This window comes from Schistocerca cancellata, chromosome 6 (assembly GCF_023864275.1).
Source record: "Schistocerca cancellata isolate TAMUIC-IGC-003103 chromosome 6, iqSchCanc2.1, whole genome shotgun sequence".
NCBI lineage: Eukaryota > Metazoa > Arthropoda > Insecta > Orthoptera > Acrididae > Schistocerca > Schistocerca cancellata.
In genome coordinates, this window is record NC_064631.1 from 176,489,528 (window position 1) to 176,561,616 (window position 72,089).

Here is a 72,089-nt window from a genome sequence, read left to right on the forward strand (position 1 = left end):
CATCATGTCGGCGAGTCGCATATCGGTCATTGTTACGTCGTTTCGATGGTTCCATTTCAAAATTCGGTACACCTTGCCAATTTCTTTCATAATTTCCGAAATGTCCTGTGTTATTATTTTGTGGTTGTTCCGTATTTCTATGTCCCTCTTCCCGTACTGGAGCGCGAGTGTCCTCTGAAATATGTAATTCTTGTATTACTTGTGCCAACTGATCTTGTACTTCCCGGATTTCTCTTCTGTACTGTGTATTGATTTGATTTTGATTTTGTTTGAATTTTCTAATTTGTTCATACTCTTCAGTGTCCGTGAAGGCTACAGGTCTTGTGTCATTCAGATCATCATCTACCTTTGTAGGTAAGTTAGTGAACTGGTCTCAAAGTTCGGCTACTTTATCCGATAGTGAAATTATTTCCTCTGTGTGTTTTTCTGAACCAAGTTTCAGAGTGTCCATTTGTGTTGAAATCGTATCTACTGCGTCCTTTAAGTTTTCCTGAGTTTTTGCAAGTTGCGTAACCGAATCGGTAGATGCAACTGAGTCAATTTTAGCTTGCAAGGTTTCGTAATTTTCATGAACAATAGTTTGCAGTTTTTTTGGCTGCTTCGTGATTCTGTAATGCATTTTCATGACGCGAAAAAATAGGTAGGAAATGCTCACAAACTTGTGTTTTTACGTCATTACAGACTTTTTGACATTTCGATTCGATTTAATGTAACTCAGTAGTTAAATATTCACGTGTTTGTTCAAGCGTGATGTGAATATTTTGTTCCACTGCGTCTAACTGTTGCTGTGTTTGTCTCTGGTGTTGTTCCATTCTGTCTAACATTTGAAGATTTTGTTCCATTGTGTCTAACTTTAGTAGCTTTTACTGTGTTTGTCCCATTTGTTGTATTAATTGTAATACCAACGCACTGGTGTCTGAAACATGTTCCTCAGTGCTTTTCGGCAGTTAATTTGCACCGGCAACATTCACATTTTGACAAGCAGAAAACGTGTCTTGACTTATTTGAGAAAACGGTGAGGACCCAAAACCTGAATCTACAGTATTTGCAAGATTGTGTCCTGCCATTTCGGAATCCTGAGGCGAGCTGTTGCCGACCGATCGATCGATAATACTTCCCTGTTCAGTAATTGTTTCACTGTCTACGCCATTATTTGCTGCCCGCTCCATTTCCCTATGCACAATTACCAAATCACTAGTTTGAACATTAGTTAATTCATTACACGGTGGCGGTAACACACTGCTTTCGTCTTCACTGTCATTTCTCAGTTTACTTTGGAGCCTAGTATTACGTTTTTCACACGCCATAATTGTCACAATATTTCACACGATAACACAGAAAAGCACAATTTGAAGAGCAAAAATAAGAAAACACATTAACATAGCACTGAAAATAATATCTCGTTAATTGCAAGCACTGCTGCAAAATACTTGGTGCAAATCTACATGTGTGCACAACAACAATGAAAGACTGCAACTACAAAGGAGATTCACTCTACAGTTATGCGCTAACAATAAACAATAGCTACACTAATTACACAAACTACAAGAAAAAATCAGAAGATTCCAGTGAGGTATCCTCGGCTAAGGGTCGACATATGAAATGTCCCCTTAGAATAATTATACATGACTGTGCTTAGACTGACACACAATATTTTTAGCGCAACGGAATCTGACTTTCAATAATCCCTACAAAAGAATGGCCCTGACTAACATTAAACTATACCTTTCACAAATCACTTACCTCACAAAAATCTTCGTTACTCGAACTACTGCAATACAGCGAGCGCCACTACTGCCAGCTAAATAAAAGATTCAAACTACTGAAGGCACTAACTACTGATAGGCATAGTTAGCAAATGAAAGATTTTAATAGAGAACAAACAATGTATTTATCTTAATAGTGTTGAAAAATCATAATATACATAGCAGTTCATGAAATGCAGTCTTACAAATTTCAAAACTCCGCCACATCCCCACATCCACCACTGCTGGCGGTTCACCTCCAACTGCACAGCGCTACGCACTGTTAACATCCAACTGCCCAACACTACAATAGGAGACAACAATGCAAACTAGCCACAGACTGCACACAGAACAGCCAGTGATTTACATACAGAGCGCTACGTGGCGTTACCTATATAAAAACCTAAACAGCCTACTTACAAGAGCAAAGACAGCAAGTTCGTCTGTACCAACAAAAGCTGATATTGCGCGACCGTCACACACGGGCGCTCACAATGGAAGGTCTCTCCTCTCCACCGCTGGCTTCCCAGCAAGACTCGGCTCCCCACCATCGTAATTCCGAAAACGAATCATATTCCCGAAACGACGGAATATTCTCCCTCTCTACAGATTCCTCCGAACGCCGACCAACCATATTTTAGTCTTCTGTCGGCCAGCGCGGAAAGTTTGCCAGGAAAAACCTATACTCGTACAAAGGACGCTTCTGAGTAAAAATCCTTGGAAATAACCAGCCTGCGTGGTTTCCGAGGTGCCGCTTCTTCGTTCCTCTCACCTGCGTCCAAGATTTTCGTAGTTTCCGAAGTATAATCCTTGACGTTCGGCTACAAAACTTGCCGGTCACGACTCTATTGTGCCCCAACGCTTAGGTGCTACGACGTCCGTCTTGCTATTTCCTGTGTTTAAGCAGGACCAACACACCTGTGTGGGCCTTACACCCAGGGCTTGAGTTCCGTCTGCTGTTTCATTTCCACTGTCGTTCCAATCTCTACTAGTATGATAATAAAGACACTTCGTCACCTTTGATGCAATAAGCGTTAACAATTATTTACAAGGCGTATGTGACAATGTCAGTTTCCTTTAAATATTCAATTTACGATGTACTACCTATCAGATAATACCTAATGTGGTTGTAGATCACGGCAAAGTATGTGGATGAGTGCTTGTAAGGTACAAACTATAGCCACCTTCCAAAACTACTACGTTTTCTTGTACTTTCGTCCCATATCAGCATCTATCTTTACAGAACTGGCACAGTTACTTTAAGGGGTGCTCGAAATGCACATCTCGTCGCCACCCCATCACCCCCGAAATGGTACGTGTGATCCCCAAACTGTGTACACTGTTATTTGTGTTACAGTGAGTGAAAGATTTTCGAAATTTTGCGAACTGAGTAACTGAGGGGGACTTGGGTACCACCCAGTATTCACCTAGGGAGATGTGGGAAACCGCCTAAATACCATATACAGGCTAGACTGGCCGGCAGACTGAGCCTCGTCGTTAAATTCGCAGGATGGTTTCGACCCCTGTGCGACGCGCCTCCCCTTCCCGGAAGCGGCACTTGCTAGGGGTAGGGAGAGGAGGAGGGAGGGGGAGAGAAGGAGTGAGGGAGGGAGGGAGGGAGGGAGGGAGAGAGAGAGAGAGAGAGAGAGAGAGAGAGAAACTGGAAGAGAGGGAACTGAATCCTCGAGTTATCAATCGAGGTGACAAAGGGAATGGTTCCGGCGACTTTTTACCGCATTGCTCAAGAAGTCCTCTCACGACAGCAGCATAACGTAATCGCACAAGGCCTGTGAAAACGGTGATATCCGAGAGAGAGAGACATGGCTATCTTTTGCTCGAGCACAACTGTCATGTGACACAAAGTGCCAACAGCAGAGCACGTTCACACCGGAGTCGTCTGGACGCATCCGAAGAGGAGCTGGAAAAAGGTGAGACAGGAGTGTCGTATGACCTCACAAGGAACGGCTTCAGTGCGAGGTCGCAAGTTCAGTCTTTAGTAATTACTGTGTTGTGTTGGTTGTGTCCACAGCTTTGAAGCCAAAATATTTGCTGCTAATGACTCACCATGTGCATCTCGAAGGCGATAGAAAATGAGTGTCCAGTAGGTATGTACTTCTGTGGTATGTACGTATTACACTTCACAAAATTGACATAGTCGGCATTCGAGAAATGTTCAAAACAAAACATTAACATGCACCATGAGCAACGAATGAAAAATGGCGCGCCACAGTGATCACAAAGGTTCACCGCAGCAAGATCGAAGGCGAACTCCTTGGGAGTTGCAAACTTTGCAGGATGTTCAGGTACGTATCCACTCTTAAAGAATGCATATACCGGGTGATTCACGAAGATTGCAAATATTTTAATATGCTATTCTACAAGTAAAACTAAAGAAAAAAGTCCAAATAAACTTAGGTCCGCAAATGTTTATTTACGGAGTTACGGTTAATAAAAGATTTTGCCTGAAATTTACCAACTTCGTTAATATGAAGCCATCGCAAATCTGTACTAGGTTAAAGAAAAGCACGATTTCCATTTATTTTCTTGTTATTGATCTAGTGAATCTAATAAAAAATGTCCCATACGTGTATCTGCAGTAGTTTTCCAAACCATCCCGAAAACCAAAGATTATTATACAAGTAAATTTGTTTACTTTCCATTAAGACTGTAGAAACATTTATGTCGTTTTTGGCAACCGTTACTGAGTTGTTTCAGTCGTTTGCTATCCTTGAAACGAGTTAGTTTTCTGTATTGTGAAACTGTATGCACACTGCACAACTTCCTTAACGCTGAGCTTTGTTTTTTTCCGGTTTAATATGAATTCACGTGTGCTACCTGACACATTCATACAGTTTCAGTTAACGTTATTACCAAAATTAAATTCTCTACAACTACAAGATCAGTTTGGATTCCGTAGAAATGTTGGAACACGTGAGGCAATAGTGACCTTTCGACTTATCTTAGAAGAAAGATTAAGGAAAGGCAAACCTACGTTTCTAGCATTTGTAGACTTAGAGAAAGCTTTTGACAATGTTGACTGGAATATTCTCTTTCAAATTCTAAAGGTGGCAGGGGTAAAATACAGGGAGCGAAAGGCTATTTACAATTTGTACAGAAACCAGATGGCAGTTATAAGAGTCGAGGGGCATGAAAGGGAAGGAGTGGTTGGGAAAGGAGTAAGACAGGGTTGTAGCCTCTCCCCGATGTTATTCAATCTGTATATTGAGCAAGCAGTAAAGGAAACAAAAGAAAAATTCGGAGTAGGTATTAAAATTCATGGAGAAGAAGTAAAAACTTTGAGGTTCGCCGATGACATTGTAATTCTGTCAGAGACAGCAAAGGACTTGGAAGAGCAGTTGAACGGTATGGACAGTGTCTTGAAAGGAGGATATAAGATGAACATCAACAAAAGTAAAACAAGGATAATGGAATGTAGTCGAATTAAATCGGGTGATGCTGAGGGAATTAGATTAGGAAATGAGACACTTAAAGTAGTAAAGGAGTTTTGCTATTTAGGGAGTAAAATAACCGATGATGGTCGAAGTAGAGAGGATATAAAATGTAGACTGGCAATGGCAAGGAAAGCGTTTCTCAAGAAGAGGAATTTGTTAACATCGAGTATAGATTTAAGTGTCAGGAAGTCATTTCTGAAAGTATTTGTATGGAGTGTAACCATGTATGGAAGTGAAACATGGACGGTAAATAGTTTGGACAAGAAGAGAATAGAAGCTTTCGAAATGTGGTGCTACAGAAGAATGCTGAAGATTAGATGGGTAGATCACGTAACTAATGAGGAGGTTTTGAATAGGATTGGGGAGAAGAGAAGTTTGTGGCACAACTTGACTAGAAGAAGGGATCGGTTGGTAGGACATGTTTTGAGGCATCGAGGGATCACAAATTTAGCATTGGAGGGCAGTGTGGAGGGTAAAAATCGTAGAGGGAGAGCAAGAGATGAATACACTAAGCAGATTCAGAAGGATGTAGGTTGCAGTAGGTACTGGGAGATGAAGAAGCTTGCACAGGATGGAGTAGCATGGAGAGCTGCATCAAACCAGTCTCAGGACTGAAGACCACAACAACAACACCTGACACATTCATACAGTTTCAGTTAACGTTATTACCAAAATTAAATTCTCTACAACTTCTGTTGAAAACTTTGTGCAGTTGCCTAGAATTTAAACAACAAATTGGGCCAAGCAGTTAATAAATTAAACATTTTACGAAATTACATCTTTGCTTCTAGATTAGATTAGATTAATTTTTCGTTCCATAGATCCGTGCTGAGGAGATCCTCGTGGAAGTGGAACATATCAAGTACTTTTTTATGTTTTTTATTTATATGTTAAAGCTGAAATAACATGGATGTTCTCGAAAACTACTGCAGATACACGTCTGGGACATGTTTTATTAGATTCACCAGATCAATAACAACAACAAAAAAATGGAAATCGTCCTTTACTTTAACCTCGTACAGTTTTGCGATGGCTTCATGTCAGCGAAGTTGGTAAATTTCAGGCAAAATCTTTTATTAGCCGTATCTCCGTAAACTAAACATTTGCCGACCTATGTTTATATGAACTTTTTTCTTTAGTTTTACTTATAGAATAATCTGTTAAAATATTTGCGTATCTTCGTAAATCATCTTGTAGAATCATATTGTGACAACGGGGTGATGAGAACTGATGGAATGTGATGGCATGCAACCGAATGCGAAACAGTGTCGTGGTGCTTATCGTGAAACTAATGTGGTTCAACGTGGTATGAATTGCAATGTCATACATTTTTCAGGAGGAATAGTTTGCTCTAAGTACAATTTTTATATGCGGACCAGTAATGAAGCAAAGCAACTTATTTTGATCAGCTGTTGGCAAAAAGCAGTCCTCATACCAGGATTGTGTTCTCTTACGTCCATTTTCCCACTCCTGCTTGCTGTGACGTAAATATTCCCTACCGCCCTTGCAAGATCGCGCACACGAGAAAGAACCGTAGGGGCCAGAGCGCCTCCAACTTCTTGCAACACAGTAAATAATTTTCCAGCCAATTTACCACCCAGATTAAAAGTCAGCATAGTTGTATCCGAATGCATTTAGCTATTGATGTTAGTTGATCTTGATACAACTCTCTTCGTACCTCTAATTTCTGGTTCTACTTTTGGGTGAATTGCCTCTTCAAATTCCGATTGCTGGGAGTTGGAAAAAAATTCCTTACTGAACAATAGGATGAATTCATTTATCTCATCTACAATTTTGCTGCCTATTCCGTAGTTTGCTGTGCATCGTCAACTAACGTTTTGTTTGAAATTTCGTTATCTTATGTCTTCCAATCCTGTAGCACTGTTTGAAGTTAAGCAACCATCCACTGCTTTCCTTGAATTCACTGTAATCTATGTCGCGCGCAATTTGATGTGCATAGCGTAGTAGGTCAATATCATGCACTTCCTGCAAACTGTATCGACCATCCTAGAAACCCACAAACACCAGTTTTTGTAACACGTGCACCTTGTCCTTTTTTTTTTTTTTTTTTTTACTTTGGTGGGGATGATCTTCCAAGTACGTAATTATGTTTAGTACCCGTTCCTTGGAAAACGAGACAGGATTTATGTCTCCCTGTCCGACGAGGACGATGAACTACGTTTCTCGGTTCCTATTTCAATCTGACTTTCACTTTTTAAGCACGTATCGTCATTATTGAACTCCTCATGTACATTGTACGCACAGTCGAGCGTACAAGACACCACACATTCCACTGACTCCTCTTGCAGAAACGCAATATTTCATCAGTCACCCCTTTCTTACTCTACGAAATCCCAACTGTGGCAACTGTTGTTGTAGACAGAATGCAATGTTTGCTTTGTTTATCGTTGCCGTTGCTCTGCTTTGTATAACACCACTAGTATTGTAGCACTGTTGTGAGTTACTCGTCGACTAAGCAGTTAAACTACGCTCCGTAGCTTCAAGCTGTGCTCACCATTGCATACCTCGAGTCCTGCCCCCGGGTGCCACTAGCAACCGATATTGTGGTTGCATAGTAGACAATATGTGAAGTGTCGAATGCCGCAAACATCACTGGCCCTTTGCGACCTCCCACTAAAGGGGTTCCTTCTTTGTGTGTCCACTCTGTGGTGACCCTCCTAACTCAGGCCCAGCACCACCTGCTGTGAAGTCCACCTACTGGGGCTTAGGGAAGAGATAAAGTTACAAGTCCACATAAGTTTTCATATCCTGCCTAGGCTCCAAGTGTTGACCGTTGTTCCCTTTGTATCACTGCGCCTCCTAGAGCGGAAAGAACCGTCTGAATTTTTAACTGAATTTATCGGTTGCCGCCATCTTGAGCACATGATTAAATCCTCTCAGAATGACAGCATCTGAAATCAGATTCAGAAATATCGTTCCTCAATAGGTCAGAAACTTGTGTATTATGGCTTCCACCCTTTCCAAATTTTTAATACTGGCTTAATTTCCATTTAAAGTTTAAGAAACCTCGAACAGTTAATGCAACGGTAAGTGCACCAGTTAGTTACTTAGAAACGGACCCAGAACGTGCAATGACATATGCAGAACATTAATCGTTTTGAGTGTGACTGCATGTCTATGCGTCCTGACATTTAGCAAGCCTGGCCAGGGTCATTTTGTTACAATTACCTGAGATTTCCAGTAAATTCAGTTTCTCTGAGTTCTTTCAATTTCCATATTTTCGAGAGAAGCCGCCATACTATGCCCAGTGTATCGCAAAGGTTGTTGGTAAGAAAGATAAAGTAATAATTTGACGAGCGTCTAGATTCGCAGAAAACTCTTGACAGGCTGAGGCATCAATGTACACCCCACCAGACATTCGAACCAACAGTTTTGGTAGGCGAGTCAGGAGCTGTTTGCTCATACCAAAAATAAATTGAAACACAAGCGTAGTTGCTGAATAGTTATGCCTAATTACCCCAGGGCATTAAACGAATTTGTAGAAAGGGAATGTAGCAAATATGGATATTTAGATCACCTGATAGTTGTTTCCTGTATAATCAATGAAATGAAAATATGAAAATGTTTTGTATTACACAGATCAGATGGATGGACAGAAAAAAGCAGCTCAGAAAAGAATCTCCAAGAAGAGCCTTGGAGTTACCGAGGAAACTGTGAAGGAAATAAATGATAATTAATCGAAACGCTCAGCTGTCAACAGCTGTTGTTGATATACCTCAATGGGGACAGCTGCAAATGTGTGTCCCGACCGGGACTCGAATCCGGGATCTCCTGCTTACATGGCAGACATTCTATCCATCTGAGCCACCAAAGGCATAGAAGTTAGCGGGACTGCAGAGGCTTATCTCTTGCACGCTTCCCGTGAGACTCACATTCCCTACTGTCCACAAGCTACATTCGTAATGTTCCTAAACGATGTTTGCCCGTTCACTCATTATTCGCGCCAACTAAGGTGACGATTTCCGTAAGAGTTCGGGCAAAGTGTGCGCATTCGCACAGAAGGAGGTCAATGGCTGTTTAGCTTTTAAATGTATAAAGATAGTAACTGTTCGGAAATAACAGATACCAAAGATGACCCTGCAGCTTCTCTAGAAAGAAATGGTAATTAATCGAAACCCTCAGCTGCCAACATCCCGGGTTCGAGTACCGGTCGGGGCACACATTTTCGGCTGTCCCCATTGAGGTATATCAACAACACCTGTAAGTAGGCTGTTCATGTTTTCTTATTGGCAACGTTACGTAGCGCTCTGTATGAAAATCACTGGCTGTGCTGTGTGCAGTCTGTGGCTTGTTTGCATTGTTGTCTGCCATTGTAGTGTTGGGCAGCTGGTTGTGAACAGCGCGTAGCGTTGCGCAGTTGGAGGTGAGCCGCCAGCAGTGGTGGATGTGGGGAGAGAGATGGCGGAATTTTGAAATTTGTAAGACTGGATATCATGAACTGCTATATATATTATGACTATTAAGGTAAATACATTGTTTGTTCTCTATTAAAATCTCTCATTTGCTAACTATCCCTATCAGTAGTTAGTGCCTTCCATAGTTTGAATCTTTTATTTAGCTGGCAGTAGTGGCGCTCGCTGTATCGCAGTAGTTGGAGTAATGAAGATTTTTGTGAGGTAAGTGATTTGTGAAAGGTATAGGTTAATGTTAGTCAGGGCCATTCTTTTGTAGGGATTTTTGAAAGTCAGATTGCGTTGCGCTAAAAATATTGTGTGTCAGTTTAAGCCCAGTCACGTATATAATTTTTCAAAAGGGGACGTTTCACACCTGTTGGCAGCCGAGGGTTTCGATTAATTATCATTTCTTTCTTGAGAAGCTTCATGGTCATCATTGGTATCTGTTCTTTCCGAATAGTTACTATCTTCATATGAAGAAAATCTTCAGTACGATCAAAGACGCTATGGCGACGTAAGAGGACTTCCCAGATTTCGAGATGGGCGTGGTCAAACGCTTACTTATCGTGGAGGGGGCTCCAATTCCAGAGCTAGTGGATGGCACGGATTAGGTGTGTGAGTGGCTTTCAGTAAGTAATGCAACACATTTTTTTCCTCGGCCAATTTCGATTAAAAGTGCAGAGTTTGTTGTGAGATATCGTGGAGAATTCCCACTTCAGCACCTATGGTTTCAAGAAGCTGCCGTAGGTGCCAGAACTATATATGGCCTTCAAAGTGGCGTCTGTAACGGACGTACGTTCCAAGTAGAGAGATGTCACTGCTTCTTTTAGCGGAAAACAATAGCATCGCAGATATTCATAGGCGCTTGTAGTATGTCTACAGAGGCTTGGCAGTGAACAGAACTACAATGAGTCGTAACAAGGTTACACAAACCTGTTCGGTTGGGAACATGCGGACACTCTCATTCGAGATCATCGACAGATCATAATCTCTCGCTGCTTTGCTTGGCGTCTCTATTGGTAGTGCTGAACCACTCGTCCACAAAAATTCATTGGAATATTCTTTCTGAGCTTCCTTACAGCCAGGATCGTACCTACCGACTTCCATCTGTTTAGCTCAATGAAGGATACCCTCCGCAAGAAACAATACGTGGATGATGGGGAGGTTAGTAATGCAGCAAGATGTTGGCTCAGACATTGACTGGTAGAATGGTACCATGTGAACATACAGGCCCTCCCAGGTAAGTGACGTAAGACCGTCGCATTGAACGGAAATTACATCGAAAAATAGGGTTTTGTAGCCAGAAGAGTGGGGAATAGTATGGTGCATTGGAATCCTGAATAAATACAACATGCTTTCACAAAATAAATATGTTGCATTGCTTATTCATCACCCCGCGATTGTACTGCAGTTGAGAATAGATAGCAGTTTCTTGACACACTAAAGGTAACAATCAACCAGCCATGTGATGGGACTTAAAAACTGGTGAATCATATACATACCCCTCTTAATCAATGGTCCTCATTGGTCATAATTTCAACACAAAGATGAAAGCTGTTCCCTCGCTACGTTCATTAAGCTCCTCATTACTTACCAATGCTCATACTCAGAGCGTGACCTCCCAGAAGAAGTACAGCTTGAAATACGCTCTAAGAAAAAAAAAAAATGACCCACCACGAAGGAATTATCCGAATGGGATGGAAATCGGTAGCTGTGACAAAAAAAAACATTGCAATTTCAGAAAAAATGGGTGTTTTTTTCAATAGAAGGAGTTACACAAATACAGCAAGTCAGTAACACTTTGGTCCACCTCTGGCTCTAATGCAAGCAGTTATTCAGTTTGGCAGTGACTGACAGAGTTGTTGGATGTCTTCCTGAGGGATATCATGCCAAATTCTGTCTAATTGACGAGATAGGTCGTCAAAATCCCGAGTTGATTGGATGACCCTGCCCACAATGCTCCAAATGTTCTTAGTTGCAGAGAGATCCGGTGACCTCGCTGGCCAACGTAGTGTTTGGCAAGCAGCAGAAGCTCTTGCCATGTGCAAGCACGCGCTATGTAGCTGAAATTTAAGCCCAGGATGGCTTGCTATGAAAGAGGAGAAAACAGGTCATAGAGTACTGTCGACATACTGCTGCTCTGTAAGGGTGCCATTGATGACAACCAAATGGGTCTTGCTATGAACAGGAAAGGCAACCCAGACCATCACTCTTCGTTGTCGGCCCTTATGGTGACTAATAGACAGGTTGGTATCGTTAGTGTCCCACTACTGTCCACGCCGTCTCCAGTCACGCCTTCAGCCTGGAATCTCATTTACTGAATTAGAATTATCTTCAGTGACGCGTCCCACTTCGAACTGTGTCCTGATGACCAGCCAAGATGCCTCTGGAGACGCCCTGAACAGTGGTGTTGTACGAACCTGACTATCCCCCTCCATATGGACTGACAGACAAGAGTGATGATCTGGGGTGGCATTTTTCCTATAGCAGAACTACTTCGGGTTTCATTCACAGTACCCTTACAGCACAGCGGTACATCGACAAAATTCTGAGCACAGTTTTGTTGCCATTCATGGCAAGCTACCATGAGCTCACATTTCAGGATGATGATGCTGCTCGTTTGCCCACGGCAAGAGTTTCTACTGCTTCTCTTCGTGCTTGTCAAACCGTACCTTGGCCGGCAAGGTCGCAGGATCTCTCCCCAATTGACAGTGCTCGGATCATTATGGGCAGGGCCCTCGAACCAGCTCAGGATTTTGCCAATCTAGTGCACCAGTTTGACAGAATTTGGCATGATGTCCCTCAGGATAACATCCAACAACTTTATCAATCAATGCCAAACTGGATAAGTGCTTGCACCACTTGCATACGGGTGAGAGGTGTCCCAACGAATTATTGAGTTGCTCAGTCTGTGAATCTCTTCCTCTTAAATAAATCATCCAATTTTTCTGTAACTGTAATCATTTGTCTGTCTATACATGTACATCACATTTACAAATTTCAGTCCCATTCGGATATTTCCTTTGTTGTTTCTTCTTATTCTTCTTCTTATTATTATTATTATAATCATAATAGTGTGATTACTTCATCTTGTTGATATTCAACTGTGCCTCCTGTTACATTTGCTTATCTGGAAGGAATTATGACACTTATGGACTGCATCAAGATTAATTCTATGAATTTGTCTCCACACAGCTAATGTTCTATCCAATCGAATTTTGCTTTTTCCATAAGGACAGTAGGCTAAGTAAGATTAATAAAATTGTTTACAGGAATGTGAAGAGCAGCTGATGTCCTCGGCCCCAGTTTACTCATAAATCATCCAGATCAATGCATTTTGGATTCCACTAGCCTCCAACTGATGTGTCACATATAACAATATCACAATTTACTGTAGTTCAGTTACTGATACGAATATTGTCAACTCTCGTACTGATTCTTCTTTGTAATTACTAATATGTTGACAAACTTCTCCGTTCGGAATTTCAAGACTGCTCTTCAACACTCTTCAGCCCATGGAATCAGTTTATGAGTTTTGTCAGCCTTTTCTTACATTTCCACATCACAAATCAGAAGCAGTTGTCTTCCCTCTCACTTTTTAGATCTGTTGCACTGAATAATCTGATTACTTTGGAAGCCCTAAGACCGCAAGGTAAATGAGGCTACTTCTGTGGCAAATGAGGACATTTCCATGGTAGAACAGAGGACCTTGCCCAAACCCAAGGTACTTTCTTGATGAAACAACTTCAAGTGCCACTCAGTCTCTTGATAACTGGAAAGTTATTTCACAGAGGAGGAGGAGAACCAGCTGCAAGAGACCACATTCAGAACGGGAGAGTTGGGCATTTGTTTGCTGACCACACAATCCACCACTGTCTTTGGCAGAGAATAAAACAGTGATCAGTTGGCAGATATTCTATAGGATATGTATGGTAAGTGATGTCACTAAAAGACTTCTCAGTTGGATTCAAACAGTTTTTCATAATGTACTGCACATGAGTTCACTTAAGGAATTCATTTACTAATTGTGTAAAAGGTGACACAAAGGCTATTACCTCAGTTAGTGCACCATCCAGAACTTTACACAAGTTAATGTCACTAGCTGGCAATGTGTCTCAGATGATCATCTCAGGATAGTATTTGTAATGTTGTTGTTGTTGCTGCTGCTGCAGTCTTCAGTCCAAAGACTTGTTTGCTACAGTTCTCCATGTTACTCTATCCTCTGCAAGCCTCTTCATTTCCAAGTGACTACTGCAACTTACACCCTTCTGAATCTGCTTACTGCCATTGTCTCTTCGACACTCTGCAATTTTTACCCCCCACACTTCCCTCCAGTACTAAATTGGTGATCCCTTAATGTCTCAGAATGTGTCCTATCAATTGATCCCTTCTTGTCAGGTTGCGCCACAAATTTCTTTCTCCGCAATTCATTTTAGTACGTCGTCGTTAGTTACATCGTCTACCCACCTAATTTTCAGCATTCTTCTGTAGCATCACATTTCAAAAGTTTCTGTTCTCTCGTAATGTGATAGTTGTAAGTTGTAGATGATCTTGTGACCTTTTTATTGTTATGTTTGTGTGCATCTTGCAGTCAATGTTGTTTTTTTAATAGGTGTGCTTTCCATTCCAGAGACACGTCACTTCATCACTGCGTGTGTTTATTGGTTCACCTGCATAGTAAACATGCTTTCAGTGGTAAGTTTTGTATTTCAGTGATAGCCCTAACCTCACTTTTTCGTATGACTAGTAACTATGACAAAGCTGTCGACAATCAGGAACCTAGCACCACATTTGTATGACTTTGCTGAACTCTAACAGTTTGACACAGGACAGGAGTGAAATCTGGTCTGGTAATTGAGAGGATATGAAATCTTCATAACTGAAAGAAAAACAGCCCTCTGTCACTATTTTTAACGAATGAACTGGGTTAATTCATTAAGAATAGTGACCGAGGGGTGTTTTTCTTTCAATTGCAACTATTCGCGGTCTCTGAACGTGCAGCCATGTACAAAATTTTGAAATCTTCATCTTAAGAAGAAAAGGAATAAATTTGTCAGCAGAGAACATGATTTATGAGAATAGGTAAATTAAGTGGTATAAAATTTTAAGAAAATAGAAGATTTTAGGATTTTCTAATGCCCTGCAAACTTCAGTATTTCTGGTACAGAATGTTTTACATTTACTAAAACGATTCAACAAGTGACATATACGGACATGAAGGTAATATGATAAAAGGTGATTATTAGTTTCACACTTTTACAGACAGTTCAGTCACTGGTGACTAATACAAAGGAAGAAAAACAAGGTGCAGAGAAATTGAAGTAGCCAGCAGAGATTGAAAATACTGCTTATGACAAGCAGTAAATATAAGCCAGCAGCCAGGTGCGTTCATACCTTGAGGTGCTGAGAAAGGATGTATCAGGCCTGGAGGCAAGAAGATGCTGAGAGACAAAGTGATCTTAGGCGGATATTGCACAATATGCAGCATTGTTTTCAATGAAAGTGACAAGGATGGCAAGGTGGTCATGTATGGTGGTAATGTGGGGCAATAACTACACCGCGACATGCATTCACAACACACTACAAGTTTAATATAATGTTGTTTTACTAAGGCAGATCTACCAGTTATGAGAGACATCTCAACAATAATATTAATAACACAACAATGTGTATGTATTGGGCACAAAATATAAGTAAGTTTAGTTAAAACATTGTTATACTTATCCAAGGTAATATATATTAGTGTGTGAACATAGTTTTAGATGTTTTTCTGTGAATTTGTACAGTGGACACTATGCTGTGAGATGATGTGGGTTTGTGGTTGCCACAGAATGTGTGCATATGAAATCTGCGATAGAGTGCTGCCTGGATATTTCTTTGTGTGTTTCATTCTCTGTCAGAGGTTTTCTCAACATTTCAGATATGTTCTATTGGTAGGTCAGGTTCCTGAAGAAGAACTCATGTGTTTCTCATAATGCACATTAAAATTGGTGTATGATTCAATATTCACCTATTTTGGAGATATTAACAATTTATGTAGTTTTCACTATTTTCTTGGCTATGTGGAAGATTCAGATCATCACTGTATGTTTAATGCTATGACTTATGCAAAGTGGAGCATATTCTTCCATGAAATATCTCTTAAGTCTAATCTATTATTCGAGTAAAGAATGTTGAAGGATTTGACAATTAATACAAATTTTGATACTTTAAGATATGCACTGGACTGAAATCATTATAGCAAAAAATATTGGTTTTTCAAAAGCACTTCTGGCTGATTATGTAACTGTTTGGTCTCAAAAACTCCTGGGTTCAGCTCTGCATGTGAGTGTCTCCTAGTACCACTGCATCCACTAAGTGTGAGCATTATGTAGTCTTTCAGCAATCAAGGCAAGAGTCTACTTAAACAGAACATGATGAGGCCGAGTAATTTCATTGTTTAAAACAATGAACAGATTATCTCAAAAATGCGTTACTTGGTTGAATTTTAATGTACGTTTCACCCATGTAGAACACATTGGACTCGGACCTGGAAGTCTACTTCATTTGCTGCAGTTCTTTCAAGTGGCCCACAGTTTCATCTGAAATTCAGTTCACACATTTATACAAGTCTATAACAGCACCACAAGCTACGACCAGTGACAGCATGTATTTACTGTGGGAGATTTTAAGCAGACTGTCACCTGCATGTGTTGTATGGGTATTTGATACACAAACCTTTGTTACTTTGAGCATTAACCATAAGCTACAACTAGAGAAGTTGAATCTAGTGATATTTGGAGTAGTGTAGGTCACACATAAGCAATGGAGGAAGGAAAGTATTTCCTATGAAACTTTTTGATGTTTTGATGAAAGTAACACTGATTCTAGAAGCTTATGATTCATTACCTTCAGCTCTGTTTTTAGGTGTAGTTTAGCAATTTGCATTCATGTTACATTGCATATTTACACTTTAAACAGTTATGCTAAGAGCTGAAGTGTGCCTTCAAGAATAGCATGTCTAATACAATCTACATAAAAATCAACTCAACATCCTGGCCTTGATGTGCCATTCAGTCGCAGCCTGCCATAGTGTCATCCATTGCTGATCGTATCCTTTGTATGCAGTACAGTGGGCCATGCTTGCAGCCTTTTTAACAACTACCACTTCACTGTATCATGCAACTATACATTGTACAAGTTGCACAAGGTGTGTTCAAAAAGTAATGGGAATTTTATTTTACTTTTAGCTTTTCTCTGATTCAGTGTTTTTTTTTATTGTGTTGGTAAACATATCTGGAAAGTATTTGTACACTGTTGGCCATATGGGATATCTAATCTGTTAACTGTCAGAAAGGTTACATGTGTTTTCGTAATATCACTGGTTATTTATTTGGTATGAAAACAGATGAAAGGACTTTTACTAAATTGTAGTATAAGAATGGAATAAACTGCACTGAAGTTAACCATTTATTAAAGTACCTAGTGTGTTTGCTTTTCAGAAATTCAACAGAATGTTATCTATAAAGCTGCAGCAGGTGTGTGGAGTTCCTTTTTTCCTAAATAGTGAAATAAGCTGTGGGGAGAATCTGAGTAAAATATGATAAACAGTAAGACTATGGAGTTGATTATTAAAATTTTATACACATATATTTTCCACCTTTGTACAACAGGTAATATACATTGATCAAACTTAATACCTAATACTTTTACTAATAAAATAACAATATATCATACATATGAAAACAAACTGCATCTACAAGTATACACAATATACAACTACGCAAAACTGTAGTCTCATCTTACACATTTTAGTAACAGAGTGCAAAGAACATGAAGATTCAGGGAAGTAACAGTTCAGCCATTACAAATAATAATAATAATAATAATAATAATAATAATAATAATAATAATAATAATAATAATAATAATAATAATAATAATAATAATAATTAGGAACTAACAAGCATATAAGTACAAACAGAAGTATCAGAAGAATGCTAGTCCTCACAATATGGCTACAACTGGCCAAATGCACAAAACAATATTTACGACTGGATATTTCAAGAAGTAACCTTCAAAACTGATTTTAAAGAAAATATCATTACATACTAATGTTTCAGATCTTTAAATGATCTCTCAGCTGTACATGGGTAAAATAATTTTTCCAATCTCACAAACTGAGTAGTTCACACAGTATTTATGAAAATACTTTTTACAAATTATAGTCTTTTCAGTTTTTATATACCTTAAAAAGGTAATATGAGACATTTTACAGAAGCATGAGGTACACTGCATTTGTAAAAAAAAAAAAAAAAACATTGACAATATATGTTTAATACATGTACTTCTCTCACACGGTCAGAAACAGCTCAATAGTGAAGAGACATCTCACAAGAGAAAACTATGTTAAATTCGGCTTAAGAGTTATTTATTAGCAGAGTTTCTTCTTGAGGGTTTAGTCTTATCATGTGAAACAAAATTTCCAGAGTTTAATGCTAAACCAGATGCCGTGCTTGTTGCTGGAACATTTTTTGAGGCACTGTTACTAGCTTCCAATAGCCTCTGGTGCAAGAATGGCATTTTACTGCTCAAAGAATTGTTTGCTGAGGTGGATGGCACATTCTGTGGTGCATTTGACGGAGAGCAGTTTCTGCGTTGCTGTCTGAATTGAAGAGTTGACGGGTTTGGGATGTGACGAACTGTTTGACTGGGTCCAGGGTTCCTGTGTTCTGGCATGAGATTCCTTTTTGCTCTATCGTACGCTATTTCAGAACTGGCAGGGGTAAATGTCTTGTACAGTGGATGTGGATTGTAAGTAGGACTTAAGCACCCAAAATTTGCCATCACCTGATGTGTAGGAGAAAGTGGTGAACTAACAGGTGTCGTTGGAGACAAGGGAATAGGAGATCGTGGGTCAGGATATTCTTTTGGTCCAGTGGGACTGGTTTCTGGATAACAAACTGAAGGTGTGTGGACGTGGCCCATGTGGACGCCAGGCTGCATCCTCACATTTCTTCCATACATCATTTGTGATGCTGGACTGTTAATATTTTGATTTGAGGCAGCAGCAGCAGCAGCAGCTGCAGCTGTATGGGCAGCTTTGGTTTTCTGTTGGATGTTTTGATATAGCTGTTGCTTCACTGATTTTTCAGTTTCATCTTTAGCATTACAATACTGCATTGATGCACCAGATAGTGTGTTTCTATTCACCATAAAGGCTGGATTTGTCACAGCAGGGTGAATTCCATCATTTGAAATACCACGTGCTGCTTGTGAGGAGGTCAGCGTACCACGCAAAGCAGAGGAGAGTGCTGTGCCCAGTGCACTGGCAATACCAGCCTGTGGAAGATTCTGAGGTGGTGTATTAGCACTAAAATGATGCTGGAAGTGTTGGAAGTTTGAGGCCAGAGTCGAACAGAGAGAGGCTCTATTTTGTGCAATCTGAGCTGCAGTAACATATGATTTTGGTGGCTGTAATTCATTCGGAGTCTGGTTCAACGATTCTGGTGATGATACCTTATACCTTGTTGATTTTTCTGACAAATCCAATACTGCTTCTCCAGCACGAGTATTTTTATTTGATGTATTTTCAGAAGATTTACTGTTAACATTGTTTGAAACATTGGTTGTTGTAGCAACGGGTTTCCGAGAACTACTAGAAACTACTTCACTTTTAGTACTAGTTGGTATTATTTGTAAACCATTTTTTGTCACTGTTTCTGTGGGAAAATTCTGTGCCTGAGAGACTACATTTTGTAGAAGCTGTGGTGGTTTCAAAAGTGGCAAATTAGCTGGTTTCCTTTTTGGGGTGAAATATGGGCTGCCTACACTAATTCTTTTACTCCTGTCAGTAGCTGCAGAGTGTTGAGCGCCTGAAGGTTTGACCGGCAGTATCTCGAGGGAGGGCCTTTTATTCTTAGTGGAATTGCTTGTGTCAGTCCTCTGTTTTGGTTTTAAATTAGAATTGAGCCTACTAATTGTAATGGAAGGAGGTGGAACAATTGTATTTTCTTTGGGTTTTATTGTAAGCTCATATAAATTTCCCGTTTTAGGTTTTTTATCGGTCTTATTTGCAACAGTCTGTGGTATCACAGGGTTTGAATTGTTGCCTTTTGATGCACACTGTTGATGAGAACTGTTACTACTGTTAACAGGATTGACAACATTTCCAGTTCTGTTGTTGACAGAATGGGAGGCAGATAAAGTCTTATGAGAAATCACTTTATCAGGTCTATTTGTCTCCGACCAACTTTTCTGCCCACTCTTGGGCTCTGTACCTTTCTCCTTTGAGATTCGTTCAGCATCTTTCAATTCGCAGCCAGCAGGTAAAGGAACTCCTGGGAATTTTTGTCCTCCCTCTTTAGATTTGGCTTCTGAGCTGTCACTGGTTTCTGATACTTTGTTTGAATTATTTTTTGGCTCATCTGTGACTATTTTTTCTTCATTAGCACTCTTCTGAAGCTCTTGCGATTGTACACCATTTTCATTCATAATCTCATCATCTTCACGATCAGACACTCTCGATGTTACTTCATCATCCTCATGCTCTGAAACTCTTAAAATTAATTCATCTTCCTCAGAGAAATCATCGAATTCTGAGTAATTACTTGACTTATCAGAGTAATTACTGTCTTTGTCACCTGCTTTGGAAGATTTATTGGAGCTTGTGCTTTCCTTGGAAGACATGTTGGGTTCTTTTTTCGAGTTTTCTTTGCATTGTACAAGCTCATTTTTTACAGCGCTGTCGGTAGCCATTTTTGAAGGATTTGTAATGAGAGGAGTATGGTCTGTTTGGCTGTTCTGAATATTAATAGCTTTAACTTCATTTTGCAGCGTTTTTCCACTTCTGCTATGAGTATTTGGTACCTTTGTACCATCTACATTGTCAATACTCAAAGAGCTACGAGAACTAGCTTCTTTTGTATTGTTAGTTGTCAAGGATGTTGTGCCACAGTTATTCTGCGAACTACTAAGTGCATCAGTCTGATGACTGCCATCTGTACAATTGTTGGTGTCATGTGTTTTATCGGTAATTTCATTTTCATTTACATTATTGACAGTTTTCAGAGATCCTGCATCTGTCTCTCTTGAAAGGCCAGCATTAACACCTACTGCTGTTAGCCCATTAACCTTCCCACCAATAACATGCTCTTTGTCAGTTTTCTCACAAGTCTCTGAGAATCTTCTCTTCCTACTTGGTGTGACAACTTTTTTCCAGATCACACTAGAACTCTGATTATTTTGACATGTTTTACAATTATCCCTATGAAGTGGAGATGAGTCATGAAGTTCTGTCTTGCCTTCATCTAATGACGGCACAGCCACTACGTTTGAAATGTCACCACTGGAATGAGTGGCAGCACCATAATCAATGTCAAATTTTTTAATAAGTACTGAATGCATGATTCGTCTTTTCCTATCTTTACGAGAAGTACCTTTTGATTTGCATCTCCCTTTGTTGCAGTTCATATTTCTGAAGCCTACCAAACCATATACTTTACTGACCATGCATTTTCGACGGAGGCTTGATGATAGTGGCTCTAGTGTTTTGAAAAGTGCAGTTCCTTTTAACTGCATTCTCCTCTGCTTCATTACCTTGTTTCGATATCTCATCTTTGCTTTTTGTTTACTACTTCCTGAAAATTTTTGTTCCCTATGTTTGCTTATCAATTCCATATTATTGTTGACTTTGTGTTTCATATCTCTGAAACCATTATTCACCTCAGGTCGCTCAGTCTCATATATGTTAACAGAGGCATTCACTGCATCTGCAGTCTTAAGAAATTTTGTGCTTTGTCTTTCAGTTGTACATATTCTCTTTTTAGATTCCACTTTATTACCATTTGTACCTTCCAGTCCTTCCAACACATCTTCGCCTTCCCCTATGTTCTCATTTAGCACTAAGCTCTGTTCTTGCTCTACACACAGTCTCTTTGATGGAGGAACATATTCTGCTGCAACTGGACATTTTGATTCCTTTACTATTTTGTCTCGCTTTTCACTACTTAGCACATTAACATTTTGCTGGCAGTTGTTGAGAATTTGGCCATTCCCATCTACTTTTAAGTCAACTGTTGCACTTTTTCCACCTTTCTGTTCTGTGACTCCAATCATACTTGAAGATCGATTACCACAAACTGATGATAACTGACTGCCTTCTTGGGTTAGAACACTATTATCCACAATAGAGACATCATGGAATTGCTCTCTAACACTGCACTGTGTATTGTGCCTACTATCAAAAACATCAGAATTATTGCATTTGGAGGAGGTAATTCTTGGAGGAGACATCATCGTTCTGCTATGACGTCTTGTGGATACCAACTTCCCATGTGTAGCAGTTTGCTGTGATGCAGCACCTTCATTATGAGGAGTACAAGAGTTGTAGGAAGAATCATGTTTGTGAGACGCTACAGCACTTTTACAGATAGGAATCCTCTCCCTTCCACTGTCTGAAATTACTTCACCTAAACTGTCTTGTGTTTCACCGAGTTTGATCTTGAAAGATTCACAAGGTGTTCTTAGGTTTTCTTCCACGCAAAAGGCATCGCCTTTAGTGGCAACTGCAACTCCAACTTCTGCTGTAGGAGTTGCATCCTCTGAAAAAGTAACAGGAACAAAAGGCATACTGACACCATTATTGTCTTTGGTTGAAGCTCCTGTTTGATGAGTAACTCTTTCAGGAGAAGCACTTTTCTCAGTCATTTGTTGATTAATGTCTTCACATTCAGTCACACTATTACTTTGGTAATTACTAGTAGAAGCAATGGAATCAAGTTCCATTTCTAAGAGATGACCTGCTCTCAGCATATCATCATCAAGGGATGCAAAAGAAATTTTGTCTTTACGTGTCCCACTTCGTGCCCTTCGGCCCCGTCCTCTACCCTTCCCTCTTTTACTCTTTGTTGTAACATCAAACTCTTCACTTACTGCAGGCACGATAGATGACGGTTCAGGTGAGTCAATGCAAACAGATACATTGGGTGTAGACTGCGATCTGGAAAGCTTGCTCCGGGTCGGTGCAACAGGTTGTTTTTTCTTCATTGGCGATTTCCTTTTGTATTGTCTCCGACTCTTTTTTTGCACAGAAGATGCATTCTGAGCACTAACATTCTGTTCTGCGGGATCCTGAAGATATATTCTGAAGCCAAACTCCACTGTTTTGTACTGAAATATAAAAATATGTAAATTACACAAGTGAAAAAAATTTCCTTATTTTGTATTCACTTTATGCAAGTCACACTTCAAAAATAGACTCACCTTGTCCAGAGAGAAAATATACATGACATCTTTAAGAGTAAAGGTTTGTGGCAGACACTCGTCATTATAAATTATATCCACCCTATGGGCTTCACTGAGTCCATATTTCATTCTTATAAAGTGCTGCAAATATTTTATGCGAACTGCAGCTGGACAATTGAGGTACCGTTTCTGGAAAAGAAAACCATTTTATTAACATTTACTTCATGGCATCAGTAAATAATTCAGTCACCCCCCTCCCCACCATTCTGCTGTCTGCTTCTCTTACCAGCAGGTGTAGGAATTACAGAGATATTATTGTCAAAAGGAACATAAAGCAAAATACTATGAAATACTTACTGCTTCTTTATCTTCCTTGTTTATATCACCACCACCACCACCACCCTCATTTTCCACACTGAAAAGGAAAGACCGGATTACTTATTAATATTAGATAACAAAAAGGTTTCTGTTCTTTAATCAACCATAACGTATCTAATAGAAAACGGAAAACACACACACACACACACACACACACACAGTTTCCAGCCATTTTGGTTAATAAACAAAAATGATTCCAAATTCACTGTCACTCACCATTCATCATATTGCAGTGAAATATTTATTTTGAACTCGTCTGTAAGTATGTTCTTTGCCGGCTTAGGTAGTCGACGCTGCTGTGGGTCCTGCTGTCCAAACGTTTTACGACGTTCTCTCTCTTTGCGGTAAAGTCCAGGCACCATCTTATACACCAGAGTTTGCAGAGTATGGTCTCTCCTATTAAAACAGATGTTTATATTATTGCTGTTTGCCATTTGAATAGTAAGTGTGACACTAAAAATTGTTTTTCATTACATAATGTGAAAACTCTTGATACTTTCCCGAAATTTTACTGTTTGAAAGAAGTCATTATTTACAAAATGTCTTTCTTTGAGAGTCTTGAGTAAATGGGAGAATGGTAATGTAAAATTCGTGTTTGTCTCATACTGTCAATACATTTACGATTCATTGATGGAAGTATGGTTATATGGGGTATCAAACAAACAGGATTGAGAATTCATGGTAGGGATGATGCTGCATGTTATCTTGACTGTAGAATCATTGACATACGTTGAATTAAGTTCAGGCATGCCCCAGGGAAGTGTGTTGGGATGCTTTTGTTTGTGTGGTGTATTTAGAACTGGAAGACAATGGAAACCTCAGACTTTTGATGAATGACTCCTTTATTTATAAAGAAGTACTGAATGAAAAAAATTGCAAAAATATCCAGTCAGACCATAAGATATGTAAGCAATACCAAGACTGATGTCTTCTTTTAGATGTTCAGGAATACAAAACTGTGCTCTTAACTTAATACAGAGAAATAGTATCTTATGATTATCACATCAGGTAGTCACAAGTGGTGTCATACAAATAACTGGGTGTAAAAATTTGAAGGATATAAAATGGACTGATCTCATAAGCTTCGTCATAGCTGACTTCAGTTCAATGACAAGATACTGGGAAAATACAGTTACTCTACAAAGGACACTGCTTACAAATAACTAGGGCAGCCCATTTTAGAATACTGTTTAAGTTTGAGGGACCTATACCAAATAGGACTAAAGGTATAGAAAGAAGGGAGGCAGCAATGACCACAACAGTTTCGATTCTCTGAAGAAAGTCAAGGAGATGCTGAAAATCTCATTTGTCAGATGCTTAAAGACAGACCTCATTTATCCTGCAAGAATCACTATTAAGTGAAGAATCTGAAGATATATTTCACTTCCCCCCCCTGCCCCTATACATATCACTCCCATATAGACTGAGAAGAGAAGACATGACTAATTACAGAAACCACAGAGGCATTTAAGCTATGATTGTTCCCACATTACATATACAATTTTAACGAGAAGAAGCCTTAACAAGGAGTGCCATGTGAAGCACACACACCCATCAACAACAGGGTGTGTAGGTATAGATGTGTACTATGAATGACCCCTACTTCTAATTACAGAAATACAATGGTCACAGTTATAGAAAGTTTTGACATTAATTCCATGTCAGTTAAGTTTTGCCCTCTAACACATTAAGACCAACCCTCATGCAACACATGTAACTGTCACACTGAAACCTGTATAACTTTTATGCCAGCCAGGCAAATTCTGAACTACTTGTGGGTTATCTCTATGACCTCAATTGCCTTTTTTTTACATTCAGAGAAGAATAATGGTACTGAAGTGTGCACTGCAAAACTGCCCGTCCTATACAGCAATGAAATTACTTGCAAGACAAAGTTGAAATTTTTCTACTAAAATGCCTTTCTCTCTAACCACAAAATGAATTCTATTCTTCACTATGAACACTTATTAGCCTTGTGATAACAGTCTAAGAACTGACAGATGCAATACTGTATCCTCTGTATCACACATGTTAGTATCCATCATCATTTGAATGTGGTACATTCATGAGTTTCTCACTATAATGCTTCACTAAATAGGCACCTAATGTGTAATGAAATACTGACTATAATCTAAGCAGGAAATAGGGTATATTTTTCTGTTGGTAAAGTACTCACATGTAAGTTTGTTTCACGCACAACGGTTACCATAACACAAACACAGCAATAATCCAGCCCTGGAGCTGAGACACCAACCTTTACCCAAGAGATGGAGAAGTGCAGTTACTTATAGAACACAGTGTTCATGCCGACACTTTAACCAATAAGAAAAGAAGACAAGTAGAGATGTAGTAGAAATAGTTATTTGCAGAACACTAGTGGGGAATCAGGAATTGTAACACAAGTTGAACAAAGTAATTAGCTTGTTGTGATCACGTAACGTGAGATGGCTGGAGAGACAGTGAAGAAATAGCATCAAAAAAGACATTGCTAAGCTGAGGCTAAATAAAGAAGAGTACGCTCATGGGAAAATGATGGGTGGGGCTAACTGATGGAGCAAAGAGATAAACTTTGGTCTGACTGGCCGCCGCAAGCAAGCAAATAATTATTTGGTACAGATTGTTAATACACAAGTAATTCTTTCGTTCTTATTATTCCTCTCCTTATATCTCTACCTGCCACACTTCCCCTCATACCGGTGAGCTCTGTAGTGTCTCAAATGAACTACAAATAACCTCCACCCATGTTAAGGCATCCACATTACATACACTTTACGAAAAGTCCAAATGACAGCAAAATGACAAACTTTGAATTAATCAATATAAACAACAAATTTTAAATAGTTTTGCAACAAAATGGTCATCAGTCGTTAATTTAGAAGGTGTTTCACGAAACCAAAAATTACCTGAGGCCGTGGAGTGGAGGATCAAATCTGCGGAGGATTTGTTCACACGTTGGGCAGAACGAATTGCTTCGCAGATGCAGTATTATACAACTTCGGCAAACTGGAAAAAGAGAAACACAAATGTAACAAACTTACCAAACAAACAAAATTTTTTTTATTTAACTATATTTTTACGTAAGACTTTATTTTGCTACGTATTTCTTTCAAACAATTAATGTCCTGAGAGTACACATCTGAGGCGACCGGAAGCAGTCACAATATCGTAAATAACGAGGGCATTGCAGTGAGATTTTTGGCATCACAGAGACAAATTTATTACATTGTGGGTCGAAGGAGCATTTCAGGACTACAAAGACATGTGGCACCCATCGTTTGTACAGTCAAGAGCGACGTTCATCATTAATGGATTAAAGTTGAGTATCAAACTAATTACGTCCGCTTTCTGAATTCTAATTCCTTGTCATGTTCCAGACCTCACGTCAGTATAGTTCTTCCCTCCTCACTCCAGCCTGCGTGAGCTAAAACGCGTGCATTTCGGCCTCCTCTAGTAACACGGTGTTGGCTCTTCTGCCAACACAACACTGCAACTGTTGACGGGCAGTGTGGGGCCTTGCATTGTCATGTTGCAAAAGGACACCACCTGCTGAGACCAATCCACGTCGCTTTGATTTGATTGCAGGCCGCAGATGATTTTTTAGGAGATCTGTTTATGATGCACTGGTGACAGTGGTCCCTCTAGGCATGTAATGGTCCAAAATGACGCCTTTTTCATCCCAAAAGAGAGTCAGCATAACCTTCCCTGCTGGTGGTTCTAAACGGGTTCGTTTCCGGTTGGTGGAAGTGAACCAAGGTTTCGTCCCCAGTAACTATTCTTACAAGGAAACCTCCACCTTCTCGTTCAAATCGCCGATGAAGTTCTTCACAAGCATCAATACGTTCTCTCATTTCAGGAGTCAGCTGCCGTGGCACCCATCTTGCAGACACTTTGCGAAACTGGAGCACATCATGCACAATGCGGTGTGCTGAGCCATGACTAATCTGTAAACATGCTGCAATGTCATTCAGTGCCACTCGGCGGTTTTCCTTGACTATGGCTTCAACTGCTGCAATGTTCTGTGGAGTCACAACTGACCTGGATGCGCAGCATCTTCCACTGAAGTCACATCATTTGCGAACTTCCTACTCCATTGCTACTGTGACAAACATGCATCACCGAACTGAACCTTCATTCATCGACGAATTTCAATAGGTTTCACTCCTTCACTACGCAGAAACCGAATAACAGAATGCTGTTCTTCCCTGGTGCAACTCGCAAGTGGGGCGGCCATCTTTATGCTGATACTGCGACGGTATGTGTGCATCTGCACTATGCTGCCACCTACAGGCCATTCTGAACGCTGTTTGTAGCACGCTTACCATCTTACAGGATAACGGCGCGAAATTTCGGTTTGTTATTACAAATTTAAGGTTTTCATTTTACTCACCCTCTTACTTCTCACCCGAAAAAAAATTAAATACCATTGTGTTCTCCACTTTGCAGTCTGTCTTATTCGATTTTGAAGAAATATTCGGAACAAAAATTTGGCATCTTATAATCTATCACAGCTTGGTAGTGAACTGGTATTATTTTCGCCATTTCCCGTAGTTATTGTGATACTTGAAAAAGAAGTAAACCATCAGGCATATTCAGGAAAGTTTGCAGTGAAGAACGTAGTCGCCGGCCAGTTTAAATTTGTGAGTTTTAGGATGTACGCTTCTGCGTACCAAATATATCTAACATATCGAAATTGGTTTTAACGGTGGAAGGAGAGCGATACCTCTTTCCGGTCCAGAGCAAAAATGTGACTAGTTTTTGATGTTTAGCTGCCACGAGCTACGACACACAGCACTCAACGCTATGGCCGCGAGCTAAGCCATTTCTGGCTCGAGTTTCTCTCTCGTATATGGTTTATGAAGTCAGTTACAATCACAGTTTACGTTAATACTGCATTAAGAGTTATTTTCATTTTAAAACTAGAGGTACAGAATAGCAGATCTAGCCGCAGAGTTAGCATACATAAATTTTCCTTGTCTACACTGACAGCTACATCATCAAACATTCAGTAACTATTTTCGTTCACATATTGTCGAACAAAGGACGTGTGTTCCAGCGACCAATTGATGAGAAATGAGATCTTACCATAGATATACGGTAGCTGAAGTATTCTCTGTTCTGGATATTTTATGCTTTCTGGGTAATTGGGCTTTCATGGTGCAGGCGGTGTTTACGACGTAAAACGCAATTTTGTAACAATCATTAGATACTCACTTGCATTATCTTTGAAAAAACAGTATTTTTATGCACGAAGAATGTTTAATCTGTGTAATTATAACGTCGTGCTCCTGGAACATTCTGGTTTTTCTGTGTTACTTATTGCAGAAACAGTAATCTTAGGTTGAGAAAGTACAACAAAGGCCGAAACACACGGTGTTTACTGGACTACAAATCTCCACAAGCATTAGCTTACGATACGGGAATATTTAACGCCATTCCTGTTGGAATTACACTAAACTTGGACACTCAGCGTAACATGTTCTGCGTCAATCAACGCGTTTTGCCAGGCAGTTGTGCAAATCCACTATTCACTGGTTACTTGTTTGTAGAAATTCCGTTTTTCAGCTGGTATATAACGTCACACGTCAAGTAAGGCTTTCTACCTGGCACTTTTTACTGGCAAAATTTTATCATACAAAGGGCAAACTCTAACGTTATCTAGGTCTCTTTTTCCAGTACCTCTCGGCTTATTTGCAAGGCTTTAACAAATGCACTGTCGCAGGTGTTACGACTTTTCTTTCCCCTTAGTGCAGTAGGGTAGTCAGAAGGAGCGTGCCGCCAGAAATACTCTTATTTGGGAAGAGCCTCCGTGCAACGCTTTGTCTAGCGCATTAGACGTCTGAAGACCTCTGGTTCCATCTTGCACAAAAGCATCCGTAGTCCTCGGCGTTGGTCACACTGGAATCCAGATAGTGGAAGGGTGCTTTGTTCATTCCTCTAAGGACAAACTATATTACATGATACGAAAATACGCCCCGTAACGAGGAATTTGTGGTCTACAGCAGTGAAATATCTACGGATTATCAGATTTTGGGAACGTGTCGTAATATTTTTAACATCTCTCACAAAATCAGCAATATTTAGGCGTACGTTCAAATGAAAGTCACACGAAAAATGGAATTATGACCAAAACAATCCGGTTTCGTTTCTTCTCTCTGAATGCTGTCGTTAACTTCGTCTAAAGCAAAATAGAAACACTCACTTTTGACACATGCTGTAAATATGTCGGAAACATTAGACACACACGTTCACTTCTTTCATCACGTCGAATGCGCTACATTTCTTCCCTTTTTCTGCTGGAACGGATGCGCCGGTATAAACGAGTTGCAAAAGATCGTGAGCATCAACTTCTTCGCCTGATGAAGACGACATATTGTGATGCACTCGCAGCGCGACCACCCCGCATCCCTCTGACAGAGCCACTTCGGTGCGAACTGCCCACGCCCCGTCCGCGCCACGTCATTTCTGTGTCAATTAGGCAACTCTGGCCTAGGAAAACAACTCGAAGAGTTGAAAACAAGTAAATCATCAGGTCTTGATGGAATCGCAATTCGGTTTTAAAAAATAGTACTCTACGGCCACTGGTCCGTCACTTAGCTTGCATTCATCGCGATTCTCTCTCCCAGAGCAAAATCCCAAGCGACTGGGAAAAAATCGCATGTCACTGCGGAATAGAAGTAGGGCAAAAGGACGGACCCGCAAAATTACCGACCAATATCCTTAACATTGGTCTGCTGCTGAATTCTTGAACACTGAAAATGAAACAAATGAGCCCTCGATCTCACTTTTTTTTAGTCTTGTTGACCAGGTTTCAACACTTCTAAGAGTGCCTTGGTCAGGATTTAGACATTCAAAATGGTTTATAACATAATTACAAATTTATGACTGTACAGGTACGAGCAGCCCTAAGAGGCTCGCCTTCACACATTCTTTTTGAATTTTTGTGACCAAAGCCCTTCTAGCTTGTTACTTATGTTATACTTGACATGTGAGTACTGTGTCTGTCTAATGTTGTTAGTCAGTACTTACACTTTTTTTACATATTAAAAAAATTTCTTCCATAAATTTGTAATTATGTTATAAACCACTCTGTATGTCTAAATTCTTATGAAGGCACTCTTAGAAGTGTTGAAGCTTTGTGAATAAGACTAAAAAAGTATGACCGAGGACTCATTTGTTTCATTTTCAATTTATAAACGGTCACTGGACCGAGTAGCCATGTTTAAAACTTTGCGATCCTTGAATCCATTCTGATTTCGAATGTAATAAATTTCCTTGAGATTGAGAAGTTTCTGTCCGCAGATCAGCACGGTTTTAGGAAGCATTGCTCGTGCGAAACTACATCTTGCCCTTTTTCTCATGGTATACTGCGAACTATGGGTGAAGGGCAACAGGCCGCTCGCATATTCCTACATTTCTGGAAAGCATCCGACATGGTGCCCCCTTGCAGACCTTACGGAACATAGGTCCCGAGTTAGAGTCTCGGTCCGGCACACAGCTTTAATCCGCCAGGAAGTTTCATACGGCACATGTTCCCGGACATGTTGATGGTTCGAAGACTTTTTAAGTAATAAGAACCCAGCACGCTGGTCTCGACGGCGACGTACATCAGATACAACGGTTTAGTTAGCAGTGCCCCAGGGAAGTGCGATTTGTTTGTTGTGGTCTTCAGTCCTGAGACTGGTTTGATGCAGCTCTCCATGCTACTCTATCCTGTGCAAGCTTCTTCATCTCCCAGTACCTACTGCAACCTACATCCTTCTGAATCTGCTTAGTGTATTCATCTCTTGGTCTCCCCCTACGATTTTTACCCTCCACGCTGCCCTCCAATACTAAATTGGTAATCCCTTGATGCCTCAGAACATGTCCTACCAACCGATCCCTTCTTCTGGTCAAGTTGTGCCACAAACTTCTCTTCTCCCCAATCCTATTCAATACTTCCTCATTAGTTATGTGATCTACCCATCTAATCTTCAGAAGTGTGATAGGAGCGCTATTATTTCTCTATATATAAATGATTTGGTGGGCAGGGTGAGTAGCAATCTGCAGCTATTTGCTGATGATGCTGTTGGTGTACGAGAAGGATAAAAGATGACAGACGAAATTTCTGGCTGGCATGGTGAATTGCAGCTAGCTCTAAATGTAGAAAAATGTAAGTTAATGCGGATGACTAGGAAAACCAAACCCGTAAGTTTCGAATACAATATCAGCAGTATGCTGCGTGACACAGCCACGTCGGTTAAATATCTAGGTGTAACGTCGCAAAGAGAGATTAAATGGAACGAGCATGTGAGCATTGTGGTAATGAAGGCGAATGGTCGACGGTTTATTGGGAGAATTTTGGTTAAGTTTGGTTGTTCTGTAAAGCAAATCGTGTATAGGAGACTAATACGACGCATTCTTGAGTAATGTTCGATTATTTGGATTCCCACCTGGTCGGACGACGTGTTGCTAGAGTTGTTAAGAGAAGGTTCTGTGAGCATGCAAGTATTACGGAGATACTTTGTGAACTCACAGGGCAATCCCTGGAGATAACACAGCGCTCTTTTCGCGAGAGTGATGATGACGATGATGTTTGGTTTGTGGGGCGCTCAACTGCGTGGTTATCAGCGCCCGTACAATTTCCCAATCTTTGCACAGTCCAATTTCGCCACTTTCCTGGATGATGATGAAATGATGAGGACAACACAAACACCCAGTCATCTCGAGGCAGGTGAAAATCTCTGACCCCGCCGGGAATCGAACCCGGGACCCTGTGCTCGGGAAGCGAGAACGCTACCGCGAGACCACGAGAGGCGAAATTTTGCGAGAGTGAACCAGCATTTTCGTGTGACTGCGTATCGATTTTACTGCTGCCAGTGTGTATTTCGAGCAACGGCCACGAAAACGAGAAGAGAGAAACTGGAGCTCCATAGGAGGCTTTGCAGACAGTAGATTTTCCTTCGCTCTATTTGTGAGTGGAATAGTAGTGCGACGAAGTACTGTCTGCCACGCAATATATGGTCGTTTGCGGAGTCAGTATGTACTTATAGATGAATTTTATGAAAATGTGACGTATTTTTAAGATTTCATTCGCTCGATGTGTTCGCCTAACGTCAATAACAAAAAAGGTTCGCGCACATCGAAAATACGGTAATGTCGTCCGAAAATGAATCTTCGAGAACTATAGGTATATCGTCTTAAGCATTTATTGCTGCGAATAAAACTAACATGAAAACCTAGTGCAGTTCTTCCAGAACACAATGATGCCGGTTCCATATTTATGCAGTGAATAGTTTGCGCATATGTCCGCGCAGGATGTGCCAATTACGACCCGGGCCTCCACGTGCTCCTTTTAGAAGCTCCAGTCCTAGAATAATTCTGAACAGATTTTTTCCAGTCGTTTCTTCACAACCGTTGTTCGAGCTGCGGGACCAGAGTCTGCAAGTCGCTGAAAAAAAGAGTGGACGACCTCCATTTTAACTGTTCGTGAAGACCGCAGACTGACACCAGATGAAATTTCTCTGCAGAACTCTTTTATACGGGACTCTCGCAGGAACGCTGAGATACCGCAAACTGTGTTCAAGATGGGTACCCAAACAGCTGACAGCGCAGCGAAAGAAAAACAGGGTGAACAGAGCCAGCGAGTTTCTTGAGCGACTTCAATTGGAAGAATAGGGTTTTCTAAGCTCTATTGTGACTGGAGATGATACGTGGATCACTCATTGGTGTCACACCTATTCCACATCTTCCAAAAAATTCAAAACCACAATTTCGGGCAAAATGATGACGGTCTCACTGTTTTAGGACAAATAAGGCACCGTTTCGGTCGAATTTTTGCCTCGGGGAGAAACCATCAACGAGCAGCTATATGGCGAGACCCCAAAAAAACTCAAGAGAACCGTTCAAGACGAAAGTAGGGTAATGCTGTCGGCAGGGGTGTGCCCGTTGTACGACAACGGCCGTACTCACGCAGCCTCAGCCACCGAGGCGCTCTTTGACTCATTTGGTTGGGATGTTTCCAACAACCCCTCCGTTTCCCCCCGACTTGGCGCCTTCAGACGATCATCTCTTCACTTCCTGAAGAGACATGTGAGTGCAGTTGGATTCTGAACCGACGAACAGGTGCAGAACGAGGTTCTGAACCGGGGGAGGGAGCCGGCGCCGGAGTAGTTCTAGGAGGGAATAAAGAAGCTAGTGTCCCGGTTCACCACAGGCATTAAACGGGATGGCAATCATGTGGAAAAGTAGCCAACAAGTGCATCAAGAATATCCTGCAGTTTTTTAAAATAATTGTTTTTGATTAAAAACCTAGTACGAGGCGTGTTTTTTTTAAGTAAGTACCGTTTTGAAATTAAAAGAAGACGTGCTAAGGTATCTCAATAATATTATTTTTACATGAAAGCCTGTACCTTAATCTACTTTTCTACATAATTTCCGTCAATACTGAGGCACTTGTCATAACGTTGTACCAGTTTTTGAATACCCTCCTCATAGAAGTCTGCCGCCTGACTTGTTAACCACTCCATCACCACTGTTTTGACTTCGTCATCATCTTGAAGACGCTGACTGCCCAGGTGTTTCTTCAAGTGTAGGAACAAATGGTAGTCACTGGGCGCAAGTTCGGGCTGTACGGAGGATGATCTAGAGTTTCCCATCGAAAAGATGTGATGAGATGAGATCTTTGGTCTGATTCGGCACATGCGGATGGGCATTGTCTTGCAGCAAAACGATGCCCTTGCTCAACTTCCATGGACTGTTGCTTTGATTCTTGTGTGACTTAGGCCACCTATGTTTCATCGCCCGTAACAATTTGGCTTAAGAAATCACCACCGTCGTTGTGGTACCGCTCAAGGAAAGTCAATGCACTGTCTAAACTTCTGGTTTTGCGCACATCCGTCAACATTTTCGGTACCCAACGTGCGCACAATTTTCGGTAATTCACGGGCTCGGTCACAATGCCATACAAAACACTACGAGAAACATTAGGAAAGTCATCCCGCAGGGAGGAAATCGTAAAGCGCCTGTTTTCTCTCACTTTATTGTCCACCTCCTGCACCAAACTTTCATTAACGAACGAAGGACGCCCGCTCCGTTGTTCATCATGCACATTTGTGCGGCCATCTTTAAACGCTCTCACCCACTTTCTTACCATTTCGTCACTCAACGTTTTCTCCGTAAACTGCACAGATATCACGATGAACATCGGTCGCTTTTAGGCCTTTAGCACTAAGAAATCTTACAGCAGCCCGTACTTGACAGTCGGCGGGACTCACAATTATCGGAGGCATCTTAAACACTCAGTGCACAACGTAAACAAGGAAGAATCAGATTGTAATGGCGTCAGTGCGTAGATTAAGGTACAGGCTTTCATGTAAAAAATAGAATTATTGAGATATCTTAGTATGTCTTTTTTTTAATTTCAAAACGGTACTTACTTAAAAAACACGCCTCGTATATTTTCTTTCTGGACATGCCTTCTATTACACTCTGTTAAGTTGTTGATTAGGCGACAGCGTGTACTTACAGGAGTGCATGCAGTCGACGATGGTGGTGGCGTCGATGAGGTATCCGCTGCACAGGCCGCACGTCAGGTACGGGTTGACTGGGTGAAGTAGCGGCCAACCGCTCGGACCTGCCGCAACAACAACACTACCATTAGCGTGCTAGCTACGGGTTGAAAAAAAAAAATGGTTCAAATGACTCTGAGCACTATGCGACTGAACTTCTGAGGTCATCAGTCGCCTAGAACTTAGAACTAATTAAACCTAGCTGACATCACACACATCCACGCCCGAGGCAGGATTCGAACCTGCGACCGGAGCGGTCGCTCGGCTCCAGACTGTAGCGCCTAGAACCGCACGGCCACTCCGGCCGACCAGGTTGAATAGCCGGACACTTTTTATACTACTTTAGTTACATAAAGTAACATTTCGGGTTGTCACCCTATTTTTAGTTAGCGAATACATGTAAATCGAGTCATTACTAAGCTTATGTGGACTATTTCGAAAGACGCAGCTGCCTTTTACTGCGCGTCTGGTAAGTCTCTATATCGCATTTATATGCATGGCGTGCACACCTGCAGATTCTTCTCGATACTTACAATCGCACCAAAACTTATTGGCACACGTGCGTATTTATCGTTGCTGGTTACAAACGCCCCCCTTCCGGTACACAACACATGTACGTGCTACCTCACATACCAGACATTACAATTCTTCCCACAGTGCCTACCATTAACAAAGAAATGTAGTGTTAAGGGCAAACATGTATCTCCTCTGCACACAAAAAGAATTGGCACAGAGCGTGGCTTCTCGGTATATTGCTGGGTTTTCAGGTACCGGAACGCCATCTGCTGACGCAGTGGACACTGCCTGTTGTTGACGGCCCAGTCGCTAGTATGTTGCTGTATTGCGCGATGGTGGTCAGCAGGAGGCCGAAGAAGGAACATTCAGTGGCGTTGCGTGAAAGAATGGTATTGCTCCATTCACAAGGGAGAAACTATCGACAAATCGGAGCAGAGGTGTCTGTTAGCTACACCACGGTACATTCGTAAATATAAAGAGACTGGAGCAACAGTGAGTAAGTGTCGTCCTGGACGTCCAAAAGTGCTTACAACCTGAGAGCGTCGCCGTATCATCGCATTTGCTCGGAAGGAACCTGCTACAAGTGCCCCAACTATTGCTGAGATTGTTCAGGCAACGCCCAACAAGACAGTTAGTGTTCAAACTATAAGAAATGAATGAGGCTGACATGCATGGACGTTCTCCCAGGAAAAAGCCATACATATCGGAAATTAACCGGCAGAAACGCCTGCAGTTTACCAAGGACTACATCAGCAAGCCGATGGAGTTTTGGAACACTGTGATATTTAGTGACGAATCGAAGTTCGATGTGTTCGGATTTGATGCAAGAAAGTAAGTTTGGCGCAAGGCTAATACGCACTTCATCACACATGCATCCCACAGTCAAACACCGTGGGAGCGGTATCACGGTCTGGGGCTGTGTGGCGGCGTCTGGCGTTGGAAATCTAGCTGTAATCCACGGTACAATGGATCATATGAGATACATCGACGTGTTGCGAGGTAATTTACACGCTAGTGCACAGACATTGGGCCTTACTGGGGCGTTTCATTTCGAGCAAGACAACGACCCAAAACATACCGCCATGAAAACCCGGGAGTGGTTACTGTACAATGCCCCCAGAAGGGTTCTGACACCACCTCAAAGCCCTGACTTGTACCCCATTGAGAACCTGTGGGCTCATCTTGACACACAAGTCAGAAAAAGGCGTCCGTCCGGTAAGAACGACTTGGAGAAAGTGCTCCTGGAGGAATGGTCGAAAATTACCCCTGATGTCACCCGGAATTTAACACAAAGCATTCCTAGGCGTTTACGTGCTGTTATAGATGCTAAAGGGATGCACACCAGCTATTAATCAATGAATAAAACGAGCACACTGTCCGATTCATACGCGTCTGCTAATACTTTTTTGGGTACAGAAGAGCGATGTTTATTTTCATAACACTGTATGTTACTTTACGGTCAAGTGATTTGGACATATTTGTAACCTATGTAATGTAAGGTGGCACGTGTCTGGGTTCTGTTCTGAAATATATTTCGTTTAACATACAACCACTAAAATTTAACTATGCCAATATTTTTTGGTGCGATTGTATACAGCGCAGCGTTCGCCAAGTGTCTGACTTATGCATTTGTTAACACCGGAAAACACATCAGAAGTTACAATTTTTGTGAATGTCTGGAAACTATCACTAAATATTTGAAGAATAAATATTGCCGACCTTAAAACTTGGTGTATACCTCTGTGCGAACAAAAAAATGTCACATTCATTGTATGTCAAGCAACGAGTATGACACCACGTCCGGGCTGTGAATTAGATCTTGTCTATATACTCTGTTAATTCAACGCGGTAAGAGTCCCAGATTGATGATCAAAACTCGAGGATCGATCGTACAAGTGTTTTCTAAGCCACTTCTTTCCTGCAAGGATTAAATTTTCTTAATATTCCTTCTATGAATCTCCATCTAGCACCTTTTCCTACTCACTTCAGCTCGCTTCGGAAGATTACTCCTACGTATTTTACGATAACTAATACTTTGTGTAATTTTACAGTAGTCAATTTTTTTTCTTTTATGTATGCGCTTATTTGCGTTCAGGGGCAACTGCCGGTCACAGCACCATTCGTCAGTTACGCAGGTCTTCCTCAATTTCGCTAGTCTTCTGTCGACGCTGCCTTCTCAGAGACAACCGTGTCATGTACAAACACCCTCAGGGAGCTTCCGGTATCGTTCACTAGATCATTTACACATATTGCACACATGAACGCTCCTATCGCACTTCCTCGTGGCAGCTAAATTTCGATTACGCGATAAGTCACACAAATCTGAAGGCTGTAAATTCCAACTAAATACTTAGGGATTACAATTACAAATAACCTAAACTGGAACGATCACATGGATAATATTGTGGGTAGAGCAAACCAAAGACTGCGATTCATTGGCGGAACACTTAGAAGGTGCAACAGGTCTACTAAAGAGACTGTTTACACCACGCTTGTCCGCCCTATTCTGGAACATTGCTGCGCGGTGCGGGATCCGCATCAGGTGGGACTGACGGATTATATCGAAAAAGTACAAAGAAGGGCAGCTCGTTTTGTGTTATCGCGAAATAGGGGAGATAGTGTCACAGACATGATACGTGAATTGGAGTGGCAATCATTAAAACAAAGGCGTTTTTCGTTGTGACGGGATCTTCTCATGAAATTTCAATCACCAGTTTTGTCCTGCGATTGCGAAAACATTCTGTTGGCACCCACCTACTTAGGGAGAAATGATCATCACGATAAAATAACGTAAATCAGGGCTCGCACAGAAAAATTCAAGTGCTCGATTTTCCCGCGTGCCGTTCGAGAGTGGAACGGCAGAGAGACAGCTTGAAGGTGGTTCATTGAACCCTCTGCCAGGCACTTTATTGTAAATCACGTAGATGTAGAAGCAGATGCAGACTGCGAGTATTTTTTCACTCTACAACAATGCGTAACTTTATTAAAAGCTTTCCTGAAATTATGTAACAAGACATCCGCCTGAGCGAAGATGTGTACGGCAGGCTCGATTTCACGAGCGAAAAGAACGAGCTGAGTTTCATAAAATCTCTGTTTCAGGAATCAATGTTTATTTTACCAGGAGACATTTTCGTTCTCTAAAAACATTGTAATACGTGAGCGTTAAGATATATTCTACGCTTGTACACCAGACTAATGTCAGCAACATACAGCTATAATTATGTACATCTGTCCTAAGACCTTTCTTAAAAACAGGAATGACCTGCCATTCTTTCAAGTCGCGCAAGGTAACTTTCGTTGCACCAGTAACGTACGATAAACCGCTATTTAGAATGAGCACAAGTTCTTCCGCATAAGCTTTTTACAATCATGCAGGTGTCTGACCTGGTTCCGTTGCCTCCTTACTGCCAAGCGATTTTAATTAGTTCTCTATCCCGCGAACATTTGTCTCAATATCCGTCATTTAGGTGCGATGATTGAAAAGGGGGACCGTATTACGATCTTCCGCGGTGAACAGTTTCGGAAGATCGAATGCAGTATTTCGGCCTTGTCTCTGTCATCTTCCGTTTCAATGCCGCTACGGTCAGCGAGTGTCCGAAAGATAATTTCGATCCGCCCACTGATTTTACGAAAGACCCTAACTACTTAGGGTTTTTAGTCAGACGGGGGGGGGGGGGGGGGTGGGGTGGGGATTTTAGTTTAAACATCATTGAATGCTCCTCTCATTGCTGTCCTTAACCTCATTTTCGCTTCGTTCGTCTCTTGTTTAACAACTAGGTTTTCACTTCTCTTGGTCTGGAGTTGAAGCTTTCGTTGCTTGCGTTGTATCTTTCTCACATGGCTATAAAGTCATCGCGATTTTTTTTTATCCCTTAAAATTTTGTTAGCAACATGCTTCTCTCAGGTGTACTGAATGATGCTTTTGAATTTTATTTATTTTATCAAGCATTTGTTGTTTCAACAAAACGAACGAAATTAGGTAACAACTATGGAAAATACGTCAACGAGAGACAGATTTCACGGTTTTCTCCGTCAAAGAATCTACGGATTCACGTGCTGTGTGACAAGCGGCTTTGTAATCATTAACAGTGAAGCGACGTTTTCGTTCATTTTTCCTTATTTCATCGCTGAAGGTTGGTGAACAACTTTTTTTATACCGTTTCGTATAAAGTGTTCAGCTGTGTAAACCAAGGGTTTTGACGTGCCCAGTGCAAGCAAAGGAACAGTTCATTATACCCTGTGTTATTGTTTTTAGGCAAACACGGAGCTACGGAAAAGTTTCAACATAAAATGATAGTTGGTTACCGCTTAGTTCCCAAATCACAAACTTATATTCAACTATTATGTCCCGCTACCGTCTTGCGTTCCGATTTTATATTTCAAATGTTCAAATGTTTGTGAATAGCTAAGGGTCCAAATTGCTGAGGTCATCGGTCCCTAGACTTACACACTACTTAAACTAACAACAGACACACCCATGCCCGAGGGAGAACTAACTTCCGGCGGATTTTATATTTCCTCGATTGAAAGTTTTGAGCATTTCGTTACGACAAATAGTGCGGGCCTGCTTTTAAGCCCCAGTTAAAAATTTGCAGAATCCGTCGGGAACAGATCGTTTTCATTCTTAAATGTTGTTGTAAAAGCGAGTGAACTCCCTTTTTTCAACGCGTGTAATGGTGCCCTGTATGACGCTGAGTCTCATGCTGGCCCCTTTCAAAAATATTGCGCACAGCATTCATCTTTCGGAACAACAAACGATTTCGGTCGACCTTCACGAGATACACCGCCAACGGAAGAGGGAACACAAGATTCTGCAGACCTATTTAAAAATCCTCTTCTAAACGTTATTTATTACCAAAAACTGAAGAGGCGATGCCATGTAACATCGTCGAGAAAGAAAAACATTCAACTAAAACTTTCGTGTGAAATCTGCATTTTCTTTGAACGCTGTAAAAATCATTTGGCCTGTATCTCATCTGCCACTATTTTAACAACAAGTGACAAATTTTAGAACAATAATAATGCCACATCTCAGTCGCGCGATGTACGAGGGCAGTTCAATAAGTAATGCAACACATTTTTTTTCTCGGCCAATTTTGGTTGAAAAAACCAGAAATTCCTTGTGGAATATTTTCAAACATTCCCGCTTCGTCTCATATAGTTTCATTGACTTCCGACAGGTGGCAGCGCTGTACGGAGCTGTTAAAATGGCGTCTGTAACGGATGTGCGTTGCAAACAACGGGCAGTGATCGCGAGTTTCTTTTGGCGGAAAACCAGGGCATCTCAGATATTCATAGGCGCTTGCAGAATGTCTACGGTGATCTGACAGTGGACAAAAGCACGGTGAGTCGTTGGGCAAAGCGTGTGTCATCATCGCCGCAAGGTCAAGCAAGACTGTTTGATCTCCCGCGTGCGGGCCGGCCGTGCACAGCTGTGACTCCTGCAATGGCGGAGCGTGCGAACACACTCGTTCGAGATGATCGACGGATCACCATCAAACAACTCAGTGCTCAACTTGACATCTCTGTTGGTAGTGCTGTCACAATTGTTCACCAGTTGGGATATTCAAAGGTTTGTTCCCGCTGGGTCCCTCGTTGTCTAACCGAACACCACAAAGAGCAAAGGAGAACCATCTGTGCGGAATTGCTTGCTCGTCATGTGGCTGAGGGTGACAATTTCTTGTCAAAGATTGTTACAGGCGATGAAACATGGGTTCATCACTTCGAACCCGAAACAAAACGGCAATCAATGGAGTGGCGCCACACCCACTCCCCTACCAAGAAAAAGTTTAAAGCCATACCCTCAGCCGGTAAAGTCATGGTTACAGTCTTCTGGGACGCTGAAGTGGTTATTCTGTTCGATGTCCTTCCCCATGGTCAAACGATCAACTCTGAAGTGTATTGTGCTACTCTTCAGAAATTGAAGAAACGAATTCAGCGTGTTCGTAGGCACAAAAATCTGAACGAACTTCTCCTTCTTCATGACAACGCAAGACCTCACACAAGTCTTCGCACCCGAGAGGAGCTCACAAAACTTCAGTGGACTGTTCTTCCTCATGCACCCTACAGCCCCGATCTCGCACCGTCGGATTTCCATCTGTCTGGCCCAATGAAGGACGCAATCCGTGGGAGGCACTACGCGGATGATGAAGAAGTTATTGATGCAGTACGACGTTGGCTCCGACATCGACCAGTGGAATGGTACCGTGCAGGCATACAGGCCCTCATTTCAAGGTGGCGTAAGGCCGTAGCATTGAATGGAGATTACGTTGAAAAATAGTGTTGTGTAGCTAAAAGATTGGGGAATAACCTGGTGTATTTCAATGCTGAATAAAACAACCCCTGTTTCAGAAAAAAATGTGTTGCATTACTTATTGAACTGCCCTCATAGAAACACCCTCACATCACACAAAATGGAGGAATGCTGAGTCAAGCCGGCTAACAAGTTGATGCGCGTACAAAAAGGCAGAGGCATGCGCAACACTTACAGGTAGTCGATAACTACAGTGTCGCCCACGGAAAGGAGGACATTCTCAATTGGCCACCTTGCCAAATTTTTGCTGGCGGCGCTTACCGCTTCTAATTGGATCCACATAGTATGCCACTCAGTTCAGTGTGGAACAGTTTTCAGTGTAAATGCTTATTGAAGCGCGGTAGCGTGGAGACCACTGCGGCTTTCTTAACGCGCAATGCGCCGTGGAAAAAGATAGGAATCCGTGCTCCAGACAAGACAATTCAAGGTGGACGAAACACTGGCGTGAGATGGGTTCTGTACCCAACATGAAGCATAACGACCCTGAAATGACACTTCGAAAGCCAGATACTATCCAACGAGTTCGTGCAGCTCTGCAACGAAGCCCACAGCGACCTGTCTGTTGCCATTTCAAAACATTAAGAACACCGCACACGTTTTTGCCGAGGATTGTGAAACAGGGTTTTAAAATTTGATTCTTACTAACTGCTAGCACTGAACACTTGCGGCCGGGAGATTAAAGTGGGTAGGTGGGCACAATTGCTGCACACCGCTGGGCAGAATTGACGCGGATCTTGAAAAATCTTGCGGTGTCTGTCGAGGCAAATTTTTGTCTGAATGTGTTGGTCAACAAACCAAACTTCCAATACTACACAAACGCAAACCCGCAGTTCACTGATCTAACAGCCCAGGGTACCCCAAAGCTCGTCGTTTGCTGTGCTACTGGAGAGTAAATTGAAATCTTTGGGCACATTTAAACTAACTACTGGCGACGGCGTGTCAGTTCCAAGCGGTATGCGATCATGATTAACAATATTTTCATTGCACGACTGCACTAACATTGTTGTCCAAGCGTGATACGGCCCATAATTCAATGACGAATGATATATAAACTTCGATTGCTTTCATTAGTCGGTGATACCCCAAGGCTGGCGATGTCATCTGGTCTTCAACCTCCGCTTTTTTTGTGTGTGGTTATCTCAAGAACGAAGTTTTTATGGCGAATCCACAATACTGACAAGATGAAAGCCGCCAACCGGAAAGAGATCCCATTCCTCAAGAATTGATTGAGAAAGTAATGAAAAGTTTCCGTAAACTACTTCAATAGTACATCACCAATGATGAAAGACATCTGCGTGATGCAAAATGGCTCTGAGCTCTATGGGACTTAACATCTGTGGTCATCAGTCCCCCTGCGTGATGCACTTCTTTAGAAGTAAGTAAATGCGTTTTCAGTAATAGTTTATGGCGAACAGTTATCTGAACGAAATATTGGTGTAAATATACGCGAAATCTAATAATCAAATGAAAATATATACTTCCCGTGAGCCACCCGTGAAACACTGAAAGTATTTTGGCAGCGAACAATTCAGACTGCTAAAATTTAGACTCCAAGTCACGGATATCAGCCGAAAAAAAAAATAGAAAACCGTAATGCAAAATCAGCATAAAATCAGCTCAGTTACCGAAGAAGAAAGTCAAAGATATTCACACTTACGCTTATTAAGTCAATTTAATACGCGACAGGAAAATACAACTTTCATAGTATAAAATCAATGCAAGCAAAGAAAACTGAAAACCCTTACGGGTGAAATTTTATTTGCGATCTTTATTAGAAACATTAATAACTGAAATTACATTTCATGTGTATGAATCAGAACTCGCGCTTCGCGAGGACGTGTTGCGCAAGTTTACGTGCGAGCCAGATTCGCGCGCCGCGCGGCCGTTGAAAAAGCAGTGCGCGTGCACCGGCTTGTACGCGGAGGCCGCTCATTGGTGGACTCGTCGCGACTGTGGCGCCTCGCGCGGCCGGCTCGCCCATTAACCGCCGTGCGTGAGCGCGCCACGTTCCATGACTGCGATCACGCGACTGTACGCAGCGGCAACCGCTTTTTGTCTCGCATCCGCCGGAGAATACGCAAGCCGTCAGGAATACCTGCAGAGCATTATTCAGGTTGCGAACCGCACACTATCTTCAAAATTTGGTCCTTCAATTACAACACTACATGCACTACAAGTGTAAAATAACATCGAAAGTGTTTCTCCTCGAGCGCCCTGTGCTGTTAATCATGGAGTTGTTTTATTCGAGATATAATGTATCTACAAGCTGCCAAGTGAGTGCTGAAGCAGTCTTCCGACGCTATCTAATCATACGGATAATATCTCGAGAAATATCAGCACATCTGTTTAAGCTGTTTAGTTTGGCCATAGGTTATGATTAAATAATCTCGGTTTGCACCAGATACTCCGAACAATGTTTTTCGACATTCTCTCCTCTTACTTCGAGAGGCGCTGAAACGTATTCCGGATTCCACGTCCTTTTCGGGTCACAAGAAACCTGTTGAACGGTAAAAACAAGCAGTTTAACGCCAAGAACGACATTACTGCACAATTACAAGCAGATAGCCTCAGAATGCTTTGCTATAAATGCAAAATGTCTGACCGAAAAATTTTAAATAAGGTAAAGATAGAACTTGATGAAAATCATAGGCCCGATCAAAGAAAATGGTTAATTCCGGAAGAGACACAACCACGAACTCAAGACAAAGACACAAGTCGTAGGAGATGGTCTTTTCCATAGGCTCACTGTGCAAATGGATCCTAAAAGTCTGAGTAATCGGGTCTTCCTCCATTTTCGGAACAATAAACCAAGGAGGCGTTCTTCGAAATAGAAAATTACACGTAAGAACTGGGGATAAAACTGCAGGATATTCGTTAAGCGCATTTTGCTCACGAGGAGATCCCAAGGGCACCTCGATTTCCAAGATACGAAAATATTTCTGCAACGCGTTTTAGAACAACTTTTAACTAAAAGCTTATAAAGTGGCATCTAATGTTTATCATTAAGTTTTACTCCAAGCGTTACTGTTCAGTGAACTTAAGAGATAACAATTATATGAATATTAGTTTGACAACATCACTTTTAAATTTATTTCTTTCTAGTTTACGGCTCTTAATAACAGGTTGTTCGAGAAAATATAAAAATCGTCTTAATACAACGATAATTTTGTTATGTTGTTGCGATGTCCACAATTACGGGTAGAGAGGCCTCGGCAGTTCTTGCGGTACCAAAATGGCTACAACCGTCATAATAGTAGAAGTGAGTCGACAAGTTTTTGAAGTTGTTTCTAGTTTGTAGTAATATAGGTATTGCGACTTAAGAAACTTTTTATATCATAAAATACATTCTTATTTTTTAAGGAAACTCATTTGTTTATTTAATGTTCATAGTGATCCTATGAAATTGCTTTTGCGTCAGGAGTCAGTACGGTATGCCTCACACGCTTCTAATGTTCGGACACTGTATTGTTCCCGAAATGTCTCGTTAGCAAACAAAGGTGCCTGAAAAGGGTTTGCACAAGCTTCACGAACTCAAGAACCCGCGACTACCGAGATGAAGTAAAAGTTATAGGTTCCGGTTGTGATGAAACGAGATATAGATGAACAAAATCTATGTGGTAAAGGTAAGGGCTTCTGCCAATTGAAGCGCTCGCTTTTGACCCGACGTCATTGGAAATCTGAAATCACTATATGAAATTAACATCAAAAAAGTTAATAATTAATAAATTAATTTATTAGTGCTCGAATTTTGTAATTCTTGTGGTAGCTTCTTGAAAATCGACGCACAAGAGTGAAGAAGGTGTGCGCTCAATACATTAACATCTGCCCAGCCGTGTAGGCTCGTGCAAAATAATCACGTCTATGTCCTATGATCGTATGAGTGAGCGCAAATCTTTTCCTTGGTACATTTCCGTCACTCTGGTGTACCGAATTCGCGTTACAGATCCTAATGGCCGTGCCATTTTTATGCTCACTTGTGCTGTTAATTATAGACATTCTTTTGCGTACTATAAAAGAAATGAGCTCAAAGAAACAAATCGCTTGACGAGAACGGATCACGGGTTGCATCAGTGGCTGGAATTATCTGCGGAGCGTTATGACGCCTGCAAACGACCAGACTCTTTTATACATCGCTGTCTCCTATCCACGAATTTATCGATCAAGCGTGCACGCGTACCAACCAACTCTGTGAAACTTAACATCACTTTTGAAACAGCTATTACGCTGCTACAAAGTCTTTCAGACTACACTTCGTTCATCATAAGGATAAATCTATGTACACAAACACAAACGCGATGATTGGTCGATAGCCGTAGCACACGTTTACTGGTGTTACGCTCTTAGAAGTAGTTACTACTTGTGTGTTAGATATCTTGCTACTATTTTACTGTAAATGAAATTTTATTATATTCTCATGTATTAACAATCGTCAACGTTTTGTTAATCATACTTAAGCAATGTATCTTTTATTTCAAACATCGTGTATAGTCCCGGCCTCTGTCGACTCTACTCGTTGTGCTCTGTTTGCAGCGCTAACAGGTAATGTGAAAATGGCTGACGCTGTTTCCTGCTCCGTGGTGAAACACGTGCGTGGAACATCATTAAAAATGGCGAGAGACAGGTTTTACTTAATGGTTTTCACAAGTTAACAGAAAAAGTCTGTTTGGAAGTTTTCCTTTTGGTACACACAGTTGTGTGCCTTAATCGATAGCAATGGAGAAAAGTAGGACGATGTTTTGTGCATCGCTGGTTCGGATCTTGCAGTGGACTTCTCTCTTTTCTCGAAATTTTTCGTTCAGCTTGAATACCCACACCATTTAAATACAAAAATTCGTGACATATATGCTAATTTACACATACCTACTCTTTTTATAAAAAATGCACGTTTTCTTGTTTCTAATTATATATCACACGAAAAATTCCAGTTTTGACTGTAAATATAAATTATTTGTTAGCGACATTTTACAAAACAATGTTGATAAAGAGTGTTCAAATTAAGAAAACATTACAAATTAAATTTTTGGGACAAAAATGACGAATCTAATAATCTTGATTTGGAGCATGTATGTGGTCTCATACGAGCCATAGTGATATGCGCCGTAAAAACGTGGAAAAAGTTTTCACGGCCTCTAGCACACAGTACAAATGCTGCACAGTTACATTTGTTACCGTATTGCAGCTATTTGCAGCCAACAGAACTGATTTGCATTCAAGTTAAGGGCCTCATCATGATAAATAACAAGACGTTTGATGTGACAGGCGTACTGGCACTATTTCACTAATCTTTTGTCACACATTACTGACGAACGCTGGCGTGATGGAGAATAGGATTGTCCTGGAAGATGAGCGCTTGGGAGGCTTCACGGATTCTTTGGCTGGTCACCTGGTTATCAACGTAACCGATGAAAATTCCAGTACGTATTACTCGGATTGGGGTTTGGAAAGACTTCAGAAATTACCAGACAGCTGACTTTAATACCTTCATTGCGATAAGCTTTTACGGCACACATGGATTTAAAAGAACACAACTATCTCAGTTAGGAATTTTCATCGCTCTTGTTTTTGATTGCAATACTATGTTAGCTAAGAACGAGAGCATGTTATGTTTTCGGTCTGGTCCCCTAAGAAACGTATTGACGGAGTTTTGCCCTATATTAATTCACTCTGTTGACAAATTAAATGCTGTTCGAAGGTATACTGTTTCTTTGGCGTCTCTTTTTACGTCTCGGATGCAACTTTTCACGTCGCTGCAGGTTAGTTCGACCGGCTTACTGGCCACTGCTGTCCAATTTAAATGCGACAGTGAAGCTGTTGTTCCGTATTTTCGCCGATTACATGTGCGCATAATGCACAGCACTAAACGTATCCTCATTATCGCACTTGACTGTACTGCAGACAGCTTGGAAACAAAATCCAGCGACATTCCAGCAAACGCAGAAGACTGCATGGTGTAACGTCTACATCAGGATTATTCTTTGATGAGCACAGTATAGTGGGAATGGCTACCAACGCAGAGAGCATTTCTTGGCTCGACTCTAGCACTGTGTATAAAGAAGAAAAAAGGGATAGGTTGAAATTTGGAGATAAATATAGCCATTAAAATTTAATGGAAGTTCATTAAAATACCGCAACAGAGAAACATCAAAAGGGTGACCCAAGAGTTCGATAACATTTATAAATTCAATACTTCTCGGCATAATGTAGGTACAGAAGTAAAAATTGATATACATGCTCGAAATGACGTGGGATTTGATTGAAACAAAAAAAAGGGGGGCGGGGTACAAAATGACCAACCCGGGCTGCAGTACTACTAGTGTCTGATCGCCCACTTGGGGCCCTGGGTTCAAATAGTGATCATTTTCTTCACAGCGACACTTTTCACAGGACCTTCACCCGTTCGAATACCCTTCTTATGGCGATAGCATCGTACAGCTGCAGTACCGGATTCTCCAGTGTGATAGCAAAGCTTTATGAAGTGTCGTTTTCTGTTAAAGACAATACACAGCGCACCTGTCTGCCTCTCTCAGTACAGTTCATTTTATACACGATTCTCATGCTATAGCACTCACGTATTGCCGTCCAGCGCCAACTGTTGGCCAGTTTTTACACTCGACTTTTGGTTTCAATAAAACCCCAAGTCATTTGAGGCGTGCGTGTCAATTTTTACCTTACTGCTACCTTATTCCGTGGAATATTGCACTTTCAGATTTTAACGGACTTCTGGGGCAGGTTGTGCACTGTCCACGAAAGAACCGTCACGCTTCGATATATATTATTCTACTGCGCCCCCGCTTGTTATATACTGATTTTATTCTAACGTCTTCCGCGCATCATTCGACGGGGTAAAACGCAACACCTCTATTATTTTGACAATTACCAGTTCTCTTTCGGTTTCATCCGCATAATCTTGATCGAGTTTACACAATTTTGGAAAATCGCGATACTGTGAAAAATCTTTCTTGCGCTGCGAAAGATCACAAACAACATCCGACATCTTGGCAGTAACAAATTTCGACAAATATCTTGATCGTTGACTGTGGCCTTCAATCAAAGGCGGACAAGGCAGAAATGTGACGAAGCTCATCCTCTGACTGTTACCTTAGTAGCTATTTTGTGAACACCTAGCTTGTAAGTAGGCTGTTTACGTTTTTATATTGGTAACGCCACGTAGCGCTCTGTATGAAAATCACTGGCTGTGCTGTGTGCAGTCTGTGGCTGGGTGGCATTGTTGGAATTTGCTATTGTAGTGTTGGGCAGTTGGCTGTGAACAGCGCGTAGCGTTGCGCAGTTGGAGGTGAGCCGCCAACAGTGGTGGATGTGGGGAGAGAGATGGCGGAGTTTTGAGAGAGGATGATCTGACGTGTGTCCATCAGAGAGAGTAAATTTGTAAGACTGGATGTCATGAACTGAGATTATATATATACATATGATGACTTTTGAACACTATTAAGGTAAATACATTGTTTGATCTCTATCAAAATCTTTCATTTGCTAACTATGCCTATCAGTAGTTGGTGCCTTCAGTAGTTGGAATCTTTTATTCAACTGGCAGTATTGGCGCACGCTGTATTGCAGTAGTTTGAGTAACGAAGATTTTTGTGAGGTAAGTGATTCATGAATGGTATAGGTTATTGTTAGTCAGGGCCATTCTTTTGTAGGGATTATTGAAAGTCAGATTGCGTTGCGCTAAAAATATTGTGTGGCAGTTTAACCAGTCATTTATAATTTTTCTAAGGGGACGTTTCAAGCTACACATTAGTTTGTTACTCTGATTGCCGCACACAATCAATGTAAGAATTCTCATGTCTTAAGCGACTCAGCAATATCTACCCAGCATAAATAAATCTATATAAGAGCAGAACTAAGGGAAGGAGATGTGAGGTCTCCTGCTTCGTATGACAGCTAAATCTGCGGAAAGCATGAAATTAACCTGTTTTTTGAGTTCACGCGCTCACAGCTGCAGTTCTACGAATATCACAGCGGTTCCCAACCTGTGGATAATTACCCCCTGAGGGGTAATATGTAATTTTTTGCGGTATACGAACAAAAAGGAGCAACTGTGTTCCAGTTACCATCATAATTTTTAAATGATCATTACTATTATCACTATTTAGTAAAACCTTAGCACTGAAGTAATCAACCGATTAAAAATACTAAATTAATGCGTGACACAATTTGGTGGAGGTTTAAGCTTTTGAAATTAATGTAGGCCACAAACAACACCTTTCTCACTTTGTTCACACGCTGCGCACAATTTGTACCACGCATCCACGAGAGGAAATTACGACATATACATCACATGTGCTTGATATGGCATGAAAATGCATTGCACGAGTTGTTATGTAGTTCCCGCAATAGACCAGAAATTCCTTGAATAGTAACATCGCAACAACAAACTAACTACTGACGGCACAAGAGAACAGTGACTAGACATAATGCTACTGTAGCGTCCATACATTAATATTATTAGTGGCAAAGGTCAGACACTCAGCACTGGCAGAGTTCCACCCGCTTGTAAGTACGGAGTCCCGCACACAAGTGGTCTACGAACAGCATGGCTACGTATAGTGGGTGTTGGGTATGGATGAAGCAAGCGTCGCTAGGGAGAGGTCTGGTGCATGTTTCAGAAGTGTCTGCCAGCCAGTGTGGCCGAGCGGTTCTAGGCGCTTCAGTCTGGAACCGCGCGACCGCTATGGTCGCAGGTTCGAATCCTGCTTCGAGCATGGATGTGTGTGATATCCTTAGGTTAGTTAGGTTTAAGTAGTTCTAAGTTCTAGGGGACTGATGACCTCAGCTGTTAAGTCCCATAGTGCTCAGAGCCATTTGAGAAGTGTCTACCCTAACTATGGACATAGCTTCCTTTCCTGAGAAATAGTTGTCGATAGCACTCGCGACGTATTTACAATTGCCTCATCATGCTACAAAAATGGTTGTTAAATTAAATACGAGTATGAGTTTAATAAAACACCTATGAAAACTGCGTATCATTTCGTCATTTAGAGAATGATTGTTCAAAGAAAAATCTTCTTCGCTCTAAAGTTTAGCTAGTCGCTAACGCTGAATATGATGGGTCGAATGATCGGATACTACTTAATACCTGATTCTTTTGCAACTGCAGAAACATCTAAATAAAGACTTTTGCAATCAAAAGATGCGTTACAGCAAAATTATTACGTTTGCTTTTATCTGATCAACAAAAATACAACCAACAATTCGAAGACAAATTTTGAGGTACAAGCTTTTCGGAAAAAATAGGACACTGCTTCATAATACAAAGTGCAAAAACGAAAATGCTCGGTAAACTTCTGGGCTCTACTTCGACCCATCCGTCCATGGTGGTGCACATCACCAAGGTGAGATGTGAACAGAACCGATCGGTGACTGAGTGGACCAGCGGACACGGCAGACAATCCAGCATCAAAAGTGTGTCCGGATTGACGGTTCTCTAGCAGCTCGGCTTCTCGATCTAACGCACAAACTTGCACGAAAATAGGTACCGCAGTTATCGCATTATATGCATCTGCCCTTAGGCAGATAATGCTTTCTTTCTTGGAATAATTTCACTATACAGCTACTGAATTTTACCTTGGCCGTCAGCGTGTCACGAAAAAGGGCCATAAACTTTTTCCTAACCACAATAAAAAGTATACATATAAGGAACTGCTAACAAAACAAACCTACCTATTACACGAATCAGCTACCTCAGTATTGTGGTATTTAACAACATTTTTGCTGTGACAAGTTGACGTGCTATGAGATTACGGACACACAGCTTATGCAGTCTTTTTTTTTTTAGGAAACTGTCTTTGTGGCGGGTAAGAGACCAGGCGCTGTATCTGCCGCAAAGTCTGTCCGCCATGCTGAAGCTAATGAAGAAATTCGATGCCATAGCTAAGTCACTTCTGTTTGAAAACTGAACGCGATATCATACGAAAAATCTAACAAATGCCGTGCACCGCTTACACAGAAGCTACGAACTAACCTCGCATATTTTAAATTTTACTAAAGTAGAATCAAGCCAACATACCAGGTAGAACGCAACGAAGCAACTAACCGAGAGCAAAAGTAAGGAAATTTATGAAAATAAAGCTGTACAATGCGTGTTCTAAGAGCAAATACAAATAAAATGTCAGACAGTACTAACCAAAAACGAAATCATATCACGGTGACGTTGCCTTACAACTAGCTGCCGATTCTATTTATGCTAACTGCAACGTATACAGGGTCAGACTTCAAAGGCAAAAAGTAAGAAATATAAACTACGAAAATATTTGTAACGAAAAAATGTGTTTGCGGTTCCCAATACTTATTCACTCATTCATGGGCTCTCTGAAAACATTATTTCGTTCCTGTGACGCTTTAGTACAGCGGAACACGAACTTAGACGTCCCGCATAGAAAACTGCTACAACATTTATGTTTTCCACTCTCTAGCTCCCTTCAGTCACTGAGATGCAAGCTATTTATTAAATTTCAGTACAATATGCTAGTCATTTTGAGTTTAAAGGCTGCAAAGCAAACAGAAGCAAAAATTTGATCACACCGCTTGACCGAGGGAAAATGTAAGCTTGGTATCAAATGTACTTTAGAAACTATTTTTCTTTTACTAGTAGGTGACTTACTACAGATATCAAAATTCTGAAAAACGAATTGTCTTAACCCGACGTCTGGCTTATCCAATGAACTACGAATCCGATATCAAGAGAACATACTTGAAGGAAAAAAAAATATTATGCGTCACGCGGAGAATATCAGCAACAATTTTACTCCGACATCTATTCTGGACTCAATGTTTTTAGAACGGATTAGAAGCCATATTTAGAAGATTCATTTTCTGGACTTTCGTATTTAATATTACCACTAAACGGCTTGACAAAAACTAACCGTAGTTTTCATGAAATTTATAAAATGAAAGCATCTTTGTATTCCGTCTACCAAAAAAATAATTGGAAAAGAGAGAAAACTAAAGAATATGATGCTAACATTATACGAATAACTTACTTAAGAAGAAACCAGGCGCGTGATACTTCTTTCGCAGAAAAAAGCTGAACGAGACACGTAAGATGTCATTATTGAACCACAGAGTAACAATATCTGTGGAAGGGACACAGAGTACTGAGCTGTCGCCAATATCAAACTGGAACTGTCACAGAATTTCAGTGAAACGCTTCTTTTTTCCATTTTGCGCTGTAATATAAACGTATTTGTTTATTTATTTATTAGTAACAGCTATGGAGAATAATTGTCATCGCTGCGGATGTAAATCTAAATAGCCTACGCGAAAGCAAAAAAATAACAGCACAAAATCACGTGACCTGGAAGGCGAGAAAAAGTGTTTTGTCTATCGCTATGTGTATCTATGTGTATCGAATCAGAGATGATATCGCCGTATTCATAAAGCCTTGTGGAACAGATTAAGTAATCTGGTTGTCTTCAAGCAAGCTGAAACGTGAGTGCTCTTATGATATTCCACCATTACGAAATACAGCTAATTTCCTCTAACGCTATGCAACAGCATCAATGTTTGAAAGTATTTTCATTTAACGTGTATAAAGCAAAGGATGATGTCCGATTAATTTTCATTTTGTGAATTATGGCTTATCAGAAGACACCGTTCTGCTTAAGAAATCATTATAGCCACAGATTTTGTTGTATGTCGCACATGTTTATAGTGAAAGAAGAAATCAGTAATTTATGGAAATGGAGGTCCTGCGCAAAAATCTGACAATTCTTTCACGATAAATTCTGTCAGACTGTTTCCCTCCAACTTCACGTGGATTTTGCTACAAAATTATTTTAACCATATGACATTTCTATTTAATGAAAATATTTTTAAACGTGCGTGTCCGACAAGATAGAAAATTTCGTAGACGTTTACCGAAGCTTCATTAGAAGTTTTTTATAACTAATTTCAGCATTAACAAGAACATGCATAGAACAGTAAAGTAATGTTGGGTATTTGCAGCCTTTATACATTTTACAAACGACACTTTATATACAGGACAAGGACAATGAAATAGTCTCGTTAGTGAAAGAGTAAATTAGTGCGAGCGTGTATAAAGAAACCACTGCGCAAGTTTGTCAGATACTACTTTATACTATAAAGACAATTCACTTTATCCTGTGCATTCGTTGTGTGATTTGTATTACGATTCATGAACAATCAAAGTAACGCGTTTATATTACAACTGACTGTTCCGGTTTCTTGGTTCACAATCACACTTGGCCGGCTGCCAGGGGAATGAAAATCTGGTTTTTCGCTATTTCGCTTAGTTACTAACCGAATTTGAAAATTTAAAATCTATTCATCTTTTGTTAGAAGTTTAACACAATATAATACAAGTATCACAATTAGAAACTGTGTGGATATCTTGAGGAGTAACTCTTCTCTTGTAATTAATCACATTATATTCATCTGTATTTGAGAATGAGTGCACTTAGCGACTTCCACAAGCTTTACACCTAACTTCAAACCTTTGTAAAACTTTTTCTCGCTGACACCCCATCCCTCCCCTCCTTACACACACAAATAGATGAGAAAAGATTATCGCTTACTTAATTTCTGCTGTTCATGTTCATGCCGCATCAGGCACGACGCTTTATTTATTTGCAGACATTTTTTACATATGTACCTGCGGTATTATATAATTGTACGGCACACCGAGTCGCGTGCGAAACTAGCTTTTACTTCAAACGGAGCGCCAGTTACTCATCCTGTTTTTCATAATGAAGCACTAACGATTTCCAAAAAAATTTAATCCTAATTTCAAATCTTCGGTAAACTTTTTTGCATCTACAATCTTAACGAGAAATATTTAACTCATTAACTTAATTAGAAGTTTGAAGCTGTTTTATGCGTGAAGTTGTATTCTTTAAAGCAGGTATGGGCAACCTCTGATAACCCACTGGCCCCATTCGCATACTTACTTAAGCTCGCGGGCCTCACGCAAACTTCGTTGGTGAATAATGCGGCGAAATATTTTTAGATCGACTTTCAGTATTTAATCAGCCAGATTTTTTTTCACACACGATTACGGTTTTAACTGCCAAAATTATTTTATTTTGTGAGGAGAACGACAGATCCATTTCTACCTCCGGCCCAGTTATTGGCTTCTGATCCATTAAATTCTTGCGAAAGTGAAGAACTCTGTATTTTGCGCAAATTTAGATTTCCACATATCTGTACGTGTTATAAACCTCCAAATTCCCTAGAGTTTCTGAGTAATGTATTAAATATTCTTGTTCGCAAGATTAATACGAGGGCTATCCACAAAGTACATTACGTTTTGGAATTAAAAATAAATAAAGTATTTGAATTTTTTTATTATATACAGATGAAAGCCACACTTAAATACTACTTTTCTACATAGTTGCCATTTAAATTAAGGCACTTATCGTAGCGATGGACGAGCTTGGAAATTCCTTCGTCATCGAATTCGGCCGCCTGCGCCTTCAACCAAGTGGTTACCTCTTTTGGGACAGAAAAGGTGTGATTTCTGTGGATTTCCTGGAAAGAGGCACTACAATAAACTCACAAAGGTATTGCCAAACTCTGCACAACCTCAGAAGAGCACTACAAAACAAGCGCAGGGGAAAGTTGGGCTCAAAGATCTTGCTGATTCACGACAACGCTCGGGCCCACACGGCAAATGCCACTCGTGAAGTTCTCGAATCTTTTAAGTGGGAGTTGTTTCCTCATCCGCCGTACAGTCCCGACCTGGCACCGACCGACTTCCACTTATTCCCAGCAATGAAGAAGTGATTGGCTATGCAGCGTTTTGATGACGACGCACAGCTTCAAGAAGACGTAACCACGTGGTTGAAGGCGCAGGCGGACAATTTTACGACGAAGGAATTTCCAAGCTCGTCCATCGCTACGATAAGTGCCTTAATTTAAATGGCAACTATGTAGAAAAGTAGTATTTAAGTGTGGCTTTCATCTGTATATAATAAAAAAATTCCAATACTTTATTTATTTTAATTCCAAAACGTAATGTACTTTGTGGATATGCCTCGTAGTTATAAAATGGTTTGTATAAGTTCCCAGCAGTTTAGAATGAGTACGCATTACATCACAGTAAAAATAGGAATCGTAGAAGAATCTTATTTATTTACTTCGTCACAAACTATTAACTAACAACAAAAGTCGAGTAATTCGAATCATATTCAACCATTCTTTCACTATGTTATAAAAAGAGGACTCATAGGCACGATCTGTGAAGAAGTGCCAATCCAAAACCCCCCAAGAATTCGCAAAGTCGGTGACCGAAATGCGGCACATGGGCGAATCTTTTACACCGATTAGCCTATATGTCGATGGGCCTTGAAACGTACACAAGTGGCACACGAAAAACAGACCCCGAGTACACACTCCTCGCCAGTCACGCACGAAATGTTGTCCGCCACGAGCAAGCAAGCACGTCAAGAACCAGATAAAAATAATTAGATAATAAAGAAATAAATAACCTAATACGAGCAACAGCTTCGAAACAATAGATGACAATTGGGGGGCGAAAATGAGGAGTCTATAGAGCATAAGCTTGGGTAGCGAAGGAAATCGGCAATGGTTTTTTAAAGGAACCATCCCGGCATTTGCCTTGAGCTGTTCAGGAAAACCACGAAAAACCAAACTCCGGATGATCGCCGGAGTACTGAATACGAAGCCACTACGCCATATTGCCTAATACCACCTACAAGATTGATTGCAATGGTCAGCAATGAAACTTCCTTTACATGTTGCAAAAATTTTTATTTGCACACCCAGAGGCGCTTCATCTTTCAACGACGCATCCTCGGTGTCTCAGAATATTACGTAATTTTTCGTTTCCCATATTAATTTTTAGATTCATATTAATTCAAGTAAATATTTTAAAACAAAATGAAGGCGGTATAACGTTTGCTCCGTTACTTTAAAGTCATGCAGTTTTCCATCCCTGTCGAAAACTGCACGATCTTTTAGTACATTACGAAATATGTCATTTTCTTATAAAAATGTTTACACGAGCTATTTTAAATCAAAAAACCAATATATCGAAACAGAGAATTATGTAATATTCGCGTCTGGTTGTATAAAAAGGATTCATGCGAAGCTTTCAACTACTGCTGCGAGAAATGGCGACTGCAAGAAACTTGTTACCCCAAAAATGATAAGGCCTATTACCAGGTGCCTTTAGGCGGCAAGTGGAATCAGAAGTAATTGTGAGTACAAGTTCTCTTCGATGCCCGTTCTAGAAACGACTAGAAGTACAAAACACCGCAATGTGAACGCAGGCGGTAACTACTGATGATGCCAGAATTCTAAGCTGAAGTCAGTGGTTCGAATCCCGCACTGCGCTTACGTACGTGCACAGTTCGCGAGACAAAGCGTAACAGCGCCCTAGGGAACCTATTACACGGGTTGGTTACTGCGATTCCTCACCCAAAAACAATTAACTGTCACGTGTGTGTTCTAGATCACTTACCGAAACTACAGCACTGATTTATCTAAATAATCAGGTATCGAGAAATCTAAGAACTGAGAAACTGGCCGCAAATACTGTTGCATTCCTACGTTAAGCTAGAGCTACGAACACAGAATGTAGTGAAAGAGGTTGCTGCAACAAGCGAACAATACACAGGAAAGGCTGATAGGCCATGCGTCATCAATCCTTCCCTTCCCCCCCCCCCATTAGGAGTGACGGAGGTGGGGGGGGGGGCAGAAGAGGGGATCTATTAATGTAAGAGAAGGGGCCGACGCTCGAGAGGGGAAAGGAGGGGGAGGGGTGCCAGGCGTGAGGTCACGCCACGGGCCGTGGTAGGCGCAGCGACCGCCGATCCATCTCCATGGTCGCGCCTGGCGCCCGTGTCATCAAGATGGCCGCCGCGCGCCGCACTCGTCCGCACGCGCCGCCGCCATATTGCCGCCGCTGCTCCACTTTCTTTCTCAGACATACCGCGCGCGTTGCTTATATATTTCATTCTCCCATCACACCATAAGTTGGATTTACAACCCACTGACGTTTATTAAGTGAGAAGAACAATGAGATTAAGAATATTAAATTTCTAAAAACGTGAAAAACAAATTTATCCGTGACTATTATATAGAAAACGACCTAATTACAGTCACGTATTTTTAAAGCTTTTAAGACTGTCGCAGATATGGAAATTGTTCCTTGTACACTTTCGATACCTATCGATATGTCGGCGCCAATAAAAGAATCGATACAAACTCAAGGGATCATACTCACAACAAGAAATAAACGTGATTTCTGAATCTTTTCAAGTGTCGGAATGGACATCATAAAAAGAACCGACCATTGGCTAGTTCAGTATTCCTTAAATGACAAAGGCATGCAGACGGAACTGCATGATAATTTAGTGTTTACGGCGACGGATTCAAAATTGGTAATTACCTTTGTTAACTTAAAATACAGCAGTGCTACAAAGTAAATAACCATTCTAGGAAGGCAATTTTCGAACAAAGCTGATACTTTAAAACTTTCAGTATGTGGGTTATTTAGATGTTTCCGTTGCTGACATGTTCTTCAACACAATTATACACCATCTTCGCATGTCATTGTTAAACTACTACCTCACAAACCGTTTTGAGGAAAAGGACTGTCAGTAACGGACAATTAATACCGCGTTCGAAAGCTTTCAGACTGCTCGACTTTGTACATGACCTGAAGGTTAGTTATCGAAATTCAAGAGATCCAGCTTTTGGGCTACTGCTAGTAAAAAGGTTTCATGGTCTTACTATATGTTAAACTGAATTAATCAGTGTGTTATTTATGAAAACATTATGTTGATGAAGAGATTTTTCTTTTTTTAACTTCCAGTTTCCTCCTACATGTAAAAGTTTTTTTCGTTTCTTTTATTCTTATTTTTTCCCTTCCCTAGATGCTCGCCGCACATAATAAAATTTCGATTAACCTCTGCCAACAGACTGAATTGTAGTTCGTAAAATGTAACATTTTAAAGGTGTTAACCCTCAATTCATTAGGCAAAACTATCTAATAAAAAAATCTTTATAATGGGAAACGTAGTAGAAATGGGGGGGGGGGGGGAGGGGGAATCCGAAAACAGAAACTTACTCTAAGATTTTAGTAATGCATGGAAATACATGATCACGTAGTCTGTCAACTTACGACATTAGCGTAAGTGCGAATATTTTACTGTTACCGCGTTTCTAGTATCCGAACTTGGACTTAGCATTATTGTCAAAATCTGCTTCTTGTGGTCTTTTAACAGCTAGTTTTCACAGCAAGTTGACACGATAGCTTCCTTTCGTCAGGACCATGTGCTTCGATCTATCCTGTGGAGACGTCTGTACTCAAGTAGAAATATTCGGTTGTGTCTTGTCGTCGCAGTTCTATCCACGCATTTTCTCATGAAGTCTCATCTACAAAGGTGCGGCATGGCGCTGATAACTTTTCGCATTGATTCTCCATTTAGGAGGACCGCATGTTACGGAAAAAAAAACATGTTTCGTACAACTCGTTTGATTATATATATGTTTTTGGATGGGGTCCGCCTTTAGGAAAACCCAATTTTGTTTTATCTCCCACTATAAAAACACATTTCAGGGAAACCACAACATGTGGTAAAAAGGTACATACATAACTGTGTACGTTCTTCAAAAATTCGTAATTACGATTTTAGAAACTAATATTTGTATGTGTACAAACAGTAAAGAACATTCTATATGTTTACCAGCCATAAAAAAAATCCCACTGATGATGCTGCATTTGCAGTGAAACATGTTTAGTATGGTATATAAAACAAAATTGTGTTTTGCTTAAGGCGGACCCCATCCAAAAACATATATATTGTTAAAGCAAACACTGACGAAAGAGCTTCAACCTCACGATGATTAAATCGTTCGATTGTTTTTCAAAATGTTATTCGCTTCTACAACTTGTACTTTTCCTTGGGTTGTAATCAGTTCTGGAATCAACTGTTCTATTCTGATATTGGCATCTCAAAAACCTGATTCTAGAGGTGATGAGAATTAGTCTCCATATATTTCTTATTTGACGTAAGGAACCAAAAGGAAGTAGTCATGTCGAGAAATCACGTGAATACGAGCATCTACTTCGACGTTGTTCTCCGCCGAATAATCCTTTGTCTGACGTGTCACAGCAACCATTGTCACGAAGAATGATGTTACGTAAAGCAATGATCGCGACAACTCATTTTCTTGCAAGAGTTTCGCGAATGAACAACTTTCGAGTTTGATTCACCTCTGAACAATGGCAGTTATTCGCTGCTCAGTTCCGGCTTGAGGTAATATATCCAAGTTTGGTATCGCATTAGAGTGTTACATCCCTGTGGTGTCACCGCCAGACACCACACTTGCTAGGTGGTAGCTTTAAATCGGCCGCGGTCCATTAGTACATGTCGGACCCGCGTGTCGCCACTGTCAGTAATTGCAGACCGAGCGCCACCACACGGCAGGTCCAGAGAGACGTACTAGCACTCGCCCCAGTTGTACGACGACTTTGCTAGCGACTACACTGACGAAGCCTTTCTCTCATTTGCCGAGAGACAGTTAGAATAGCCTTCAGCTAAGTCCATGGCTACGACCTAGTAAGGCGCCACTAACCAATTCTAGAGAGAGTCTCACTTGTATCATCAAGAATGCTGTATACAAATGATGGATTAAAGTTAAGTATTAAAGAAGCTACGTACTTTTCTTTATAGCATTCATTACGTATCCTGTTTCAGACCTCACGCCAGCCGGCGTGTGTAACGCGTGCATTTCGGCTACTTCCGAGTGGCGTGGCTGTCTTGCTACGCCACAACAATACCAATTTACATTTCCTCGTTTAGAACTGCTGAGAATTTCCATTCATCAAGTGAAGCAGGCCTGTTTTTCAGCTTCGGTCAATTTGCGTGGAATCCACTGGGAACATATTTGTTTCACAGCTAAACGTCCGTGCAAAATCGAATGTACTGTAGTCTTCCACACGCCTAATGATCCGTGTCACGGCAATGCCCTTCACTCGTGTCGCGCGCAGTTGGAACAACAACAAATTAAAGTTGACGTTCACTGCATTCATTTTCCGCCCCCGGTAGCCGACACAGAGTGGGCCGGCACGGTAGCTCAGAGGGTCAGCTACTCTCTGTAATAAAAAACAGAGCGAACGAATTAACGAAGGACCTACACGGGTGTCATCGGACGGCCGCCCACAACAAATTCAACGGACAATATAGAACAAAATGAAAAAAAAAGAGGGGTCAGCGCGACAGAATGTCAATCCTACGGGCCCGGGTTCGATTCCCGGCTCGGTCGGAGATTTTCTGCGCTCAGGGACTGGGTGTTGTGTTGTCCTAATCATCATTTCACTCTCATCGACGCGGCGCAAGTCGCCGAAGTGACGTCAAATCGAAAGATTTGCACCCGACGAACGGTCTACCCGACGGGATGCCCTAGTCACACGACATTTACATTTTACTGCATTCATTGCCAACGGAAGCAGGGCCACGGCGAAATTCTGCGAATCAGTGATAAACTGTCTGGAGGTGACTGATTACCTATTACGAAGTAATTAGGGTCACTGTTGATAAGCCATTTTTTATTGATTTTTTCGTCAACTATTGGCCAATTTCTGATCTGGTTTGTTTTAACAACAGCAAGGGACAATTTTAAAACAATAGTTAATGCAGCATCTCAATACCGACGTCCAGACGTCATTTGTAAAAACTTGACAGAAGACCTTCCTGTATCTCCGTACTGGTTCGAATGGCTCTGAGCACTATGGGACTCAACTGCTCTGTGGTCATAAGTCCCCTAGAACTTAGAACTACTTAAACCTAACTAACCTAAGGATAGCACACAACACCCAGCCATCACGAGGCAGAGAAAATCCCTGACCCCGCCGGGAATCGAACCCGGGAACCCGGGCGTGGGAAGCGAGAACGCTACCGCACGACCACGAGATGCGGGTTCTCCGTACTCTTGACAGTTGTCTGCACCCAACTGACGTACCGTATTACGGGGCATTTTCAGTGATCGTGTTTGCTGTTTGCATCATCGACATCTATGTACACATAAAATGCAGAAGCTGGAATAACGGATTTACCGAATTGCACACTTAAAATGTCTACTTAGCAGAGTGATCAGTAATATGGTATGTTTGTTACTCTTTAAAAATAATTTTAGTGTCTCTCAGACATTTCAGTTCACCCACACCTACTCCGCAAGCCACCTTACGGTGTGTGGCGGAGGATACTTTGTTTATCACAATCACTTCGCCTTTATCGTTCCAGTCGCGAATGGTTCACTGGTGAGCCTCAATGCGAGCTTGAATTCCTCTACTTTTACCTTCGTCGTCTTCACGCGATGTATACGTGGGAAGAATCAATATACAGCGTGGGTGATTCCGTGATGATATTACGAACTTTCAGGGATGGCGGAGAAGGGTATATGAATTTGAGGTAAAGGACACTAGTGGGGAAACGAAAGAGTCGAAAACCGTTCTGATACCTCTAACACTGGAATACATGTGCTGGTACTGTTGTTGCGAAGATTGTAGGATAGGAAACTTTCAAAGATGATAGTACAGACCAAAACAACAACAAAAAATGTCCAGTAAACATGGGTTCTAAAACGCATACTTCAAAAGCTACGAGAACTTTTTCATCTTTGCTGCTTTTTCTATTGTACAATTGCTTGTAGCTCTTAAGGTATGAGCCGGCCGTTGTGGCCGAGCGGTTCTAGGCGCGACCGCTACGGTCGCAGGTTCGAATCCTGTCTCGGGCATGGATGTGTGTGATGTCCTTAGCTTAGTTAGGTTTAGGTCTAAGTAGTTCTAAATTCTAGGGGACTGATGACCTCAGATGTTAAGTCCCATAGTGCTCACAGCCATTTGAGCCATCTTAAAGTATGCATTTATAGAGTTCATGTTTACCTGACTTTTGTTGTTTTGGTCCATACTACCATTTCTGAAAGTTGCCTGCTCTTGGCGACAACAGTAATGCTACATGTATTGCACTGTACGACGTATCAAAGATTTCTGCTTGTAACTGTGACCTGGGTCCGTTACGTCAAGTTGGCATTTTTGCCTCTCTCCGTCTCCATAAAAGTTTATACATCACAGAGTCACCTATATCTACATTCGTTGACTCTTCTAGGTACATACGATCTCGAAACTGTACCGATAAATCACACTGTGATCCAAATTTCCTCTCTTGCAGCGCCTGCCACTGAGAGTTGGCTGAGCAAAATGAAGCTGTAACGAAACGTGCTGCTCTTCTTTGGGTCTTCACAATTTCCTCTATCAATCTTATCTGGTACGGATTCTAGCCTGACAAGCAACATGTTACGTATTGTTCGAACGAGAGTTTTGTAAGGTAGGGCCTACTTCCTTTTTGGGTGGATTACACTTTCTGAGAATCATTCCACAGTATCTCAGTGTAGTACCTGCTTCTACTGCGATTAGCTGCGTCGCCGTTCCACTTCAAATCGCTCCGTAATGTTTTATGGGTATGACTGATTTCACTGTTTGTTCTGCACTAGCGTACTCACACAATAGAGCGTCTTTCCGTCTCTTATGAAGTTAGTAGTAAAAATTTGCCTGTGCTTCTGGAATAAGTCTACGAAGGACTTCTTTTCAAGCAGAATCAATTATCTGATCCCATTTCTGGACGTCGCCGATTCTTAGACCAAGAGTTTATTGGCTCCTAATAATAATAATGTTTTATGTGTTGTTTCGGTTGTCAGTTACTGATCTTTAGATTGATTCTCATATAAGGTCAGCAGCCCGGCACGATTCACACGGTCACAGATGAGACGTTAGAATACACTGTTAACTACGGCCTCTTGTTGACCATTGTTCCACAGGGAGGATGATTTCCTGTAAATTTACAAGACGGTTCCCAAGTAGGCGGGCGCCGTTGGTTGCTAATAGGTTTTTGAGGAGAAAGTTCCGCACTTTTTCTGATGATGGCTCCCTTGAGCTTTTTCTTCCAAGATTCTTTGACTTATTTGCACTGCCACGAATCCTGTCGGTGTTTGACGTCACAACTTGGATGTGCGGACACAGTGTAAAGACTCTTTGTTGGCACGTAGCTTCACACTGTTTTCGTTAGCACGAACAGTTAAATAGTGCACTAAAGCAATCACTGCTGCTTTAATTGATGTACGAGATGGAACAGACGTACTTACACACTGTAAAAACACACAATTATTACAATAAATGTTTCTACATTTATATCTACACTCTGCAAACCACTGAAGCGCATGAGAGAGGGCACGTCCCTTTGCACCATTTATTAGGGTTTCTTCCCGTTCCATTCATGTATGAGGCGCAGGAAGCGTGACCGTTTGAATTCCCCTGTGCGTGCAGTAATTATTCTAATCTTATCCTCACGATCCCTTTGTGGGTGATACGTAAGTGATTGTATGTTCCTGGAGTCATCATTCAAAGCCGGTTGTTGCCACTTTGTAGTAAACTATCTCGGGATAGGTATTTGTATGAGTTGGCCGAGTTATAATGTATTAATGTAAGAAGAATAGATGCTGAATGATGAATGCATGCAGCTTGCCGCTAACTTTGTGTAATGTCTTGTCTGTATAGACGTGTATCTGTTGCCTTTAAGATCCCTTCACTTTCACACATAAATCTATACAGTAAAGTAAGGGCCTCCCGTTTTGCCTTTAGGCTGATCCGTGATAAGACAGGCGAAAAATTAGACTAATGGGGGATTATTAGTATTTTCTCTAATTTTCATTCGCTCTCTCTCTCTCTCTCCTTTATCTACGTACAGTTTTTGATATAATATTTCATTACGTGAAATCAGCCAAATAGAATCTCTGGTGGAGCCCTTCGTCTTAGTATTCAGCGGCTGGCTTGCTGTAAGAGATCTTTACATTTATTATTATTGTTAAGCGCTGCATTCAGTTGGGAAAATCAATCGTTTGAACAATTCGTTCCTTTTACGAAAGATTTCGAATTCCAGATGTGTACGAAGCCTTTTTGGACGATTTAACAAAGACTCGGTGATTGCAGGCTCTCTTCGACACAGCTGAAACTTCCCCACTAATTACAGGGCCAACGCGATCATCAATGATTCAGACAAAGAACTCATTCGGTCATTCACTCCAGAATAAAAGGGGTCACAAACCTTATTTATGAAGGAAATTGTATATTCAATCCATCTCCATTACATGTCCAGATCTCTATTGGTTCCAAGTCTTAATTATTTTCCGTTACAATTTCTTTCCCTTCAAATAACCCGCCAGTGGCACAAATGTTAATAGCTCGCTTTAGCGAGAAGAAAAGCAAATATGTCTCTTTTCGAAACCCGTCAATCTTTCAACCGATACTTCCGAAGCTGTCCTAGTTACCAGTCTAACAACCATGGAGAATACATACATGTATCTCTGTTATTCCAAAGAATAAACGTACTAGAAAATACTTTGGCGTCGACGAGCTGTCGCCGCATATGTTACTAGAAAATCAGATCAGATACTTTTCCAAAGTAAATAAATATGGATGGTTTGATTGACAATGATTAATTGTTGCGTGGTAGAGGGTATTTTTCTGTGGGGACATTACAGAGTCCAACAGTAACTCACTGATATTATAGTCGTAGGATACTCTATGTTTGTGCGTTTTATTAAGTGCACAATTTTACATTTTTTTACGTCCTGAAACACCGGCAAAAGTTTCGAGAGCTATATGCGTCAAGTAAGCAAATATATTCGCTATCCTATTAAACGTTGTGTGTTACAATTACTGTAAACGTACGAGCACTTCAAGTTCCCGATTATATGGGCTCGGATTATTATCCGTGTGTATTTCGCGACATTTTATATTTACAACTATTGTGTTATAGCTAGAACGAATGGTTTTGTTTATAATACCAATTTGTGTTTGCGAAAACGTATTCGCGAGTGGTTAACAGCCATGGCTAGGAAACGGTATTTAAGCAGCTCAAGTGACGCCGATGTAGTGGACGAAGTGTATTCGGCAAATGAAGAGAGAAAAGACGAGACACTGAAATGCGTTGTCATCTTTTTAGAGTATGCACAAAATAATTCGTGCGACTACACGGACAACTCTTCTATCAGGAAAACTGCACGTGTTTTACGGTTTCGAGTCCACATGAACACGGCTTGGGAGTATGCAGTAGTTCAAGCGTAAAACTATAATCAAATACACACTTATTAACCCAGCGCATCGAGTTAAAAAAAAGGTTTCACATGAACGGTAACGTCTATTTGCCATGAAACTCTGCAAACCAACGTGAGGTGCATAGCAGAGGGTACGTACCATTGTGCCAGTTATTTAGGTTTCTTCCCGTTCCATCGCGTATGGAGCGTGGGAAGAATGAATGCATGTAGTAATTATTCCAATCTTATCCCCACGATCCCTGCGAGAGCGATACGAAGGGGGTTGTAGTATATTCCTAGAGCCATCACTTAAATCTGGTTCTCGAAATTTTGTTAATACTTTCTCGGGAAATACACTTCAGTAGTATTGCTGACTCTCGTTCCTTTCGCTCTGTAAATAGGCCGTCATCAAAAGAACTAACAACGCTAACTACTTCCGAACATCGGCACTTAGAACAGACACGTTGCCAACAAACAAGTCGCAGCAGAGTGTGGCAGCACTGGCACGCAAGCTAGCCGGCTGCGCGGGACGCGGCCAGGGCGGCAGCAGGGTAGTAGCAGTGGCGGTGGCGGTGGAAGAGCGACACTTGCTTCGCGCGCTGGCTGCCAGGCGGCGCGCCGGTCGCGCCTCAATGACGGCCCAAGGGCGCCGCTGCTCTGTTTACGCTGAGCTGCGCAGCCGTCTCTGCGCACCCCGCCGCCGGCCGGGCCTGCACGTCCGCCTCCTTACGTAACGCCGTGCCTCGCTGCGCTGCCAATCTGGGACTCGATGACGGCCGAGGAACGCTAACGTCCCCGGGCATTGCTACCTCAGATGGGCCAGGAATTTCTCGCCCAAACTGCTGCAGCACCTGTACTCTCGTCAATCGTCTCGAGTGACAATTGGCGGCATGTACAACCAGCCACGAATACACTGAACGAGCCCACGACACCACACTTTAAAGTGCATGGCAGAGGGTAGTTAGCACGCTACCGCCATGTTACGGTTCCTTCCCGTTCCAAACGTGCGGGAAGAATGCCTCCGTGCGTGCTGTAACCTCGTAGTCGCGATCGCTCGGGGATCGATACGTAGGGGGATGAAGAGTATCTGCCGATTCTTAACTAAATCCATCTCATCAGTCGTTGTAAGCAGTCTTTCGTGGGGATACGTGGCGCCTATCTTCAAGTGTCTGACAATTTAGGTTTTCCAGCATTTCCGTTACTTTCTTCCGTGAACCAAACAGGCGTGTGATCATTCGTGTGGCCCTTATGTGTTTAAGTTTAGTATCTCTCGTTAGCCCAGTTTGCTAACGGAAGATAAGAAATCCTTATACAAGTCTGCGACCGTGATGCACTTATCAAAAACTATCTACCCCGGCAATGCTTCGCAACTGCTAAATATGTATGGGAATTGGATAAACGACCCCTCTGTATCTCCTCCTCTCCCCCCCCCCCCCCACTCCCCTCCCGCTTTCCAATAGCTCCTCCCACCTCTCTATTTCCATCTCCTCCTCCACCAATCTCTCACCTACATCTCCTTCTCCTCCTCCTCCTCCTCCTCCCCCCCCTCTCTCCCCCCCCCGTGTGTGTGTGTGTGTGTGTGTGTGTGTGTGTGTGTGTGTGTGTGTGTGTGTGTCCACCTCCAGCTTCATTATCCCCCTCCCCCGTCCATTTTCTCCTCTCTCTTCCACTGACGTTGAGGCTTGTTTATTATTACAACCAAAGATAGGGAACTGAAGCAGCCTAAAATAAGTGGGTAAATCAGTTGGGGTCATTGACAAACGCGGTGTGAGAGAGACGTCTGCTGCTGCTGCTGCTGGTACTGTCAGAACAGTAGCTTCAATGGCAGTATTTCACAGTTTTAATCTGTAAGTGGGCAAAAATCTATATCCTATGTCCGAGTATATGTTTACTAGTATAGAACTTCTCAAAATTTTTGCTAACAAAGTTTCCTCTTCATATATATATATGTATTTAAAACAAATAGCCCTTGTGCGTCTGAATGTTCATCAGACTATCGTTTAAAAATGTGAAGTAAATCGGCTAAGATATGTTCGAGATTTTTGCAAACAACATTTCCCCTTTCTACCGTGTATATTTGATGTATACAGTGTGAACAGTAATAAAACCGACAAACTGCTGGGACTGTAAATGGACGAAGAAAGGTCTTCTGAACACGTATAGAAGAAAGGTCTTCTGAACACGTATCCGGAAATGCATCGTTGGCACGGTAGAAGGCGCTGTCCAATTGCAGTTCCTCTGACCACGTGCCGTGTGTTCCTTGTGTATTGCAGGCTGTGTGATTGACGCAGCCTGCTGTGAGAAGCTGAATGGTCCGGTATACATATCGAGAACGAGACGAGATGGTGTTTGTGTACGGCCAAGCAGATGGAAACGGTAGAGAGGCAAAAGAATTACCTCACAGACAGCAACCACATCACACAACATTTCAAGCGTTTTTTGTGCGATCGTGGGTCCTTTCAGGCAGATGGATGCGCTGGGAGGCGGAGGACCGTGCGTACATCAGATTTGGGGGAGCGGGTTCTACACTATATTGAGACGAACCCTAGTGCAAGCTCCGGCCAAGAGGCCCGCCAACATGCTGTAAGGAAAAGTATGATTGTGCCTATCCTGTATGACCTGCAATCCCAGGGAGGCCACTGTGACCATCTGCTTGCTGTGACGCAGCTCTGTACTCTGTTCTGGGACGATTTGCTGTCGCTGCACGCACACCGCCCGTTTCCAGACACATGTTCATAAGCGCTTTTTCCTGCATTTTCAGTCAGGAATCCGTTCCTGCAGTTTGTCGGTTTTATTAACGTTCACACTGTATATTAAACAGTATGTAACCTACGTCCGACCGAACGTCTGGAGTATTGTGTAAAAATATGAAGTAAATAGGACGAGAACTTTTCCTGATTTTTGGTAACAACGTTAACGCAGACAACGTGTGTTGCCTTAGTACTTCATATATCGTACATGTGTCCGGAATGATGTGGCTCAAAGGTAAGGGTGATATCACAGCAGAAAATTTCACTCTGCAAAGCTTCTGCCATTTGCCAAGTGCCTTAGTGTTACTCTGTGTGTTTCATTAGCACTTACCCATTTTCTGTTCACAGTATCGTTTTTCCTTGTGAACGGCGTAGCTAACTGTAACAACACAAGAAATGCCACACGCCCATTTTCAAGTAGTGAAACCAGTCCTCTTTTTCAGTCATTAGCTGCACGAATAGATTACCTTACGAAAGCGTTACACGTTTTAAAAGCAGCTGTGTTGATCGTTTTCCTTTTACAACTCTCAAAATAATAGCACTAGACTGAATAATAATTATCTTATAAGAAAATCTACTCAGTTTGGCTGTGGCCGGAAAATACTCTGCGCTCTCGGCCTACTAAACCAGGACTCTGCGAAAGCTGCATTGTGGTTCAAATTGCTCTGAGCACTATGGGACTCAACATCTGAGTTCATCAGTGCCCTAGAACTTAGAACTACGTAAACCTAACAAACCTAAGGACATCACACACATCCTTGCCCGAGGCAGGATTCGAACCTAAAACCGTAGCTGCCGCGCGGTTCCAGACTGAAGCACCTAGAACCGCTCGGCCACATTGGCCGGCAGCTGCATTGTGGTCGGAAGATGTAAATGCTAATTGAACAGTGCAGACCAGGTGTGCAGACGGTCTGCTCAGACAAACGTGAGCGTGTCAAGGGCCCTTTACGCGTCGCAGTAATGAGAGGTAAGCGCTGACACGCATTCCATAATCGTTTGCAGAGTTGGGCAGCAGAGGTGGAACACGTTTTACCACAGGTGCAGCATCGAGACGTGGAAAATAATGAAGTTTCTCAAGACGTAGACGTGGTGCGTTCTTCTGTGTGGCTGTGAAAGCTGGACTCTGTGGAAGGCAGACGCAAAGCGCTGCGAAGGAAGCGAGCGAGGAACGGCAGCACGGAAATGAAGTGTTTTGAAAGAGATTGACGAGCAGAAAATCATCGTAAAAAGTATTCAACAAATAAATACGAGAATCTATGGACATTTATTATGATAAGATACAAGAACTGAAAGGCTGTAAACAGCTCGTGCAGGAAATCAGTTACAAGAATCGTGGGGCACTAACGGGAAGCAGCAATTCAGGAGCTATACCCAATATCCTACGTTATTTAACCTGCAATAAAGGAAACCATGGGGAAATTTGGAAAGGGAGGAAGAATAAAAACCTGGAGGTTTGCAATTCTGTCAGAGACGGCAAACGCCTTGAACAGCAGTGAAATGCAAGGGATTATGTCTTGGAGAGAGTTATAAGACAAAAAACAACAGTAGAAAAACGGTAATGGAAGTGGGTCAATCAAATCTGAAGACGCAGAGATAAATGGGTGAGGAAATGCGACTCTAAAAGTAATAGATGAGTTTTACTGGCGTCTTTAATACTAGTTACGTCTTCTAGTAAATGTTTTTCTCTCCTCGTCGATCCTGTGATTCTGCTGAAGAACCTCACTTCATGTCTTACCAATCAACTTAATTTTCAGCTTGCCTTTTCAGTACCGATTCTGAAATCTTGATACTTCGAGGGTTGGAACATTAATAGTGGCAACTATTTATTTACAGCTCCTACAAAATAGATACGTGTTTCAAAGTTCTACTGATCTTCAAAGTAGTCACCAGCATTGTGTATAACACGTTACAAGCGATGTGGAAGTCGTAGGATACTCTTAGAAGTGAAAGTTGTGTTGACAATTCGAGCGGCGCCGTCTATTGCCCGACAAATTTGTTAACAGCTCGGAAGTGAATGCCGTGAAGTGTCTCCTTCAGTTTAGAAATCGAGTTTAACTCACGAGGGCTTAAGTCAGGGGAGTGCAGCAGGTGGTATAGCACTTAGCAGCCCCATCAGGCAAATAAGTCAGTAACAGCTTGCACTGTACCTGCTTGAGCATTGTCCTGCAAAATAATGGTCAGGTCCTCAAGAAAGTGTCTTCACTTCTGTGTCTTCGTTGTTCATTTTTGGAACACAACATACGACAATCTTAGAGAAAGAAGTGATTACACTTTCTGCAGGACCTAACCATTATTTTGCAGGACAATGCTCAAGCACGTACAGCAGAATCTGTTACTGATTTTTTTGCCTTATGGGGCTGCTAAGTGCTATACCACCTACTGCACTCCCCTGACTTAAGCCCTCGTGAGTTCAACTCGATTTCTAAACTGAAGGAAACACTTCACGGCATTCGCTACAGAACAGCTACAAATTCGTCGGGCAATAGGCCGCGCCGCTCGATCTTTCAACCAACTGGCACTGCTAAGAGTATCCTACGACTTCCTCGTCGCTGGCGACGGGTTATACACAATGCTGGTGACTACTCTGAAGGTCAGTAAAACTTTGAACACGTATCTATTTTGTACGAGCTGTAAATAAATAGCTGCCACTACTGAAGTTCCAAACCTCGTATATACAGGGTGATCATCAATAAAACCCACGAAGTACAGCGACGGATTACGGACGGGAAGGGGAAGAAATAACGTCCTGTGAACATACTTCCCGAAACACATCGTTGCCACGGTACATGGCGCTCGTGCGACCAAATACCATGTGTTCCTCGTGTGTTGCAGGCTGTGTGTTTGAGCAGCGTACCGCAAGCAGCAGAATGCCGGGAACAAGCCGAGATGGTGTTCGTGAGCGGCCAAGCACAAGGAAACGGCCGAGAGGCAGCACGGCTATACCAAAACCAGCATCCTCCCAGGCACCAGCCACATCACACAACATTTCAAGCCCATTAGGTGCGTTTGTGTGATCGTGGGTCCTGTGAGACATAGTAACGCGCACGAATGCAGCGAACTGCGCATACACCAGATGTGGAGGACCGGGTTCTACATAATACTGAGACAAACCCTCGTACAAGCTGCAGGCACGTGGCCCGCCAACATTGTGTAAGCCAAAGTACTATCATTTGTAACCTGCATGACAATCGTTACTATCCCTATCACCTGCAATATCATGGAATCCATTTTGAACATACGTTGTGGCGTGGATGCGATGCAGCTCTGTACTGTTTTTCGGGACGATTTGTTGTTGCATGCACTCTGTACATTTCCGGACACATGTTCACAGGACCTTTTCTTCCTCCATTTCCAGTCAGCAATCCGTTCCTGCAGTCTGTCGGTTTCACTGATGTTGACCCTGCATATTCCGGTTATCATACGCTGCACTATTCTCAGCAATTTAACCCTCGAAATAAAGTCTATATTTAATGATAGTAGATTTCTCTTCACAAGTGAAGGTCTCCTTCCCCCTGCTAGTCTGATTTTTCTATATTCCTGGAGTCGCCCACAATGCTTCATTTTACCGAGCGAGGTGTCGCAGTGGTTAGCATACTGGACTCGCAGGCGGGAGGATAGTGGTTCAAACCTGCGTCCGGCCATCCTGATTTTAGT

The 72,089-nt window shown here is 41.6% G+C and overlaps 1 protein-coding gene across 1 annotated transcript; it reads right to left on the reverse strand.

Annotated features, from left to right (window-relative positions):
- Positions 1 to 17,239: 17,239 nt before the first annotated feature.
- LOC126191296 (uncharacterized) lies at positions 17,240 to 34,822 on the reverse strand. The gene is made up of 6 exons (XM_049932122.1): positions 34,718 to 34,822; positions 26,118 to 26,217; positions 23,431 to 23,610; positions 23,194 to 23,251; positions 22,855 to 23,025; positions 17,240 to 22,761 (listed from the first exon to the last, which is right to left on the reverse strand). The coding sequence occupies exons 1-6, from the start codon at positions 34,725 to 34,727 to the stop codon at positions 18,019 to 18,021; spliced, it is 5,262 nt and encodes a 1,753-aa protein (XP_049788079.1). The 5' UTR covers positions 34,728 to 34,822; the 3' UTR covers positions 17,240 to 18,018.
- Positions 34,823 to 72,089: the final 37,267 nt, after the last annotated feature.

Bases quoted from the DNA above. Each gene is read 5' to 3' on its own strand.
- LOC126191296 (XM_049932122.1), bottom strand. The intron at 23,611-26,117 runs GTAATTTTTGGT...CTGTTTTAATAG, and splicing joins CCTCCACTCCACGGCCTCAG to GAGAGACCATACTCTGCAAA. The intron at 23,026-23,193 runs GTAAGTATTTCA...TTTCTTTTCCAG, and splicing joins ACAAGGAAGATAAAGAAGCA to AAACGGTACCTCAATTGTCC.